Source organism: Dreissena polymorpha, chromosome 6, assembly GCF_020536995.1.
Source record: "Dreissena polymorpha isolate Duluth1 chromosome 6, UMN_Dpol_1.0, whole genome shotgun sequence".
In the NCBI taxonomy this organism is placed as follows: Eukaryota; Metazoa; Mollusca; class Bivalvia; order Myida; family Dreissenidae; genus Dreissena; species Dreissena polymorpha.
The window spans coordinates 16,310,227-16,382,315 of record NC_068360.1 but is presented as its reverse complement, the minus strand read 5'-3'; positions in this window follow the sequence as shown (position 1 = coordinate 16,382,315).

Here is a 72,089-nt window from a genome sequence, read left to right as displayed (position 1 = left end):
TCAACCAAATTGTATACTTGCAATCTTTATTTGTTGTACTTCAGCCCAAGCATGAGGCCCATTGCGTCCAGGTGAAGGTGCCTGTTTAAACAAATAATTGCGCTCAATAACGTCAAATATGATTGAGACATTTTTCTAAAAATGGGTGTGTCGGTAGGTAACGATACCTTATAACATAGGGTTAGACTTCTTGATTCAAATGTGCATTCTAACAAAATCGAATGCAATTTAGAACAATCGTCTTATTTCAGCATATAATGCAGTAAAATAAGACACAAAGCGTTTGAAGAAGAAATCCAAAACAATTATAGAGTTCTGCTTAAAACGTCCGAATTTACCAAGAGACGAGATGTATTCGAAGGATTTAAATATGCTTTCTAAGAAACCCCTATCTGTGATATTTTATCTTGAATTAAGATTAAATGTAGCGGAATGCTAAATACTGACTTACTGTAGTAATTTGAAACGTTTGACATTTAACGGCTGTGTGCGTTTAAGAAAAACAAGCGTTCATTATTAAAGGCGACAGTATCAATTTTTCATGGTATTTTGTTTCTATAAGATTAACTGTTATAACATGTGCATAAACAGGTGTATTTTACTTCCAAAACAAAAAGGATATCTCTCGTTACCATGGGGCAAAATGAAACAATTATAGTAGTATCAGCATATATAAAGTGTAAAACAATGCTATAGAACGTTTGAAAATAACGTTTACAAGTCTTATTATAATACTAGGCAGCTGATGACCTCACTGCAAGAGTGAGTAGACCGTTCTGGGGCTACACTAGTCGCAGAGCGCATAAGGCAAATTCGTGCATGACGCAAATTCAATTTGTAAAATGCCATCCACTACTTTGTTTTCCAATCTAAACATCGCTATAACACGTCAACACGTTTTACTTCATTTTAAATAAATCAAAACCGATAAAAGATTGATAAATAACACAAAGGAATACAAGTTGAAGCGAGAAAAGTTATACGAATATCAACAAAATTATATATTTTCTATAATATAATATAAGTATTGAGCGAACACGCTTAAAAAGAACAACATGTACACATTTGTGAACGACCAACTTTTGTTGGCGATATTGTTTTGTCAACAATGAAATTCCATTTTTTCGCTACATCAGTAATTACGCGAAAACATCTTTGTATCGGCGTAGTGGTTAAACTAACTTTGTCGTTATGTATTTCTCTCAAGTTAACACTTTAAGATGCATGGTATCATTCAGATTTTTTTTTAAATATTTCATTTAAATTATCATTCGTTTTCGTGTTTTGTTCTGTTTTAGATAATGGAATGTTAACATAAAACTCTTATATACGCACTTAAAACGTGTAAGCTTACATAGAAAATTATATGTAATGCGCCAATCGCCTCCTGGGGGCATTTTATATCGGTGATATTTATTTATCAAAATAAAAAATGGAAAATGAAACGTATATTAAGTTTTAATAATGTATAGAACATGCAACATTCTCATTCATATGTGGATCTGCTTCAATTTCCGTTTTGAAAAACGAACCGTGTATATAAATACAACTTGCGCAACAAGGACTCTTCGAAAAAAACAACAACAACATGTATAAAATAAACAACACTTTCGTCCAATTACTAAAATGCGCATTGTGTTATTCAGCCTGGACATAAAATCCCCGATCATTCATTATCATGAAAGAAAAATGGAACTCCAGATATACCCTCTGGGAGGGAAATTATTTTATGATAATTCTCCTTTCAACACACATAAGTCGTATAGCGAATTAAATTGATATTGTAAAACATTATGAAAAATGTTACTGTGGTGATATAATATAATAACTTTCGAATGGTCAAAACTGCACAAATGGATTAAACCCGAATTGTTATACTGCTGTTGTTTTTAATCTATATGCGAAAGTATGTTTAGCAAATCATTACCAAACCATTGTTCAGAAAACGATATAATTCTGCAAAAGAGATTCACAATCATTTTAAAATGTATTTAAGGGTTTTGGAGTGTTTTGCTTTCGGTTAAACGCTCAAAGGCCTTATGTCATGGTTATTATTCGATTCAAGGACGTATATCCTAGTTTTCGACGTACTGATTCCTACTGATATCAAATTGAGTTTAACATTGTTTACATATACATCTATTTTCCATCAAAACATCCTCCAATGATAAAGGGCGACATAGGTTCCTATGTGTCTCAGTTATTTGGTGGTTTTTCGTTTTGGGTTTAACCCATTTATGCCTAACGTCTAGAAAAAAGGCCTTGGAAAACAGCGTATACCCAGATGAGACGCCGCATGAAGCGGCGTCTCATCAGAGTCTCCGCTGTTTGCTTAAAGGAATTTATAAATAAATATAGAAATAATAAATATAGAGATTAATATAGTAGACATCCCTAATTTTGGAAATAAATTTATCCAATTTAGAAGGGTTGGAGAGTCCACTAGGAATAAATGGGTTAAACACACGACGAGCAACAGATTGGTTAAGGCAAATGATATGATTATAGAAATCGAATCTTGTCCCAAACAAATAAATATTTAACTTAACGATTGTCACGCACAAAAGAACTCGTAAAACTCGGACAAATACATACGGAATATTACGCTAGTCAATTGTTCAATGTGTTTGTATCAGTCGAGTGGTTTGTGTGATGACGTATCTCACGAGAAGCGGAGCCTCGAGTGTGCTACGAAATAGCGCCAACCACGAGACTCATAGAAACACTTTTAACAATTGACATGCGTAATATTATTTTTGTTATATACAACTTTCAATCATTTAAAGTAAAAAAACGAGGTTTAGCGTTCAAAATTGGCCACGGATGCTCTTATAATTGTCTGCATTCAAAATGACGTCATTGAAAGTAGTCCGGCTAGTATGGTAATACGGAATTGGAAAACTAGCGAGTAGCATAATACGGGAATTAAATCTGTGCAGTTGTGTTTTACCGATTGATACAATTTGTATTTTTGGGAGGGAACATAATGCAGGTATTTAATAAAGAAACCTAACCAATGTCATGGAAGTGTAATTAATTTACTATTGATAAAGGTAGCTGTATTCATTTAATTAGCATACTTTATAATATATATTCTTCGAATAATCACTGATTAACTCACCGAGACAAGGTTAAGTTATTTAGCAGGAAAAACCCCCAAATGATTGTGTACACTGCTATTAATAATCTAATATTGTACGTTGAATGTCACATAGAGGGCAAGCGCTTTTGGTGCATATATAGTTTGCATTGAATAGGCGTTCCATCATTTATAATATTTAAGGCGAATTCCACTAAGCAAGCCTTACACTATTAATGCCATCTGAGACAAAACATTCCGGATTAAATTATACGGCCCTTATTATAAAATGCAAGTTAGCTTGTAATCAATGTAGCAGTTATACTGGTTCATTGAATATTTTAAATATATGAAGTTCTCTGGGATGTGTACATACAGTTGTACAAAAAAATGAGAAGAAAATGGGCCATGAATAATATTTAAAAAAAATTATTTGCCTACATACCTAGCCTAAGTTTTTAGGCCATGTCAGTGGAAACAAACAGTATTATTTTTTAGGCCTTACCTCCCTTTGTCTATCTTGTGCGATTCCCCTAGGATAGATTAGGAATAAATGAATTTAATGTACTGATTTAGTGTTTGTTTATTTTGTTTTGATTGTAAAATAATGTCAACAGAAATAAAAAATGAAAAATGTGTGTTCGAAAATAACTGGCATGTTCATGACATGCGTAACCTTATAAGTTCTCATTCACATATTCCACAGGTATAATGCTCTCATGACGTTATTTTCATTTTTGAAAATTTGCATTTTTATACAGTTTTGTTTTGCGTGGATTAAAACATTGCCAGGTAAAGATCATTGTTTAACCAGCAATTCGTCGGGATATTACCCAATCTTATAAGTTCATTTATAACTGGTCGCATGGAGATGAATAATTAACCAAAATTCTGCCAAAATTCGTGATTTTTGCTATGACATATTTTGAATAATTTCGTAATTTTCTCTCACAAATAGGGACAGCAAATAAGTGGAATCTACTGTAACTATATATCAATCAATTGTTTTAGTTAGTCGAAAGACACAGTTTTTAGTCGACCACTTTAAAATCCCAAGTGTCTTTCTCATTATTGTATTGTTCTTATGAAATTTTGAGATTTATCTGAAATTGAATTTCACTGGTCGGATATTAAAGTCATTTGTATTCACCTCGTCGTTACTGTGGTGTTGTTAAATATATCAACGCCAGGAAATGACATGGGCTCAAAATAATGTGTTCAATATGTTACATAAATTCTTTTCAGATGGCTTTTATTGAGAAAATCTTTAGAAACATGGCATCTGGGCCATTAGAGAGAGCCGTGAATCTACTGATCGTGGCCAGAAATCAGCCATCTACATATTACACTAGCATTGGTGAAGAAAAAAAAACAGTTTAACTGTGGCTGCAAGTGATGGCGTGCAGGTGATTAAGGTCATCATCTACGACCAATCCAAATTCATGAATTTTCAAACTGGCACCACTCTGTCTGTAAGAAACTGTATTAGAAAGACACAGGATGAGGAACAGACCCTAATAACTACAAAGTCCACTAAGGTGTCCATTACATAGGCCTTGGTAGCGCCTGGGAGACATGTCCAGCAGGGACAAATTCTCATCAATCCGCCTGCAACTTATGTGCTGCCAATTCAGCAGGCGATAAGGTCGCCACTTAAACAGCGAGTGCCTGTTTGCGGACGGATAGTTCAGGTATATCTCGCTTTAACTTTACCATTTTAAATGTCAGGATTGATTGATAAATTCAGAAAATTATAACTTCATTTTGAAAAAAATACTCATGACTAAAAACTGAAATCAAAATATTCTTCGATATATTAAAGAATAAATTATACAGCGATGTTGAAACACGTGTACTATATGTAGAACTTGTCAACATAATTTAAATATCAAAAGGTAAAGAGCAACTTCTATTTCTCGGCATACAGCCCCACTTATGACGACACAATTTTTTAACCAAAACATAATATTTGACTGGTATATAGAGACATATTGTAGTGCCATTAGTGATGCTTAAAATGTACTTCAATATCTTCCATTGGCATCATGCAGTTTTTTATGGATTCAACAAACTGATTAATGTGATTAACTGTTGATGTTAAAATATTCAACTTCATGAAGAAGAATGGTTATAAGGTAAGAAACATTTTGTACATTTAGAAATGCTCTGTATGCTATATGACGACTTTAAGAATGTATTCCCATTAACTCTGACATCAAAAGTAAACAGAATTCTTGAAGATAAAAAAAGTATATAAGAAGAGAGTTTCTAGTTTTCAAACTGTTAAACAATTACTGAGAAAAGACTTTGTGTAAAAAATAAAACTGTTTATTCAATTGTTGAGTCCCTTCACTCAATGCAAAATGCTATTGCAAAAATGTGCCATGTCGAACAAGGAAGGGTCATTTCAAATTTAAGAAACATAAAAAATAATTATCTTAATTGTCCTTAAATATTTTAGTACTGAAATATTGAGATGTTTTATTGAATTGTACCATATGTAAGCACTTGACATTATTGCAGTTTATTTGTTTAATGTAGTATTGACTTATTTTCACTTTTTAAAAGTACATGTTGTGATGTTATGCTTTTCGACAATTACTGGAAAAATGTCATCAGTATGCCAAATTTCAACTTTATACCAAGTATAGAAAACGAACACACAGGAAAAAAGATACCTAAAATTATAGAACGCAGGTCCGAGAATAGACAAAGAACTTAATAGCGTAATTAAAAGAAAACATTCACCAAAATGGCTATTTGTCCGAAGATTCAAATTACCGTAATTTTAAAAGTAGTTGAGATAAATTAATAATTCAAACTGATCTGAGCAGGATTTAATGAGACCTTTAAGATGTTATCAACACATTTAAGATTTTTGTGACTTGAATTTTTTATAGAGGTTGCTACATATAGTGGTCTGTCTTTCCGTCACACTTTGTGTTAGGTTTCGCGTTTAGGTTTCAAGAAATGCTCATGACTTTTATTTCCCTTCACATAGCAACTTGATATTTGGCATGCATGTGTTTCTCATGGAGCTGCACATTTCGAGTGGTGTTACATCAAGGTCAAGGTCATCCTTCAAGATCAAAGGTAAAAAAACATGTATCATTGTGTTTCTGACAAACACATCTCTTGATAGTTCAAGTCTTGTTTCTGCATTCAGTAATGTCCATAGGGCCCATTATCTTATTAAGTATAACCACACAACAGTAATAACTCTGTAAAATCTGTAGACTAAAAGTTTATTTCTCATTTCTGGAAGAAGACACCAAAGCAGTTAAGGTGAAAGGCATAGAAGTTCCCAAGGTGAAAGGCATAGAAGTTCCCATAAGAACTGTAAACCTTGAAGCATTGCAAAAGCAAAAGTCACCTTGTGGCGTGAGGCGGCGATGTCATCAGTCAAAGTGTACCAGTTCATACTAATATGTCCGCAATACCTAGAAGAAAGAATCAAATATATTCCAGAATTCTATAACAAGCGACCTAGTATGTTTAAATTCATTAAACTACTAAATAGTAATAAGAAAACGACACTTAGAAAGTAAGCAATCTATTGTATAACATGTTTCAAAAAAGAGAAAATGATTTTTTATTATCACATGATATGTTAAGAAGTACTATAGCTTATAAAACAATTGAGTATACTATGCTCGTAACATGTTGTTATTTACCATGTATGTAACATGTAACTTTGTTGTTGTTGTTGTTGTATTCCATGTCACATTATAACTTGTAATTAGAGCACTCTCACTCTCCAGTGATAAGTGAATTATTAACTGATGTATGTAATTTGAACATTTTTATTATTTATATCCAGCACGCATGTCTGTAAAATTTTCATGTATTTGTATATGACGATAAGCTTCTTATGCTTAAGTCAAAATAAATATTCTGTTCTGTTCTGTTCTGTCAAAACTGGCGACTATATTGATGTTACAGATGTTGTAGTTAATATGTACAAAAATAAAACGTCCCCTTCCTCTACAGCAAAGACAAGAGTTCAGGTATGTTACTTTTTTACATCTTATTAGTGCGACTCTTCATAAATTTTTTTGTCCTCCACCACTATAGTGGGGGACATATTGTTTTTGCTCTGTCTGTTAGTCTGTTGGTTGGTCTGTTTGCGCCAACTTTAACATTTTGCAATAACTTTTGCTATATTGAAGATAGCAACTTTATATTTGGCATGCATGTGTATCTCATGGGGCTGCACATTTTGAGTGGTAAAAGGTCAAGGTAATCCTTCAGGGTCAAAGGCGAAAAAAACTAAATCAAAGCGGCACTGAAGGGGACATAATGTTTCTTACAAACACACTTTTTGTTTAATATGTAGATTATTCAGCTAAGAAAACCCGAGGTATTGTCATAGCCAGCTCGTCATTGTCGTGTCGTTGTTGTGTCGTGTGGTCCACTGGCGTCGTGCTAAAATCTTGACATTTTTCTCTAAAATCAAAGTGCTTCTACCTACAATGTACAACTTTGAAACTTCATATGTAGATGCACCTTGATGATTTCTGCACGCCACACCAATTTTGGTATCACTAGGTCAAAGGTCACTGTCAACTCTAAAAAAAATAATCTGACAAGCTTTCCTAGCCGAGCGTGCCACCCGTTGTGCGGTGCTCTTGTTTTCCTTCTTTATAAAGTACCAGTAAAGGTACATTCCCAATTGAAGAAAAGGTACAAAATTCTCAATCTGTCTGAATATTTCTCTAAGAGAAGGAAAATTTCGTGCATTGTTTTCCAAAAGTGCAATATCTGCAAGTTAATAAATAAAATGAGCACTGACACTGAACATTTCAAGCCAAAATGAATGGAAAACGATATTTGAATTGATTTGTGCTATTGATACCAAACAATTAAAATAACACGAATTTCCCAATTGGAAGATATTATGACGCGAATTTATTTTCCCAATTTCAGGGTTTTTTTTTACGCTAATTGTACCAATTGGTATGGTACAGGTACTTTTACCAATTGGGAAAGAAAAATCACTGAGATCAGACCTTATGTGAAAAGTCTTGGCTATTCTACTCGCCCTATCATCAGCATTACAATGTATAATGCTCATGTTGCATAATGTCAACGTTTTCTTACCAATTTTGTCATTATGAAAATACTTTGTTCTATTGCATGACTTTTGAACAGGCTTAATAAATTCAAACAAGTAATTACGTTATTAAATAAGCAACTTGTATGGAAACGTGTATAATTGATTAAGCCCCTATTTTCGTATAAATACTAAGTGACATTGTACATCACAAACACAAGTTTAATGTCCCTCAGTCTACTGGGGGACATATTGTTGTTGTCCTGTCTGTTGGTTTGCGTAAAGCTGTAACATTGGCCATAACTTTTGCAATATTGAAAACAACAACTTTATATTTGGCGTCCATGTGTATCTAATTGAGCTGCACATTTTGAGTGGTAAAAGGTCATGGTCATCCTTCAATGTCAATTAATGGGTCAAAATTGCTTATTTAATGTAAACTACATTTTTTTCGCAAGTTGAGGGTTTACAGGATGCGATATTCTGCGTCAAAGAAGCTTAAAATGCCAGTCAGGACCTGTCATATTTGCATATCATGGAACGCACAATGATTTTAACGCAATAGTTCTCTTCATATCGACAAGAAACTTTGAAAGAAAACTGCAATAAATAATTTTCTACAAGGATGTACTAGTTGTCTCGTTTATTGATTTATCGACCGATTGTATTATCTCGCACCTGCTGTTGCTAGGTGCAGAATCCCGAATTGAGATTACATTGCATTAATGTGAGCTATTTATGTCGCTATGAAAGAAAAGCTTCCTGAAGTTACGATAGCTTATTATCTGGCAAGCAAGACTAAAACTATAAATAAATTAATACAATCTTTACTATAAAAAAAATAAATACAATCTTTAATCTATAGGTTTTGCGCTAAATCTCGGCTATTGTTTACGTATATAATCTAATACTCTACTGTTAGCTAATTCACTTTGACACAGCCAGCATATTCAGCATGCATTCACTGCTTGTAACTCAAATGGCGTGCATTTAAATGCCCCCTTTTTCGTCTGCACAAATGTCAAAACAAGGTAACCTACTAGCATTCTTTCAAACAAGTTTACACATTAGTTCTTGTTTGTTTATATATATGTAGTATTCACACATAAAACAGTATCATGTTTCAATTGTAGTATGCTGAAAACAACAAATTCAGTATTCACAGCAAAAACCATCAAACAATACTTGCCATTAATAATATGCCATGCAAGTGTGAATGACGGGAGTGCTATACTACTAATATATCACCAAGTTATAATGGGACACCCATTTTAATTGACAGGACCCCTGAGAATTACTTACTAGAGTCTTAGGAACCTCTAAAATTTGACATGAATGTAAAACCCTGCAAGTTCTTTCAGAAATTTCATATTTGATATGCATATGTATCTCATGCATCTGAATATTTGCAATATTGAATTGGTAAGGTCATGGTCACCCATTAAGGTCTAAGTTCAAGCTCTTCTACAAGCTAAAATACTTCAACATTGACCAAAACTGTTTAACCATTTAAGATAGCAACTGTATATTTGGCATGCATGTGTATCTCATGGAACTGAACATTTTTTATTGGTGGCAGGTTAAGGTCATCCTTCAAGATCAAAGGTTAAATATTTTAGCATAAGCCATAACTTTTGAACTAATGCAAATAGCAACTTGATATTTGGTTTCTATGTGTAACTCGTGGAGCTGCACACCCCTTAAAATGTTAAGGTCAAGGTCATCACAAAAGGTCAAAATAGGTTATTTCAAATGTACCAAAACGTTTGTACCACTTGATACAGGTACTCTTTATTTAAGATGCATTTGAAACTCATACAGCTGAAGAATTTAACTGTGACATTTTTTAACAGGTTGAAATTGTTTTTAGGAAAAAACAAAAACATTGAATAATCAATTAATGGCTAAATAAAAGAGATATTGAAGAAAAATCACAAAATCTGAGTGAACGTGAAGTATAAGTAATATCAAACTATAACTGTTATTATGTCACACCATAAAAACAAGGCGTAACTTAATCAAAAGTAAGACAAGCATTTTCTTTCACATATTTAGGAATCAGACGCTCCCTTACAAGAGTGTCGGATTGTCGTGATAGGGGTCAGTCTGCAAGGCGGAATGGCAGACTTGCTGCTAGATAATGATGTGTAGGTCATGTTCGAACATGGGCCATTTCGGGTAAAAAACTAGGCAACGGGGTCACTTAGTGCATTTTAAAAATTGAGCATGATGTCCGCTGTTTTTGTGAAGACAACATGCAAAATATTCTGTGTCAATGCAGCATGTGGTGGTATTCATCACGTCAAAGCTCTAGTTTATGTAAGGTGAAGCTTTCACAATTAATTTGTTGTTACTTTTGGAAGTAAATGCAAAGTAACTAAAACTCTGTTCACAAAAATAATTCTTTTGTTTTAAGTTTCAAATTATTACTTAAGCATGCAATTTCCAACGTATGCATTCTTTGTGTCTTACTAAGCAAATGCCATTCTCATTACTGTTCTTATGCATTACATGCCTGCCATGTGTTTTCATTTTTAGCTCACCTAAACACTGTGCTCATGGAAAGCTTTTGTGATCTCCTTGTGTCCGTCGTCCATCATTCATAAACATTTGCTTTGTTAGCACTCTATAGAGGCAACTTTTTTTGTTCAATCTTCGTGACATTTGGACAGAAGATTGGTTTCAATGATATCTTGGATGAGTTCGAAAATGGTTATGTTTGCTTGAAAAAAAAATGGCTGCAAAGGGGCGGAAAGGGGCGGGGCATTTTTTCTTATATGGCTGTAGTAAAATCTTGTTAACACTCTAGATGCCACATTTATTGTCCAATCTTCATGAAACTTGGTCAGAAGATTCATCCTTATAATATCTCGGACGAGTTTAAAAATGATGACGCATGGTTGAAAAACATGGCCGCCAGGGGGCGGGGCATTTTTCCTTATATGGCTATAGTTAAACCTTGTTAACACTCTAGAGGCCACATTTATTTTCTGATCTTCATCTCGGATGAGTTCGAAAATGGTTTTGCTTTAAAAACATGGCCACCAGTGGGCAGCGCATTTTTCCTTTTATGGCTTTATGGCTTAAGTAAAACCCTGTTAACACTCTAGAGGCCACATTTATTGTCCGATCTTCATTAAACTTGGTCAGACTATTGTTCCCAATGATATCTTGGATGAGCTCGAAAATGGTTCCGTGTGGAAGAAAAACATGGCCGCCAAGGGGGTGTGACATTTTTCGTTAGATAGCTATTGTTAAACCTTGCTTACACTCTAGAAGCCACATGTATTGTCTGATCAACATGTAACTCGGTCAAAAGATTTGTCCTTATGATATCTTGTACAAGTTCGAAAATGGTTCTAGTTGCTTAAAAAACGTGGCCACCATGGTCAGGGCATTTTTCCCTTTATGGCTTCATTAATATTGATGAAACTATCTTAGAATATTTGTTTGAATGATATGTTGGATATCTTGGAAAAAGGTTCTGGTCTGTTGAAAAACGTGGCTGCCAGGGTGTTCACTTGTCAAGAAAGTTTGTAAAACATTTGTTAATGACATCTTGAGCTGCATAGAACAGGTCAGTTCCTTTAAATCTCAGGTGAGAAACTTAGGGCCCTACAAAAGTATACAGGTTTACATGTTATGGTATGTTTTGTTGCATTGATAATTCATATATATATTATATATATTTACATGTTTCAGTAACCATTTTACATTTGAATATTAATGTAAGTTTAGATTTTACATTTTTAATGCGTGTTCAGAAAGTAAATGCTTAGTTACCAGAACTCTGTTTACAAAAAATATCCCTTGTGTTTATTTTCTTATTGTTTGTATGTTAATTTAATTAACTCATCTAGTTTCATTGCTGATATTCTGAGATAGTAAACTGGAGACCCAAGCAACTTCCTGATGGTAACACCAGTTTCTTTAAAACCTTGCTCAGTGCACTTTTTTTTGCCCTCTTAAAGGTGACCTCAAACGGACTTGTCACTGGAGCATTATATGTTCATCCTTGAATGATGGTCAACACAGTTCTCTGATTCAGCCTAAGAAATGCCTCAGAATTCAATAGCACCGCTGCATTGATATCTATCAATTCCAGGAGTGTTTTCATGCACTGCTTTGCATTCAAAGTAATGACAAGCTCCAGCAGATCATGGCATTGTCAACATCCACGACTGACTTTATGAACTCAGTCATGTGCTGGAAGAGCCGAGAAACTTCGTACTTGTCAGCCAGAATTAGTAATGGATGAAAGTTGAACTGGGTTACTTCAGCGTCATTGAAGTAAAACAACCTGAAATATATGTATATAAATTGATTATTTTTCATGGTGAAAAGGGTCTTTTTTATCCATTCTAGTTTCATTGTTGATAATCTGAGATAGTAAATCGGTGAGCCAAGCACCTTCTCGATGTTAACATCAGTGTCATTTAAACTTTGCTCAGTGCACTTTTTTGGCCCTCTTATTTGTAACCTCAAACGAACTTGTCACTAGAGCATTAAATGTTCATCCTTGAATGATGGTCAACACAGTTCTCTGATTCAGCCTAAGAAATGCATCAGAATTCAATAGCATTCTGCATTGATATCTATCAATTCCAGCAGTGTTTTCATGCACTACTTTGCATTGAAAGTAATGACAAGCTCCAGCAGCTCAGGGCATTGTTAACATCCATGTCACAAAGCCTGACAAAGGTATAAGATGAAGTAGCTTTTCTAGTTTAGCATGGTATTGTACTTAGGGCAAGTTGGGTCAAGGTCGTTATGACTTAAATAGAAAAAACAATAATTCAAAAACTTTTGTTTGGAAAGAGGTTATGTTCCCATTACACAAAATTTATCTTTAAACGCATTGTTTGCTGTTCAGTATAAACAATTCAATATCACATAACCTACGGTAAAATGCATTACCTGCAGTGAAAAATAATTGTTACAACACACGGGGCAAGTCGTTTCATTACCCACTTTTGTACATTTTGAAAATAGATTAAATGTTTCTCTCAAGCTGTTTATTAAGTTATCAACATAGCCTGGAACATACCGTTGCACAACCTTTTACAAGAGCGAATGTTGTTATTTTTATGCCCCGAAGGAGGGCATATAGTGATTGGACCGTCAGTCTGTCTGTCTTTCCGTCACCTTGCAATTAGGTTTCGTATTTACATTTCGAAAATTGCTAATAACTCTATGTCACTGCACATAGGAACTTCACGTTTGGCAGGCCTGTGTTTCTCATGGAGCTGCACATTTTGAGTAATGAAAGGTCAAGGTCAAATATATGGCTTCAAAGAGGCGCAGCAGGGGGCATTGTTTTTCTGACAGACATCTCTTTGTTGAGGTTTTTTCTAAAAGCAAAGTCAACTATTAATTCATGCTTATGCTACATGTATGTGGTTCATGATTGTGATGACAGCAATCTTTTTCTCTTTTAATGTGGAGTTTATCCATAAATCTTCCAGTTGAATTCTATCATTAATCTTGAATAGTCTATTGTTTATGTTAAGCATAACGTTTCTGTGTTTGAAAAAGAAATAGATTTCAGGTGACAAAATAACTTAAAGCTTCTGTAAAATATACCATAAAAGACAAAATTACTTAATTATTCGCTGTTGTGTTTTATTGATAGTTACTATAAAGGCCTCTCCCCAATTTTTCTGATCAAAAGCCTGCATATCTATTACTGTTCCAATTTTGATCTCACATTTTTATACATTCTTTATCCCGTATATGTTGTTTAAATTAGTTGGACATGTTTCTTAAAAATTGTTAGAAATGTTACTCAAATAAAAATTAAGAACTGTTTGTGCATGACTTGTCTTTATTATAACCAATCATTACATCAAAGAATGTCAGAAATTCTTGTATTGAATATCACTTCCTGGCAATTAGTCCCCTACCAGTTTCACCGGAGGGGACTTATGGTTTTCACTTCGTCTGTCAGTCAGTCAGTCTGTCACAATTGTCTTGATCCTGCGATAACTTTTAAAGTTCTTAATATTGTTTCATCAAATTTAAAACATGCATAGATGACAATATGGACATTATGCAAGTCCTTTTATTTCGTTCCTACGTCAATAATTCTGGTTGCAATGAAATCAAATAAACTAGAAATACTGCTGAAAACGGTGGTTTTCTTGATCCTGCGATAACTTTTGAAAGTTCTTATCATTTTTTTATGAAACTTGAAACCTGCATAGATGACAAAATGGACATTATGCATGTAATTTTATTTTGTTCCTACGTCAAAAATTCTGTTTGCTATTGCAACAAATATATTTTTAAAAATTCTAAAAATAGTGGAATTCCTGACAATGGTGGAGCCGGTAGGGGTCTTATATTGCTTGGCTTCGAGAATAATCATGAAAGTATTGCCATACTTAATGAACAAACATGCCTATGTGTATTCAAATTAAATTAACAAACACTATACAACAGGAAAAACGCATGTATCCATGTCCATGGACATGTCAAATCACGTTCGTACATATAACATTTTTAAATTAAGCACGTAATCAACGACATAAAGATAGGGTATAATGTACATGTGTAATAATTTTAATAACCCACAAACATTTTATTATAATAGAAAGTTTTTACGAAAAGTGGTACAGAAAAATACACACATTTTCGTACCCAAAGTTTGTTTCGTACCCAAAATGTTCGTACCCGCATACACAATTGCGGTGATACAGATAAACTTAAGTTCGGTGTTTTATATCCGACCTCTTCAAAAGCATCGTCATACCAGTACTGTCAGTACTTTGATTTAACGGGGTCACAATTTTGTCAGCAAATATGCCGGCTACAAAAAATAGCGTATACGATCATGTAGATAAGTTTGAATTCAGTAAAAGTCAAATGTCATGAGTAACGTCTGTCTTAGCCATTGTAGGCAAGTGGTAATTTACAAGCAATGTTCATAAATGAGTTTTATCTTCAAAAATAATCAATGTTGTTTTAAGTTATATGTTTCATGCATTCGATTTAAGTTCTAGCAAATATAGATAAGCACAATCAACAAAAATTGATAATCAACCAACAAGCTTGGTTAAACAATAAATTCCTGTTGATGTTTTACATCGTACTATTTTAATTAATATAATTTAATGTTCAACCGTTATAACTGTGGAAGTTTAATGTGAATGTTGTTGTTGGGTTATATTCGGAAAACAAATTACGTATATTTTTTGTTAGTCGTGCAATTTTATTAACCATAATTGTCCAATTTAAACATATGTACTTGTTTTATTTTGGTGATGTTTCCTGCTAAAAATCGAATTCATGTATATTTTAACAAACGTTATACGACGAAATATTGACTGCATTAGTGTCTTGAATGAATAAATCTACACTTGTTTTGGAATTCCTTAGATAAACATATGATTGTTCACGTGTTTATGGTAATGCATATTTGAAATTCTAAGAAATTTGATTTTTCTTCTAAACCAAACTGTTTTGCGTGGTTTTTGAATGTATGCAATAGCCAAACTGTTAATCGTGTTAAGTTTATGTCATATCTGTAGTTTCCTTTTTGTTTTCTTTTGTGACTGATTCGAATACGACTATGTTAAATTCATGTCTAGAAAAGAGAAAATTACAAAATGCGTATATTTTCTTGAGAGTTGAAACCCATAATGAATTAAGCGCTTATAAGTAGTATGCTAGTGTGTTCCTTGTGTTACTTTGAAGTAAACTTATTATTCCGAAATAATAGAGAACAATCCTTAATTGATCGCCATCACAAACATACATAATTTAACAAGCATGTGCTAATATTAACAGTTTCAAATATTCCGAAAATACTTCAACGATATACTCCCCGTTTGTTATAAATAAAGTTTAATCCAATATGAATCGTAATTAATCTTACATTCGAACCTAAGGCCAGAACATCACATTGTCAATATAACTTAGTCGACTCCTTAACAACTTGGATTATTGACGTCATCTGTCAACCAAATATCATCAGCACGCGCTGGTTAATGATAAAAATGATTGATCTGAAAAGCTTATTGACATGAGCTGGTTTTCAATCACACTATATTTATACACATTCGAATTATTTAAAGATTTGCAAATATATTTTAACGACTAATTCATATATTTTAGTATTCACTAATTTCAACTGAATTCATGAAATGATAAATCGTCCTTTAACGTGATGAATTGCTATCTGCCTAATAAAATAGGGACACATGATTGACGACAATTGGTATTGACGTCACCACGAAATTAAAGCACTCCCTGAATATTGCTGATTTTTCATTATAAATCAAAAATAGATTATGTGATATAAAGAATGTGAATTATATCCACACAAATAAATGATGATACGCCAAAAATGTTAATACCTTTTCCAAAATGACAGTTGGTGCGTGACATATTAATACACTCAAACTCATAACGAATAATGTAATATCGCCATGACTATATAACTCTTTGCACGCCTGTAAGCTTTGTCTATCTTGGTTTATTCGTCCATTCTGAAGAATAGAATCGATTTGGGCAAAATGATCGAAAACTTAATCTAGAATTTCAATACAAAATGTACAAAAATTTGTTGGTCGTTTTATTCCAAACATGCGTCTTTTCAAGAAGTGTACCGAAATTAAATTGGTAAACCAAAGAGCATTTTCAAAATAAAACAACACAATACAAATAGAGTGCTTTACTCTTAACGTACCACATGTTTAAATATGTTTTAGGTCGCCGTGGTGTTATGGATATGGCGTCCGCCTATCGACCGGGAGATCACGGGTTCGATTCCCACCGTTGGAGCGTTCTTAAGATCTCCCACAAAGACACCAAGTACTGCTTCTAGGTCCAGGAAACGGACTCGAGAGCATTTCAATAAGCCCTAGGCTTTCAATGAAATTGAGTTTAAAAACAAATAGGTTTACAACACTTTTCCTGACAGTATTACATAATAATTGTATATATTTATCCACAATTAACAAATAACATAATTATACTTATACCTATAGAAATCAAAGGATAACCCTCGTTTGTTTCGATATATATTAAAACTCTCAAATAATTTAGCAGAGTGTTTCGATGTTTGCACGATACATGCTGTTTCACAACTTTGGGAAATCAAATGAGCCCGAATGTTGTGTTTATTGAGTTCAATTTACGGTAATTGGGTTACGGTGATTAATAGTAGCGCTAGGGATTAACTATTATTCCAAATAAAAATATATACAGCAACTTGATATATAAATCTTTCAAGTTTGAAGTAAGAAAGGCTTTTTAATGACCTAAGGGACATCTGTGTCAAGACAAATCCGTCCTTCTCTCAAAATCAGATACAATAATCCCAGTGGAAAAACAACTTAGCCGGAAAAATAAGATATTTGCAACAAGTAAGAGCTTTAGTTTCCTGCCGGCAAAATAAATACCGTCGTAATTAAATTCATTTTAAATAACTCAGATTCACGTATTCGACTCTTTGTTATTGGCGAGGTTTTACTAAATAAGTAATGTACTTTTTGAACTTACTTGGCAGTAATGGTTTAATTCAAGTGTCATTGAATTTGTCATTTCTAGAGATATCTATTTATTGACATACTGCACACACATGATCTTGAGAGACGTGTAAGTCACATTCCTCCGTTATGTTATTAACTTGTTTCGGTTTTCCAGAATCGCACATACTACTGATCTCACTAGTGGCATCGCACATAAATTGCGATCTACTAAAAGAAATTGTGATAATAAGGCTCTTAAACTCAAACATACACATCAATTTCTTCCAAACATGAGAAATGCTTAGCAAATTTAATTTGCGTACGCAAACGTCTTGTCATGAAAAATGAAAAATAGCGCATTTGAACAAATATTGAGGATTAAATATTTCCAAAATAAACGTATGTCATTAGTGTGAAGGGTTTCGCTCGCACATATATAATATAACAACTATCTCATGTGTACGTGTTAATGTAACAAGTATATCCTCGTATAAGGTCTCACATTAAAAATTGTGCATGTCCTGTTTTATTAATCATAAGAAGGAGACAATGTATATGTTCATGAGCGCATACGAGCATAAAACTGTGCAAACTCTCTTCATTTACTTTCAACAATTTAATACTTTAAGACATTTTTTTTCTTAATTATCAAAGGGTCATTATTAAGTACTTGTTTAATCAAATGTGGAAGACTTGTCTTAAATGTGTACATATGACATTTAAACATGAAACTGTGGTCAATGACAATCGTATTTTGATGTATAGCGTTAAAAGCGTTATTTGGTTTTAGAGGTGTTTGTAAGGACAGCAACACTAAATTGAGAATGCATTCTATTGCAGCTACCTCTAATTATACACGCCCAGTTGCTAAAAAAGTTAACGGCAAAGTAAGATATATGTCCTTTCATTTAATGAAAATTAATATTATTTTATGTAACTTTAAATCATACTAATTTTATTCTGTAATGTTTCTCATAATGGATATTTATTGTTGCAAGAGATCAAATTTGAAGATGTCACATGCTCAAGGGAATATATAGACGGCTTATATTATAATGAAGTATTTAACATAATCAGTACCGCTTTAAACAAAAAAACAAGCAAAGTTCATAGTGCTTATTTTAATTCGTAATGAATTAAATATACTTTAAGTATCTTTCTATACGCATCCGAATAGTTGATAATGGAACTCCATAGTTGTAAGTTATCATGCACAATTTGTATACTTTAGCTTGAATCCAACAATCATATTAGCTCAATAACTCACCAAGCATGGCCATTCATCGAATAATTTATGCTCTTCTTATCACTTCTCTTTATAAACAATTACTGATTAAAACTGTTACTTTTATTTAAGTACAATATTGGTAAATAATACAGACATGTAATATTAACTTTACACATGTCGTAAGGGATTACCATGCGAGGTCAGTCCTCAGTTGCAACAGAGCAGACTTATGGCCCATATTGTACATTTTACTTAAAATGCATGTATGCCTTTTCATACACAACTTGCAATCTCTTTCTGTACTTCAGCCCAAGCATAAGGCCCTTGGGGCCTTGTGAATGTCCTTGTTTAAATAAATAATTGCACTCAATGACTTCAATAATGATGGAGATATTGTTCTGAAAATGTGTGTGTAGGTAGGTTACGATGCCTTAAAACAAAGGGTTAGAAATCTTGATTCTAATGTGCAGTCCAACAAAATCGTATGCAATTTAGAACAATCGTCTTATTTTAGAATATACTGCAGTAAAATAAGACACAAAGCGTTTGGAGAAGTAATCCAAAACATCAATACAGTTCTGATTTAAACGTCCGAATTTACCAGGAGACGAGGTGTATTTGAAAGATAAAAATAATCTTTCTAAGAAACCACTATGCACGCAAGCATATAGTTTATCCTTCTTACACAAAACAATACGTGAGTGGAATCAACTGCACATAACAATACAAAATTCACCAGATGTACAATCATTAAAAAACGCCCTAAATAAAGCTAAAAAGAAATCCTCTTCTCTTTTTTACTGCGGTTCACGAACTGGACAAATCCTACACACACGTCCTCGACTCGACTGTAGCGGTCTAAACCATGATCTATACAGAAGGTCTCTTGTAAACTCCCACTTATGTTCCTGTGGATCTTCAAAAACAATCGAATACTCTCTCTCTTAAGATGTCCACATTATACATATCTAAGAACCCATTGCTTTGCCGATATATGGTGCCCTATTACTACAAATAATCTCTTAAATGGCTATGATCGTTTCTCTCTTGCAGAAAACGAATTTCTGTTCCGCGCTGTTCAGCGATATATCATAGCAACGAAACGTTTTGCAACATACGTGTAATCGGCACTCTACTGCTCTACAACAGACCGTGTACCAAGCTTACATATTAAATAACGTTTTTTCTTGTTTTTTTGTTTTCCTTTTTGTTTAAATACTTCTCTTAGATATTGTCTTCTCCTACCCTTTTCACATGTAATCTAAACACTTACACTTCGACTTCTGACCACAATGATTACAGTCGCAACTTCACACAAACGGAGATGAATTTATATAGTGTCACATCGACCTTGTTTTGCAATCCAAAGCACAGTTAACTTTTGTATCTGTACATTTCGAATAATGTCTTTATGTGTACATGTTTACATGCAGTATTTGCTTGAAATAAAGTTTAAAATACGAAACCACTATCTGCTAGATATGTGTCTTGTATTAAGATTTACTGTTGCGGAATGCTAAATAATGACTTATTGTAGTAATTCGAAACGTTTGACATTTAACGGTTGTGTGCGTTAAAGAAAAACAAGTGTTCATTATTGAAGGCGACAGTATCAATTTTTCATGGTAATTCTATAATATTTAGTGTTATTACATGTTCATCAACTTGTGTATTTTACTACCAAAACAAAAAGCATATCTCTCGTTACCATGGGGCAAAGTGAAACAATGATAGTAGTATCAGCTTATATACAGTGTACAACATTGCTATAGAACATTTGGAAATAACGTTTACAAGTCTCATTATAATACTAGGCAGCTGATGACATCACTGCAAGAGTGAGAATACCTTCTGGGGCTACACTAGTCGCAGAGCGCATAAGGCAAATTCATGCATGACGCAGTCTATTTGGTATAATTCAATTTGTAAAATGCCATGCACTATCTCGTTTTCCAATCTAAACACCGCTATACCCTGTTAACATGTTTTCCGTCATTTTTAATAAATCAAAACCGAGCAAAGATTGGTATAGAACACACAGGAATACAATGTGAAAAGAGAAAGGTTATACGAATATCAACAAAATGATATATTTTCTATAATATAATTTAAGTGTTGGGCGTATCGCCGAACACGCCTAAAAAGACATGTACATATTTGTGAACGCCCAACTTGTGTTTGAGATAATGTTTAGTCACCTATGAAATACATGTTTCGCTTCTTAAGTTAATACGAGAGAACATCTCTGTATCGGTGTAGTGGTTAAACAAACTGTGTCGTTATGTATTTCTATCAAGTTAACACTTTCGGATGTATGGTATCATTCACTGGTAATAAAAATATTTCATTTAAATTATCATTCGTATTAGTGTTTCGTTCTGTTTTAGAAAATGGAATGTTGACATAAATTTCTTATATACGCACTTAAAACGTGTAAGCTTACATAGAAAAATCAAATGTAATGCGCCACTTGCGTCCGGGGGAGTGGACATGCTATATCGGTGATATTTATTTTTCAAAATTACAAAAGCTAGGAAAATGAAACGTATATTAGAGTTTAATAATGTATAGAACATGCAACTTTATTCTCAATAATATGTAGATATGCTTAAAGAGTTTTGTGAAACGTACCTTGTATATCATTGCAACTTGCACAACAAGGACTCTTCGAAAAAGAACAATTAAATCAACAACACTTTCTTCCAATTACTTAAATGCGTATTGTCTTATTCAGCCTGGACATGAAATCATCAATAATTCATTATCATGAAAGAACAATGTAACTCCAGATATACCCTCTAGGAGGGAAATTATTTTATGATAATTCCCCTTTCAACACACATAAATAGTATAACGAATTAAATTGCAGATATTATGACAAATGTAACTGTGGTAATATTATCGTACAAAAACTGTTACGTGGTCAAAAATGCACAACTTGATTAAACCCGAATTGTTTTACTGCAATTGTTTTTCAAATATATGCGCACGTATGTTAAAAAAATCATTACCACACCATTGTTCAGAAATCGATTAAAACGATAGAATTCTGCAAATTTTAAAGGGATTCACAATCCTTTCAAAATGTATTTAAGGGTTTTGGTGTGTTTTCTTTTGGTTAACCGCTGAAAGGCGATCCTCAAAGATGTATTGCTTCGTATGTGTGTCTGCCATGTCATCATGTTTGGAGCCTTATTTCATGGCAATTAGTCGATTCAATGGCGTACATCCTAGTTTTAGACATTCTGATTCCTGCTGATGTGAAATTGAGTTTAACAGTTTTTGCGTATACACCTATTTTCCGTCTAAACACCATCGAATGATCAAGAACGACATAGGTTCCAATGTGTCTCAATTATTCGCTGGTTTTTCGTTTGAGGGTTTAACCCATATATGTCTAGCGTAGTTGAGACGCCGCATGATGTTTGCTTAAAGGAATTTTTGTAAGAAATATTCTAAATATAGAAATAAATATACTAGACATCTCTGATTTTCGAAATAAATTAATCCAATTGTCAAGGGTGGGAGAGTCCATTAGGAATAAATGGGTTAAACACACGACGAGCAACAAGTGAGTTAAGGCACATAGTATGATGATAGAAATCGAATATTTTCGCATACAAATAAATATTTAACTTTATGACTAATAGTAAATTATTCCATGTATAAGTCGAGTGGCATGTGTGATGACGTATCTCATGAGAAGCGGAGCCTCGAGTGTGATACGAACTAGCGCAAGTCACGAGACTGATACAAACACTTGTGACAATTAACTTGCGTAATATTCATTTTATTATATACAACTTTGAATCATTTTAGTTAAAAAAAGTTTAAGCGTCCATAATTAGCAAAGAATGCTCTTATAATTTTCTGCAATATAAATGACGTCATTAAAAGTAGTCCGGCTAGTATGGTAATAGAAATTACGGAATCGGAAAACTAGCGAGTAGCATAATACGGGACTTATTTCTGTGCAGTTGTATTTTACCGATTGATACAACTTGTATATTTTGGGAACATGAAGCAGGTATATAATTGAGAAACCTATCCAATGTCATGAACGTGTACTTAATTTACCATTGATAACGATAGCTGAATACATTTAATTAGCATACTGTATATAATATATTCTTCGATTTATCACTGATTAACTGTCCGAAACAAGGTTTTTCCGTTATTTAGCAGGAAATACACCCAAATGGTTGTTTACAATGATATGAAAAATACAATATTGCACGTTGATTGTGTCACATAGAGGGCAAGCTCTTTTGGTGCATACATAGTTTGCATTGAATAGGCGTTCCATCATTTATAATATTTTTGGCGAATTCCACTTAGCAAGCCTAACACTACATATGCCATCTGAGACAAAAACATTCAGGGTTAAATCATAGGGCGCTATATTATAAAATGCATGTTAGCTTGTAATCAATGTAGCAGTTATACTGGTTCTTTGACTATATTGAATACAAAGTTCTCCGGAGTGAAAGTCTTATTTATATTCATTTTAACTTTTTATATAGAATTTACAAAGTAAATCCTTATAATATCTAAATAAAATGTATTATTGTATGTACACAAATAGTATGACCCAATAACTTAATATGGTTTAAATAAAAAATAATAACTACATTTCCAATTTTATCCAACAACAATAAACTAAAGTCTTACACTATGACATGTCCTGTTACATAGTGATTTATTATGTATCACTTTGTATCAAAGCAATGTACATGTTCGCAGGTAATGAAATCGGCTTTTACTCTTATTGCATTATTTGCATGTCAAAATGTGCATACATCTGCAACACTGAGCGTATAACCTTTTAACCCGTCGTCGTTTATATGAAATGAACTTTGACATTTAGCCGGCAAGTATATGAAGAAAATAAACACAATGTCGCCAAACAGTCTGATTTAGAATCGCAAAATTCAGTGGGTTGTCTAGCAGGAATATTTCAAGGGCAGTTACGTTATAAATATCTCGAAAAAAGAACAGTAAATAATATTGGATCACAATTGTTAGGATGAATAAACTTCAGAAACATTATAAGTTAGATATGCTTGTTCTTGAATATAACGTATATGTTATTATGTTTATATTTATTTATGATTTATGTTCACAATGCATAAAGTGACCCAAATGGATATTAACACAAATATAATATCACATTCAGGTATTTTGGGTATATATCAGGTATATACGATTTTGTCAAATATTTATGAATTTATATAAAATGTGTAAAAAACATATTATATATATATTTCAATATAAATTAAAATAAAAAAAGAAAAACATGTGTCGAAAAAGGCGAAATAAACCAGATATTTAATTCTGAAATTGAAAACGGCTGTACAGCCGAATTCGCCAGCATGTATACCATACATGTACGATGTGAATCTAAACTTAGTTTAACGGTTTATTTGAATTCCTGCAACGATATCTATTCATACGACACACGAACACTAACTCCGATCCTAATACAAAGACGAATGCTTCGGTTATTGTAGGAAAATATGTACGTCACAATCGGCTCGGGGCGCTAATTTGTCTTTGCTGCATTTTATTAAATTCGGCTTTAATGTATAATTTTTATTGCCTATTTTGTGTTATTGTAACATATTTTATCAATATATTTCAATTAAACACATATAAAAAACCGTATATACCCGCTTCAATACGTATTTAATACACTTCACACAAAGTTTTTCTTAAAGATACAATTACATAGAAAAATGTTTAAGTTACACATCTGAACAAATGAACACAATTTAAGGGATTTTATTTACTATTTTATATTTTTGTATTGCACATTAAGCTAAAATTAACAATATACATTTTATGAATATGTTTACATTCTTAAATTTCTGACACATAATACTGATTTTAAAAATCATCTGAATTACTGCTCAGAAAGTCTTTTTTAGTTCATGGACATTACTTATTGTCGGTACAAAACTAAACAATACATCCCATATAAAGAAGTGAAACTCCAGCTGCCGGAGCATTATTGCATTCTGATTACAAATAATTAGTAGGTCCTTAAGTTACAAATTGCCAAAACAGCACAAAACAGCACAAAATGAAACATTATACACACTTAAAAGAATTAAGCTGCGGTTATCGCCTTGGAACGGTCAATGCAAAGCATTGGGGGTTTAAACCGGTTTTAGAGCGTTCAACCTCACACTTGGCCAAGCAATATTAATGAAACCTATATTTGTAAATAACATTTAACCTCAGAGCATTTTAACTCAAATTAAAATGTAATAAAAGGGAATTAAAACGCATTCAATTTAATAGCCATTTAATTACTCAATGGTAGGAAGTAGACCAGAGCAATAGAGTTACAACTTTTTGAGGAACGATGCAATTAAACTTCGAACAAGTGTCAACTAAAAATTTTAAATAAATATCAAAACTGGGTCAATGCCCTGTACCTGTGCATTAAAACTAATGGGGTCCAAATAACTTGATATGCTTGTCAGGCCTCTTATTATAAAAAAAACAACAAATCGTCTTATCTTTTATTTAAATCTGTATGCTATAACCAACGTATTACTTACAATTAAGTTTGAAATCATAAGCAGGTAACACGCTATAAAGACGAGCCCGCAAGCTAACGTAAAAACAGTTATTAGAGACAACACTGTTGTGAATAAGTTGATATTATAGTACATCTGTTTTCAATAAAGTTTTGATTTTGATTTATATAAAATTACAAAACTCGTGCGAATTGACCTAATACCTGCCGTTATGGGGTTAGGTAGCTAACTTACTTCGAGGCAGCAGCAATCTCCTTTGTCTCCTTAGTGACCGAGTAACTTTCTATATGAGGATATTAATGCGAGAAAATGGTTTCTTAATATACACGGACAAGGATGTCAAGACAGGCTTGGAGAACAAATAATTGAGTTTTATCTTCAACAGGAAAAATGTTGTTGTAAGCTATGGGCTTACATGTATTTGATTTAAATTATAGCAATTTTAAATAAGCACAATCAACCAAAAGTGATAATAAATTAACTAACTTGGATTCTCCGAAAATATTTTATGTTGATGTTGCACATCGTGTAATTTTTATTCATATAATTTAATGCTCACTCATTATTACTGTTGACGTTTTATGCCAAGGTTGTTGTCCGGTTATATTCGGAAAACAAATTCAATATCTTTTATTTGTTAGTTGTGCAATTTAGTGAACCATGTTTTTCCAATTTAACACGTGTGATTGTTTTAATTTGGCAATAATGTACATTTTAGCAAATGTCATACGACGGAATATTGATTGAATAAGTGTATTGAATGACTACGTTTACACTTTTTTCTGGAATTCCTTAAATAAATATATAATTGTACAAGTGAATATGGTAATGCATATTTTGAAATGCTTTAAAATGCTTAGTGTCTTCTAAACCAAATAGTTTTGCTTCACTGTTTTAATGCAATAGCCCAAATGTTAGTAGCGTTAGGTCTGTGTCACGTCTGGAGTTTTCTCTTTTGTTTCTTTTTTAACTAATTTGAATAAGACTTTGTTGATTTAAGTTCGTAAACAAATACACAAAATGCGTACGTTTTCTTGAGAGTTGACAACCATAATGAACTAATTGCTTATAAGTATTATGCTAGTTTGTACCTTCTGTTGGTGCGCTTTCAAATAAACAATATTATTTCGAATAAGAGAACAATCCTAAATTGATGTCCTGTACAAAACAAATATTATTTAAAAAGCATGTGCGAATAGTAAGATTTTCTAATAGATCTATCAGTTAATATTTAGATGTTTGTTATACATTAATTTCAACCCAATATGTGTCGTTATTAATCACACATGTAAGAATAGAACATATCCAGCCCGTTGTCAATGTAATTTAGGCTACGGCTTGACAACGTGGATTATTGACGTCATCTGTCGAGCAAATAACATCCGCACGCGCTGATAAATGATAAAGATGATTGATCTGAAAAGCTTATGGACACATGCTGGTTATAAAATCATACTATATTCATACACATTCACACTATTTAACGATTTGCAAATATATTTTAACGACTAAGAAATCTATTTTAGTATTCAATAATTTCAACTGAATTCATGAAATTATCAATCACCCTTTTACGAGATGAATTGGTATCTGCCTAATAAGATAGGGGCGCATGATTGACAACAATGGGTATTGACGTCACCACGAAATTAAAGCATGACTTGCAATCCCTGAGTAATGCTGATTTATCATTGAAATGAAACATGTTATTGATAACTCGCAAAAGATTTTGTGAAATAAAGATTGTGCATTATATCCACAAACACACGAACGAAGATCATCAAAATATGTTAATTCATGTTCCAAATTGACAGTTGGTGCGTGACTATGATATTTAAAGGCATGCGTACAATATGGAACGTTTTTAACGATATCGTAATTCGACATAATTAACACACACTGCATACTTTATATAATGATAACACGCATAGCGTATTGTGCATGAATCATGGTTAACTAAGGGATCAAAACAGAAAAACGTAAAGATAACAACTACTAGTACAATGTATTTATTCTATGTTTGAAACGTTCTCAGTTAATGACTTTCAACTTTATGCAACGCTATTATTTTACGCTATTATATAATGCTTTGTGTATTGCCTTTAGATCATTATAAGCACATTTCACGTATACCGTTTTTACAATTTTGATACATCGACTATCTCCGGAATCCTCATCAAGATAAGTATTGTGTCTAATAGTCGCCGTCGTGGCTTGTAAATGTACTTGACTCGCCAAAAGTGTATTTTTATACGGTTGTATACAACGCACGTTCAAACAAGCGCCACACGTTTTGCCTACTTTTTTATATAAACAGCATTGTTTACGTTCAATTACTGTGAATATGACCCTTTATCAAATCGTTTTTCGTTTAAACATAATTGTGTCATATAATTGTCAAATTTTGATAACGACTTTGCTGCAAATTAACCAGTTTAGAAAGAAAATAAAACAGAGACGATATACTCTTTATGCAATACAGACTTAACGATTGTAGTACTGGCTACAAAACCTCCAATGAAAGGTAACGTATAAAACTTGCTTTAATCAAATGAATTATTCGGTTTAGTATTGAATATAATATATTTATTTGCTTGTTATAATTTACTTTTATTTACATGTATCTGTAAATGCCATGATGATTGTTGAATTAAAACACAGTTTTTTATATACATGTATAGACATTTTGTATTGTATTGCATTATTAACTTTGAAAGCTAGAATGTATAATACAAATAATTAGTTAGCATCATACTTTTATTATTGTAGTTTTTTAAAACTTGAATTGTAGAAAGTATTCATTTTTTCATGATTAAATATATAATTTATTAATCAGAATGTTAATATTTTAGCATTATATAATATCATGATGCTAAAAAAATGAAGATATGTGAAATTATGTATGTGCAGGAATAAAAAGCTTTCATTGAAATAGATCTATCATTTATATTTAATTATTTATTTATATTTTTGATATGTGTGTCCATCTAACGTGCAGCTATCAAATACGCCAGCACAGCCTTTTGACAATCAACAAATATAGTAATTGGCGATTTTTTCATATTGTCTTAAACGTTTATGAATTATTTGCCACATTAATGTATTGCTACTGTCCAATGCATAAAACAGGGTATACCTGCACGCGAATCCTATAATCTTAATAACTGTCACTTACTTTTACTTAATTAAAGTAAATATGTGGCTCCTTAACTTTTCAAATCTAAACAGTCATAAAAAAAATTAACATTAACTTCAAATTCAAATAGGCTTCAAGGAGGCTATAGGCTTTAAACTGAGATATGACACCACTCATGCATCTGACTATATACTTGTACACTTTTAGGTCACATAATTCATAAGAAGGTCTAAAACATCGCCGTAAAAACTGCATTTTTCAAGGACATATTTTTTCATTTATGTTAGGATGTATTATCGATTTTGAATTCATGAAACATAATTTAAACTTTGGAATAGTTAACAATTATGAAAGATTATAAAACACAAATAGAATTATCAAATCTATGTTTATGTATTATTTAAGATAGGGCTAAATAAGCATCAAAAGTTTCGTGCCTTATGAGCATGGAGCCTAATCGACCAAGGTTTTAGGCCGATCCCGAACAAGCTTGGGTAAAAAGGTGTCTGCTTTACTGAAGATACAAAGTTGTAATTCTACCCAGCAAACATAATGTTTATGTTAGCCTAAGACATTCAGTGCAATCGATAACAAATATTTGTTTTGTTTAATTAAATATAATTGTTTTTGGTATTTTTTAAAATGATAAACATACCATGACAAATAAGAATTCGACACAAATATATGTATTACCGTTATTTAAGTACCATTCTTATCTTGGTGGTCAATAAACTATGCCAAAAGCATCATTACTATGCAACACTAGTACTTCGGATACTGCAATGTTACATAGAAATGCATGACAATAACTTATAAGATAGTTCTATATTCTATTATATACCATTTTCATATTTCAGTCCAATAGCTTCTAACAATTTAAAAAGCAAACACAACCACACGCTCGTCCACTCTAGAACACTACTACATGCCAGTATAATACATTTCTCAACTTTGCGTAATACAAAATTGTGTTTTCCATTTATTGCGAGCTTCATTTTGATTTAGACAATGTTAATGCCATTGCAATGCTTATGATCGTGGTCATGTTTAAAGTAGTTTAAAACGGCGATCATCCTTCCAGAGATCTATTTATGCAATAGATCGTCTGCTGATCAAGTGTCATTGATAAGTATGTTATAACAAAAATATATTCTTGTTTGTGTTTAATAATTGGTCATCTCATGATTACTAACGCCGGCAACTATTATGTTAGATGATTCTGTCAGGAGGAAGGGTAGTAAACGTTTGCATATCCTCAGCAAAAGATAGTCGTTAGACTGTAGCAAATGAATCAATTCGGACAAAACATCGAGTCCTGCGGCTTTAATGTCAGCCCGAAACATCCGCATTCGTCATTTCCTACACTCATGGTGCATAGAGATGTGTAAATTTTCCGTCAATTTGATCAATGGCCAATTTACAAGATTACAGCTCAGCATAAAATATGGAAATGACAAACGTGAACATTAATTTGATTTATGAACTGTCGTTTGATGTTCGTATCACTGGGAGGTCAAACGTTATTGGTGTAAATATTTCGGCAAAAAGTGGACATTCTATATCCGTGCAAAAAGAATGAATAACACATGGACGAACATTTAAATAAACTGAAAATCGGTGACGTGTAATTTGTTAGAAATTTGTCGATTATTAACTTTTTTTGTTTGACACTTTAGAGCACTTACATGTGAAGCCTTCAAAAGGATATGACAAGTATAAGAATTTATCCCATCATCAGACGTGCATTGTCGAAATAAACCACTGTGGAATAAATTTTCCTCTATTTCGGCAGTGCTGAAATATAGCTGTCACGCGCGGCGGAGAATGGGCATATTATTCGGAATCAACTATAAAGTAATCATTTTTAGAAAAATCGAATCAGATTCAACAAAACAAACAATTTGATACCAAGATGTAATATATTTTTAACAAATCATGCAACTCAAAAAGCAAAAAAACAACATTATTTACAAATATTAAGTGTGCGTACTCGTGACGTCATGATTAACGCGTCATACGACACAATGCATGTTCTTTCAAGCTTAAGCTGCAGTGTTTTTTGTCATTATTTCTTAAAAATCGGGGACGTAGAGGTATGATAAACAGAAATACAGGTTAGTTACTGATCTTTTTGTAATGTATTAGGCTCGGCACGATTAAAATTATGAAACAATTTTTGCTTAAAATAACTTTAGGATTTTCCGTGTAGATCTAGTTCGATTTTCCTTTTCTATTTTTAAAGAAATAATTTACGACTAAGAAAATTGATGGGATAAATCGAATACTAGGTCGGTGCCGAATAAAGCAAAGCTTATTTTGCTCGGCACGAAAATCTGAACCACTCGCCAAGGCTCGTGGTTCAAATTTTCTAAGCCTCGCAAAATAAACTTTGCTTTATTCGGCACCAACCTAGTAATCTCCATAATGTAAATGCAGTTTTAATAGAATCTTTACATTATAAAACAAATATTGTGATTGTAAAGGTCGATATGATAACATTTAACCGTATACAGACTTGCATTAATTTCGCGCTAATTTCAAACAATAACCACTACATCAATGAGTGAAGCCCGTTTATATGGAGCACAATCCATCAATATTTAAATATGAGTAAGCTTTGTCCTAAGTTTAAGTTTAAATTTAATCATCAGCCAATAGCTCCATTCACGAACAATCATAACCAAATATGCAGTTATGTTGGCATGGTTGTTGTTTGCTTCAATATTATACAATTTTACAATAATTTACTTATAAATATGGTCATTCGGAATTGTGTAAAAAACGCTGGTCAGATACGAATAATCCAGCGTTGAATTGGTTAACTAATAATCTACTGGAATTGAATAAGTATTTTGTAGAAACAAAGATTTGGATTGCCCTTGACTAAACAAATGTAACGTAGCTATATTTGCTACAATCATTATATTTACAGTCTTACTTATAATAAAGCAGCTTTATATTTTGTTTTGCAAAAGCATGACCCATTGACGTCTTATTTTACTTACAGCAAGTTTGGCTGTATGATTTCTAATGTTAGAATTATTCAAGAGAAATTAAATTTGACATTTATCACAATTTTTTCTAAACAATTTAACACTAAAAGTGGCGCCATTTTATCAACATTTAGCGATCGCATCAACTTAAAGACCTGTCAGATACATATGAATTGCTCAATTCTCCACTATACCCTTACACCGACTGAAAGGTCCAATTAACTTGGTTCATGCCGCTTTCATGCCAACATATATAAATACATACATATATACATTCATACATACATATACTTGTTAAACGTGTTATGCTTAGAAACATGCAACACCCCAATCATATTCTTCTTCTTAAGCACATATTAATGTAATTATCTGTAATCTCGCACATCACATATATTTATTATCTCCCTTATGGGTTACGAAATCATACTGGTTACTAGAGATAGGAATGGTATATATACATATATATATATATGTATATATATATATATATATATATATATATATATATATATATATATATATATATATATGCATGGATGGTCAATACGGATGATACGTTTTTAGTTTTTTGAAGCGTATCCGCCTACTTTTAAACCATAATGAAGGTTAATCAAGGAAATCTTGTATTGTTGGACATAACAAAATTTACATAATTAACCATGTAGCACGTTTGGTGAGAGTGTAAAATGAAACAAGTACCATAAATGATTGGAAACGAAACAAACATGGAATAAATAAGTAATGAATAGTATTTCATTTCACACGAGTATCTCAGTCATGTATATATGCCGACAAATTTGTTAATTATACTTTATGTTTATCCTCGCATTTTAGAAAATTCCGTTATTTTGTATTTAAATTCTACAACCAGACCTTAACCGATTTTCTTCGGAAAATCACTAATTGGTTGCAATATATATATATTGCAAGTGACAGTCCTCGTTTTTCTTTCGTTTTTCTTATATCAAATTGATGAGCAAAGTTAATGAATGATGGATACAATTTGTACTGTTACTGCAAAGTTAAAAAAGATGATGCAACAAATGGAATAAATATTGAAATATAGGCATTCACGAATCGTCTTTTTCCATTCCTGTTGTTCTATGATACGCTTAGGATGCCGTGAATCGATGTGTGCCGTGTGTTAATCTGATTGTGCGGCACAAGGTAGAGCTTCAGAATTGATCGTGCGGCACGGCTGCGAAAAAGAAATATAAAATAAATCCTTTGCTACCGAACGTAACACGTATGAACTTAAATGTGAGCAGTGGAATAGAAACACTAGAAATACTATCTTCAAACTGAACCAATATGGCAAGTATTTTGTAAAGACATGGACACTCGCGTTTTTATTTGTATCCTTTTTTATATGAATGTGTTTGTATGTCATATAATCATCATTATAATGCCTTACATGTATATATAATTTATACATTAGTACATATACTCCGGCACTTAATATCTCAATTTCGCTACCACGTTAGACTTTGTGTTTAAAGATATACTCTGTCACATGGAACAATCTAGAAATTACTATCTACGAGTCCCTTGAACTCGCAGATTTTAGACAAATGAGTCCCATGCCAAAATTAATGAGTCCACCTTGAAAAAGAATGGGTCCCAAATTTTGAAATATACCAAGTAATGAAAAAAACGAGTCTTAATCACACTAGCTCAATAACTATATTTCCATTAAACTTAAAAAAATCTCAAAAACATGTTCAAACCAAAACAACAAATTCAGGTTTATCACTATCTGGTTTGCCTTCACATAGGCTATAACATTATCTGTTTCATAAATGTAACCATTTACAACATTTCAACTTGATTCAAGTCAATTAAAATATTATTGTTACCATCCGAATTGCGAACCTTATAATATTATTGATAATGTCTGAATTGCGAGCCGTTGACTTGTTTGTTTTGGGTTTAGCTTCAACACCTTATTTCTGAGGATTTTTTCTGTATTATTTATGACTTAGTTACAAAAAGTTTAAGCAGGTTTTTATCCGGGGACTCTAGAAAATATCATAACACACTCTATTTAAAAGGTCGATTCTAATTGGTTCGTATTATACAACAGCTGCTCGACTAGAGCCAATCAAAAATCTTGTTACCGTCTTTAAGCCTCATTCGGTTAAACTCAACGTTCATCGCTACACTTTTGACTCATACCCAAGATGGTTCGTACTTATCGTGATTCGCGTATGCGTTAACGGATTTGTTTCAGCAATGCGTCCGAGTGGACGCACATATTTCAATACTATGCGTCTATTTCGATATTTGTGCGTCATAGACGCGGGACGCGCATGTAGATTATTCCCTGCTCTGATGTAAATATATAAATTGAGTATCACCGACGGATGACCTTGCCTAAACAACTGAATGTGTTATGCGTACATACAATTGCATTTTGACGCGTTGATAAGAAAGCATATACGTATAGACCATGCTACTCGACTGCTAATATCCGTTATATTGGTAATCAAATAAGTAAGAGCACAGTATATATAGATATTACCAAAGGAGCACTTCTCGTTGCATATACAGACCTACACTAAACGTCAACTCATCTGTTCAGATTGTGGAATGCAGAAGATTCAGAATCATATTAAGTAGATGGTATTTGAATGAATTAAACAAAAATGAAAGAACTCTACTGTTCCGATTTGAATTTTATGTCACGATCTACGTCGCACTTTTGTTTCTGTTCACGATCATGGTTCAGTTAAATACATTCAAATGTTAAGAAATATATTTCGTCATTTTTTTTAATTTTTACGAACAATAGACATTTGTGTATTATATCAGGCGCTAACTCAATATTTTTTCTGTTTGGGAAATATAAATCTTTGTGCTTAGCCACTTTTCACTTGATTTACTCTCACATATTTCAATGTATTTACTTGCACATAGCTCAGTGTATTTACTTATTCTGTGCTTATAACTACTTGGCATTGATCAGTTAATTGAGCTTAAACCTTTGTTTTAAGCTCGATTGCATCGACGACCAAAGGCTTATTGACACGCTCTCGAATTCGTTATCTGGGTAGATGCAGTTGTTAGTGTATTTATCGAGATTAATAACGCTCCCACAATGAAGATCGAATCCGTGACTACCCGATCGCCAGGCGGTCACCATATTCACTACGATACGGGAACCTTATTTTTAGCGATAAGGTAATTTACACAACTATTGGTTACGTAATTTGCCATTTCTGAGTTTACTTTCTTGCTCAATATATTGATTTAGTAATAGCTTAGACCAAACATTACTAGTAATACTAGTAGTAACATTACTACTCAAAATCAAAGAGAATTTCGAACAATAAATCGTAAAATAAAGCTTAACAATTGAAAATCATTGTTCCTTACGGCAATTGCCGAAATTTCAAAGCCAGATGTGGTCTTGTAAAAGAGATGTTTGTAGAAACAAAATGCTCGTTTTAATTATTGTTTTGTATTGGTACCATTTTCGTGTTCGTGTATCGTATTCGCGGAAAATTAAAATGGAATAAATTGTGTCACCAATAAATAGAAACGAGCATTTTGTATCTACAAAAATCTATGTAATCATACCACATCCAGCGTTGATATTGTGGCTCTAGCAATAAAGAACACTGATAGTTTAGGTGTTAACTTCATTTTATGTAAATTCTTTACGAAATTTTCGTTGATTTTGATCGTTAAAGAGACTTTTAACAAATGTTATTAAGCAGACGTTCGTGTATTTTCTAATGATTTTGTATACAATCGATCTCGCGTGTGATTCTTATGATAACATTGTGCTTATTAAACGTTCCGAAAGCGTATTTTGTAACCTTATGGATTAGTCTGTCTCATGGCATAAAACAACAGATTGATTATCATTCAGTTCAACATAATTATACTTAAATGCGATACTATGAGCAACCATTTTATATCACACAAAACACATTCCCCTACAATAATTGATAGTTAACATATTATTGCACAAGTTAAGATTCTTATGTCCATTTTGTACCGAGATACGTTTAGTTATTGATGAAATGAATCGATCATTATATTGAACAATAGTATGTAAACTTCATAAAACAGCTTACCTTCGATCGAAAAAGCGAAATTAATTCAGTTATAAAAATAAACGAAGTCATTGAATTCATGTATGCATAAAACATTATCTTGAGCCAATGATAAACTAATCAAAACTTCAGTTTAACCAACATGAAAACAAAGAACATGAAAATATGAGGTTGTTTTCATGGCAAGCGGCAGAGCCAAATAGTGTGACATAGCACAAACACACTAGAACATTAACGACACACGTAACACGCACAGGCAAGACAGGAGTAAAAGCAAACGCATTTGATAACTCATGCATATGTTATGTGACGCACTTTTTGAGAATATGTTCTTTCGATGAATAAGGTATTTTATATGCTAGTTAAACTGACATTTATATTTGTTTCCTTTTGAATTAATACAAAAGAAAGAAGAAAAAATATATGTTTTGATAAGTTGCGTGTTTAATGTAAATGCACAGAATAAAGAAATGTGACATGCATGTGGTGGCAAGTGTGGTACTTAGAGATACATGTATATAGTGAAATGTACAGATACATGTATATAGTGAAATGTACACATATTACTGATGCAGAGTGAAAATACACAAACCGTAAACAAATTGATCGACAGAATCAGGGATTTTGTGTTGTGTAAAATAAAGCACACTTTTGAATATGTGTACCTCACAAGCCGAAAGGTATCTCATTTACTGAGAGTACCTGCTTTTAAACGTCGTCGGAACAAATATTTGCCCAAATCCGCTATGCTTCACAAGAAAGTATTGTGCAGCGAAAGCGTTCTTTATGTTCAATTGTTATGGATGTGTTAAAGTTATTAATTCGATTTGACTTTTACACACGAAAACAAACACATTCAACTTTTCAAAACTTGTTTTTTTTTTTTAACCTTCCTGAGCAAGATGTATAGAACATAAGCGCAGGTTTGTTTTTGTCTTTATTCGAAGCGAATCTACAAATTGTCAGTAATGAAATTAGTAAAAATAGCTTATGAAAAGTCAAGCAATTTTATACATGTATATACTGTGTTTGCCATTTGTAAAACTTAGAATATTCTACTTTCGCAAACAATGTTATATATTGGAAATAAACATAATACACAGTTCAGTGGAATCATTAAAGTAATTGATAAATGGAGATGAACATTATGCAATCATACACATTTTGATACGTGCACATTAAATGCCTTCACAGTGATGAAGGGAAAGCTGACAAAGGCATAATGCATATCTTAAAGGTGTTGCTGTTTTATACAAATTCATTACAATGCCACATGTTGTGTTCAAATTATAATTTATTAATACTAACACCATTGAGCAATTTAACTCAGCAATTATATTGGAGATTGACCACACACACTAATTGAAGTGTGTATTCTAATAGCTCAAAGCGCAATTCATGAACCAGTCAACAGATGAACATTGTGCCTATTACTATGGAATATTGACCCACGGTGCTGCTACTGTTTCTAAATAATCGGCCTCTGTGTACTGTTATTCATATAATTTATTATGATGGTATCGTTACCAAACCAAGGGGACGTGTGTATCATCTAAATTATAGAACATAGAACATGACAGTCATACTTTTTGACAGAGATAAGATACTAATTGAAGTTGAATTAAAAACAAACACTTTCTTTATGATTGTAAGTGTTTTCATATGAAAGTTTTTATGATGCATTGAGAATGATCTGTATATGTATCAAGCATAACGAATCTTAAATAAAGATTTATAAATGTTAAAATCTGACTGATTCTCCTAATATCCTTCCACAAAATTGTATATCTATGTATCATTAGGTAAAGTTATTATGTATACATTTATCCACGAAAGACAACAATTATAATCATTAGCTCATGTTCATATTCTGACCAGCGTTTGACACTACGTCGTACACTTCTTGATCTTTTTTTATACAAAGCACAATTGCATATTTTATAACACTGTCACATTGTGATATTATCATTTATAAGTGTTTTGATTCAAGTTTGACACACATTGATTATCAAAATTGATGAAAACTAACGTTTTCATTTCAATTATTCTATAAAAAATGTTTAATGAACACGATCAAAGCTCGCTCGATCTCCGATCATCACTTCGATTTGTTGTCTTAAGAATAGAATAAAGTATTTTCCAATTTACAATGTTCCTATGGTTGTAAATAATCCTTTTACAAGAGGCAGATCGACCGATCATATTCGACTGTGTTGACACGAGATATTTCAATTTGATTCCATAAAATTTATTAACAAATAATTCAACCAAACACGGAGATTGTTAAGACATCTTCTGATGACGCATGCACGTTTCAATAAATGATTCTACACGTACATCAATTAATTTTAATTAAATATAGCACGCGAATTACTAATATTAATGCAATTATGTGTAAAGGAATTTTTCACATTACGTTTTAGGTCTTAAAGGGCCCTTTTATTATTGTTTAATTTGAGTTGAAATGCTATGAGGTTGAATTTTATTTAAACGTAGATGTATCATGAATATTGCTGGGCCAAGTGTGAGGTTGAGCGCTCTATAACCGGTTTAAACCCCCAATGCTTTGCATTGACCGTTCCAAGGCGGTGACTCCACCTTTAATCATTTATGTGTTTTGTATGATGTTTTGTATTGTGCTGTTTTGTGCTGTTTTTTACTGTTTTGGCAATTGGTCACTTGCCTTAAATAAAGGATCAACTAATTGTGTATAATGAGAATTCAATACTGCTCCAGCAGCTGGAGTTTAACTTCTTTATATATTAAAGAGGCCTTTTCACGTTTTGGTGAATCGACACGATTGAAAAAAAATGTTTCAGATTCGCAATGTTTTGGTGTAGGTGTGATATTTGTGAGGAAATAGTAATACTTAACATTTACCATACTCTAAAATATCCATTATGTGCATCTTTTGACTATCTAAAACCCTGAAAAGTATAAAGCGTTCCAACGCGAAACGATTGAATAATTTGGAGAGTTTTGTTGTTGTTATATTTTGTGATACTACGAGGATTGCTTATATAAAGTATGAAATACATCACTCATTGTATAAGCACGGATAGCCGAATGGTTTAGGTGAAAGACCTTTTACTCCAGGGCTCCAGGGGTCATAGTATCGAGCCCCGTTGAGAATAACTTTTTTTCCTTCTTTTATGTTAATATTTTTTTTAAACTGGAGCTTTTTAGACCCATTTTTTTACATTTATCAATTTAAAGCATTTAATGACAAACTTCAATATCTGCCAAAATCTGTGAAAAGACCCATATAATTATTGTTATTAAGAAGTATACGATGGTAAATCGTAGTCTTTTTTTATTGATATTTTTACTTGCCAATACGCGAATAAATATCAGCTGTTATTATCTTACTCGTATTTATTTTGATTGATATTTTTACTTGCCAATACGCGAATAAATATCAGCTGTTATTATCTTACTCGTATTTATTTTGTTAATGTGTACACGCCAAGAAAAGGGAAGATTGTTGTACTAAAGCTGTCTACTTAAGAAGATATATGCATCATTGAAACGTATGTGCATCTGTACAAAATATCGACGACAGAGACATGAATAAATTACTAATGCGCGCATGAGAATACGATCGAAAGTATATTTAATTTAGATGTTATTAGTCTACATTAGCTTCTACTGCGTCAAGGTTTTTTTTAATTGTCATCCAGCTCTTAAAACTTAAAGTGTTCAATTGACAAGTAATGCATTTTTACGCCGCGATGGTCTTGTTCTAAACGCTAAAATAGACATTGAGTAACTCAACTGTCCGTGAACTATTTTTTCTATTAACAATGGTCTCGTGCACATGGCAATTTGCTCAGGTTGTAGTTATTTTAATACGGAATTACCGCTAAATGATCATGTTGTTTTCGTACATTATTAAACTACGGACTGTTAGAAATTCGTTATTATTTGTATGAATGTGATCAGTGTTTTAGAGTAATTTATTGTTCGTTACCAGCCAAATTATTGTATGTGTGCTATATTTTTCGTAATGAGAAACACTAATTGAGTGTTAACCTTTTATCTTAAATGCGATTAGCCAAGTAGTTTGGGGTTGAACAGTCCTTTGTTGATATTGTTTTTTTTTCACTTTCCCGCGTCCTACAAATATTTATCACAATGCCTATTACAACAAACATTGCTTAACCAATGACATACTTCAATATTATTCTTGCCTCGCAGCACAATGCCTTCATGCATAACAAATGTATATGATGGACGACGAAACAAATTGATGACAAAAAATATGCGGGCATAACATAGCCGGCAGTAAAAACGTTGATTACTGTGTGTAATACAGAGTGAAGCAAATGTTTGTTCTTGGGTAAATTAGCAGGTATGAACGTTACATAACACCGCTTGTTTAGGTATGGTGGTACTTACATTATACACTATGTAGGTGGGGAAACTGTAAACGGTAGTCATTTCGAAATAAACCTATCATGTTTTTTTTCCATAAAGTAACATGTCTGACACATTATCAGCATGTTTATAATTTATTTGTAGATCTAGTGAAGTCCAGATGTTCCGCATATACACAGCAAATTATATTTACACAAGCACAATGTGCCGTACGAACATTCTACGTGGAATTTGTGCTGACTCAGCTGGAAAGAAATCGCACTAGAACAACTCAATTATTAATGTAAATTAATCTCGATGGATTTAGAGTTTTCCGGATGTCGTACTCTAGACAATTATTTTATGCAAGCATATAGACTAAGTCTTGTTGAAAATAATTGAGGTAAAAGGCTACCAAACCCGAAATACACGTCAGTTGTGATCACATATAATAGAGAAACGAATATTGCAAATATAATGTTTGTTCATACAGTCTACAGCTTTAATAAATATGAAACATCAAACATTGTTAAATTGATGAAACGTTATATAGGGAACATAAATATGTAAGTCTTGGAAGAACATTTTCCCTACATATTTGTTTTACTTTTTCTTTATTGATATAAACACATCATTAAAACATCTTTTGTTGGATCAAAGTGGTGCAATAAGCTTGAGCTTTATGAAATGTGTTTTTATTGCGGATATTTTTGTTTTGTTTTTTATTTTGGTAGTAATGTGTTGAACAGAGTACATTTTAAATGTGGTCGTGATCAAGTTCGTCAAATCATATTTGTATGCAGTAGTTAAGCTTTTTTTCATCAATATAAATTATAAGAGTTATAAGACTACTGTATGACGCAGTCATCGGGATCGAAACCGGGACCCCTAGAAGTATAACTTTCTTTCTACACACAGGAATTTCCCGATTTCGGTTGACATACACTTTTAAGAACGTATTAGTTTAAATTTTTACTTTGCTTGTTCGAATATATATTCAAATGCACGTTTTTGATTTGTAAATTATCACATTTTCGATTCGCTAAACTGTAAATTATTCCCTTAACTAGAAACAATCATATCATATAAATATGTCAGATTGTTAATAGCTACCTGTACCATGCAGCGATAATAATCGACACATACTTTCGAAAACCGTATATGTTAATTTATTGTTGGTTTCTTTGCTTACTGAAAACACATTCATAATAGACATCTAGTTTTGTTTGTATTTCCTACTTATGTCGGAAGATTTGAACATCTAAAACAGGTTCTTGATCTTTAAATTTTGATATGAAGACACATTGCATATATTTTACATAACCAATATTGGCTATATACACATGTACGTGTTTGTATTTCAACAAATTACTATATGAAGTGTGAATCTACGTCCAGAAAAAAATGTTTCAATTTGTATATATGTTAACTATGTACAGCATTCCTTTTTGGATGTGTGTAACAAGATCTATTTACAAGTTAAGTTATGCTGCATTAAAGCGAGAGCATAACTAGGATTCCCGGAAATATTTAACATGATGAAACCTGTTGTATGGCTTCTGATAATGGATCTTACATATGTTTTGATTCCTATACATCAGTTCAGATGTTATGTGTATAGTTGATGTTCTATTATAAACGCATATAAGAAAACTGATTTCTCTCTGTATAGAGTTGCTGGAGTAACAACGTTTGCTTTATTATATCAATTAAATCAGACACCAGGAGATAAATGTCGTATCTTCATGTCGATATTGGTATTGACACTTCTGTGAGCAGTGCCTATCTTGGTTCAGTCACAAGTTCAAAGACATTAAGAGTCAACGAAGCGTAACAACGTTATATACTTCAACACTTGCAGTTACATCGTCATTATTGTGTTAACATTTCCTCGGTTGATATATTATCCGCGCTCTGAGAACACTGGGCTTCATTCATGTGTATTAAGGATTGCACCGAGTTAGCATGTTAAGTCCGCAAACAATCATGGATGACGCTTTTTGCTTTGTGTTTAGTTTTTTTATGATACGCTGAATTCGTATCATATAACTTATTAATTCTAAGAACAAATGTTAGACCCGGGCTACGACAAAGTCCTAAATCAAATGGGAGCAATGTCTGCTTAAGGATACCATTGTGCAAAGTACAAATTTCAAAACCAGATTCATAAAACAGCTAATTATAAGAGACAATTGGCAATGGAGTAGCTTGTAGAAAAACACTCAACATTATCAGAATCCAACAATCCCACAATTTCTCTAGCCCGTAGAGAAATAATCATGCGATAGACAAACCCAGAATAATACTCCGAAGTATTGAAGAAATATACGATTCGGTAGCCAAATTCAGAATCCTACAACCAAAGAGAGAAACGGCCATTGGGAAGTCGTCGAGAAACACGCACAATCTTTACACAATGTGACTAAATGAAATTACTTTAAGAAAGAGCCGGATTCTCAAAAACGGTAACCTAAATAACAGCATTAAAAACAGGTTGGAAACCATAAGATACCTGTAATATGCTGATGTATTTATATTGAGTCGAGAAATAGTGTATACATCAAGCATTTTAATGTGTATTATTTACATATAGGTCTATGTAATGATGATGAGCAAATAAAAAAATAAGTCACAAAATGCCAAACAACTGTTCAAAATATTTATTTTATTCACAAAAAGAAAAAAAAATGAGCATATCTTCCGTTATTCCTATTTAATAAAAGCTATAACCATGTTGAGGCTGAATCTGCATGCCTGCATACATCTGTTATTTCCCGTTACCTTGCCATCCCATTGATGCCAAGTACTCCGGAAGCCTTCCAGAGTGACTGCTCGGCAAATCCCCGACTGCCAACCTCGACAGGTCGTCCTTTTTTGTCGTCGGCACTCATCAAGTAGCGGCTGATATTTGGCCTTCTTTTTCTCGTGTGCTTCCTCCATTCGCTCTTCCAATTGCACTGTCAGTTCCAGTAGCACTAGCTTCTTCGTTGTTTTAGACAACACAAGCACGTCAGGACGTAGAGTGGTTGTGGCGACGTCTGGTGGAAATTTCAGCTGCTTCTTCAGGTCTACCCTAAGTTCCAAGTCGCTTGCTGGAGCTAGGATGCCTGAATTTGTAGACATGTTGTTGCTTGGTGCTGATCCTCCATCTTTAACGAAATTGATGAAGGTTTACTTTGCCTGCATTGATGGCTTCTTCGTTCGTGCCACATCAAGGCTTGCTGCAATCTCACTGTTGATCTTGTCGTGCCGCCATCGGTATCTCCCGCTCGTAAGTGCTGTTCTGCAAGAAGATAGAATGCCACATAACTTGCAGGTAAGGTAATCAGTGAGTTTCCGGGTCCGAAGTAGGTTGGTGTAGGCAATACGTCATAAACAGAACGTAGAAGAAATCCAATTCTATGGTGGTCCATTATTCAGATGGCACTCCAAGACACACTTCTTGGTTGGACCCCTTCCAATTTTAAACCAACTACCCAACCAACTGTTTCTTTTTCATTCCAACGGCTGCCGCTTGTCTCCTCATCTGTCGACCAAACTTCACCCTTGACACCCCTCTTCTTCTCTGTTGTTGATGCAGCATTTCAAATTGCTCAATTGACACATCTTAATCCAAAGCGACCAGATGAAGTTGTTCCCACGATGTCGCTGTGTCTGAGCCAAGATTCTGCGTCGTTGACTGCCTTCTCTGCGCTCCACTTCTGATCTGTGTTGACTTCCACCCTTTCTCCTCTGAATTTTTCGTATGCACTGTCTCGCAGCATCATGCCTTGCCTGACTTTGGTGACCTCTGTGAGAGAGAAAAGTGGAAGCTGAAGCTTGCTGTCAGAGCTGTGCAGGCCGATACTTGAGAAGCATCTTCGAACTCTGGACCATATTCTCATGTAGCAGCTTACTTTCTTCTCCCTTTCTTCGATAGTCGATGTTGGGACGTCATACACCAAAAGAGGTAACGATAATGCTGGTAGTACTCCATGTTAGTAGATCCAATATACAGAAGTGAAACTCCAGCTGCTGGAGCAGTATTGAATAATCATTATAAACAACTAGTTGGTTCTTTATTTAAGGCAAGTGACCAATTGCCAAAACAGTACAAAACAGCACAAAACAGCACAATACTAAACAACATACGTAACACATACGAACAACATAAAAGAATAAAGCTGGGGTCACCGCCTTGGAACGGTCAATACAAAGCATTGGGGGTTTAAAACGGTTTTAGAGCGCTCAACCTCACACTTGGCCCAGCAACATTTAAGTGTAAATAAAATTTAACCTCATAGCATTGCAACTCAAATAAACAATAAAAAAGGGGAATTAAACGCATTCAAATCAAGCCTTGTCCTTCCCAGGTAGACCGCTCTTGTCCATTGCTTGCATCCAGTCGTCTAACTGCTGCCGCATCTCTATAACACTTTACTTTACGTTGGGAGAGTTTCTGAACCACTTTCCAAGGATCTTTACTGATTGCTGAGTCACTATCGGCATGAGTTCTCCATTTATTCTGAAGCAAAATTGGTCCTGTACCTTTCCCTTTCTTTAGAAATAAGCTACTGGACTTGATTGGTTTAAACTTCATCCTTGACCATAAGATCAGTCGCCTTAAGTCTTCCAACTCCCATCTTCCTTCTGGCACCGACTTAGATTTTTTGTCATTTCATCCATGAAGGCTGTTGTTGGTTGCTGACGTTTACCTGAGATGGTTATTGGACCTCGGCTCATCTTCTCTGCTGTTTTTATCATAAGGTCCATTGCTGCAGAGAAGAAAATGACAGCGATAGTACAGCCAGTAACTATCTCAACCTCGAGAAGTTGCCATGACGTTGTATAGTCAGATACTGTGAAGCGCATTTTGAAGTTGTCAAAATATTGTTTCAGCTTGTATTGAACCTTCTCAGGTTCAAACTACTTCTTCAGTGTAAGGTCTACAATCTTGTGGAGGACTGTTCCATATGAATTCACAAGACCATCTTCTTCGGTTTCCGTGGCCTCCTTTATGAAATATGTGAGCACGCTGTTTAAGACATCCTGAATCCCTTGGAACTCCTCCCTTCTGCACTGAAGTGTCCATAAACGTGTTTGCCAACTTTTAATTTATAAGTCGCATTGCTGCGACGGACAAGAACACCTTTCCCTCAACATCAAGAAGGGAAATAGTCCGGATCGGTTTCAAAGTCTATGAGTCTTCCTCTTTTGGTATGAAGCAGCCCTCTGAAAGAAACCAGCAGTCTGTTAACAATCCCTTCCTCCACACCACTCTGATAAGTTTCCAAAGTCTCTCCGACAGTCTCGGGCAGTTTATATACACTTTGTACGGGATTCCGTTTGGCCATGGCGCTGATCACGTTCTCGCCTTTGATGACGTCTCTGACTATCTTCAGCTTTTGCTCGACATTGTCGTAGACATATGTTGGTGGTTCCGGAGACATTAGCGTTTTGGGGTCGTCCAGGTCATATTCTCTGTTCTCGTCATAGTGTTCATTTCGTAGGTTGTCTTCTTATTCATGTTTAGGACAATCGAGCCTCTTTGATCTCTTGTCTACAAGGAGCTTCTTTTTGGACAAGAAGGGGTAAGCTGTGAAGTTGGGCTGCTTCATTGACCTCTCCTTTCGATTTTTCATGTTGTTCTCTGCTCTTCTAAGAGAAGCAGATTCTTTCTCAACTCGGCCAATGCCGGTCTCTCTATCTATAAACTTAGTAAGATGATGTGTACCTATTCACGAGGACCACTGTCAAAACAACTAGATATTGACATGAAACATTCCGACCACAGCCCTTATGACCTTTTTCGGCTTGTATATCTCGAGCATACATGTCACTAATTTTACATAATATTCCACCTTTAAACCATTCGCTAGTGTAAAAGTAACGTTCGTTTATATATTGTAATAAGAAATGTTCCCGAAGTGTTGCAATTATGTTGCAATATTATCCTTAAGGGTAGACAACATTTTTATCTACAAAATGCATTACTCCCGTTTAATGCCTTTTATCTAGAAAAGTTCTCATCGATCAACGCATATTAAAACCACGCAAACAAAGCGCTACTCTATCTGTCAGTTCCACCATAAATGAGATTGTGTATATGTAAATTAAACACAAAATTAATTTCCGGAATATTCGGAGTTTGACGCATTACGTTAAAAGCGAAATTGGGTTCGCGGCTCGTTGTTACAGGAAGCCACGATGATGCCTGACGAAAGATAAAATATACGTGCAGTATATTTGATTTAATTACAAGATACTTATTAAATTATTACGATTCAACAGCACATAACAATGTAATATTTAGGCACGATAAAAAAAAGTACTAGAATCATTTAAATATGTTTTGTTGATAAAATTTCAGATTATAGCACATTTTTTACAGCTTAAAATGCTTGGTCCTTCATGCCATGAAGTAAAACTAAAGCGTGAACTATGTCCCTTTTTTATACACAAACATAAATATTGTCTTTGTTATGTTACCTTTAGTCCGAGTTATTAACACATAATATTGAAATTTAGGAATATTGAAATAGCGTTCGTATTCACGATTTTGTAGAGCCGCCTAATTCTCTAGAGCATATAAACCTGGCGATGCCTTTATATATACCATATTTGGGAAGAGGACATGATTGACGTAAACAGCGGTAAACAAAGATATTGGTTACAACGTTTTGTTAGTGAAATTAAATTGGCAAAGACAAGGGTGTTTTCAACAAAGGAAAAAACTAATACAACATTTATGATTCATTGCAAACACACATTGTGTTTTAAATATGTTTAGCCCAGTGTTTATTATCTTTATACATGCATATGTTTTGCCAGCATTCAGATTGAAATAATGGATACTACTTAGAGAACTCAAAAGTTCACCTTATTTTTGTTTAATAAAACACTCAATGATAGCTTTATGTTGCATTGTCTCTAAAAAAATTTCTGATAGCTATTTGTTAAACACAAATGGGCATCTAATGCAGCCCAAAGGATGTTTTTACGGAGTGCAATATACGTTAATCGGGTTACGGAACTTGCTAGTAATGCTTGGGGTAAGAATAAAAGAAAAGGATTAATTTCGAATAACCAGTATTTAAACACAAAGACTATACCAAACATTGATATCTTAAACTTTTATGCATTGAGGACGAAAGATTCATGAAGTACCCAGAGGGCATCTTTGCACAGCGAAATCCTTTCAAGAATCCTCTTAATTTCATATGCATTAACCCCAGGCGATTTTTCTTAGCCTTCGAAACAAGATACATTGTGTATTTGCAGCAAAACCGAGTTTAAGTCTCAAGCTGCAAAATATGAATCCCGTCTAATTGTATTTTAATTCGGAGTGCATGCACTTTACATAAACGTATTGTATAGTGGTAATGTTTAAGTAAACATGCAATGTACTTATTGTATTCATTTAACAGTAATGGTTGAGTTTTTGTTAATTGTATATGTCATTTTGTTATATATCAATTTGTGAAGTATCTTCCCGCACAAACGTGATCGAAAAACACTTTTAATAAAGTAACATTTCTCTGTTACAACTTGCTTTGTGCATTTAGAAATGCACACTAACAAACTAACTAGTAACAATGCAAATGAACAGCTTGATTTCAAGGCTCTCAAACTCTCAACTCTTCACATGTGAGTTCGTCCAAAAACTGAGCAATCTAAAGCAGTAATTTGCAAAGTGGCACGTAGTGGTCATGGGAAATACATATAATGTGCGATTAATGTAAATAAATTGTACAGCGTGTGCGATTTGTAAGTATACATGTATTGTCAACTGTTTGAAAGTGTTTGTGCGCTCAACTATTATAGGATAGTTAAATCTGTATTATTTTGTATCATAATCAGGCATGATTGTTTACCTCATGTATCTAGTGGAAAACTATTTTATGGAATATGATCATTAAAATCTAACCAAATAATTTATAAAAGTATGCTTTAACATCCTTCGATAGTTTGCTTTCGGGGTAATGCCGAGAAAAGTATTTCCTCAGTAAAGGGATACGATATATACTTTTATGAGCGCATGCGCGAGTATACGTATGCATATTGTCAGCATTTACTTCCAATGTTTTTATTCTTTACATTAAATAAAACCATCTTTATGTATCAAAAGGTCATAATAAGTAATCAAGAACCTTCAATCACTTGGGGATTCTATTGTTTGTAAACATAGACAATCATTTTTTTTCCGAATCCGGTTTTAGCGTAGTCATATTTAAGGTCAAAACACTTATTTCAGTATAAGCCGAATTCCGCATTTAACTTTACCGATGTGTAAGGTGTACATAATATTTATCTTAATGGTGAATGACCAATGAATGCATTTGCGGAGATATGCGCCATACCAGACTGCTAATAATATCGTTAGGCATCATGCCATCATGGCGTCCTACTGTACATGCTAGGAAATTTTGACAATGAGAGATATCCTATTTTGACACTGCCAGATTTGGTCATTGTTGTCATAATCCATGTGTTTCTGTGTTTGTTGTCACTGTCAATAACACCTTGGACACATTTCTCCCACGGACGTACATAATCAGGCCTACCCAAAACAGTTGATGTAAAAGTAATTGGCATTTTTAATTAAATAATTTATATTTTATTTAAACACTTACCCATTATTGGAATGAAAATAGTGCATAATAATAACATTTTCTTGTTAGTCAAGAAAACACTCGCAGTGGTGAAGGCGAATCTGCAATCGTTTGTTCTTAAAATGTAATTATTCTTAGATCTATGAAAGTAATGGATGAATCAATGGATATTAAACTATGGATAACATAGCTGGATTCTAACTGTCACGTACGTCTTTATAAGATGTGTGGATATGGATATTGGATATCAAATTGGTTTCGAGGGAAAACGTACATTGATGTATGGTGTTGATGGCGCTATTTGGGTTTTGAGTTGTTGGAACTGGAAGCAACAGAATATTGGGAATGTAATTGCGTTATATCGCGCAGTCGTCTTTGTTTCCACAGCTAGTTCTTAATTTTTGCAAACTTTAACAGCCAATGATGATATATATTCGTGAATTTTATTAAATACCTTATTATATAACTTAAATGTGTATTAAAGTGTATGCTCAATTTATTATTTCATATTTCCAAGACGCATGGCTAATATGTTTTTTTTTATTATTTTGTTTCGTAGATCAGCTTTGAAGACGTCACACACGTATGCCTTAATTTCGTATCAAAATATTGTCAAACAATAGTATCATATGTAACAGCTTACAAACTTAATGTAACGTTGTTATATACATCCAAACCAGTATAAATATAGTTCATATGAGAATGAACATATGCAGGCATGTTTTACATCTACGCAATGGCTGCTATTGCAACCAATATATTTTAGACAGACTGGTAACGAAATCATATATAAGCAGTTAAAAGAAATGATCACTCATGTGTTTCAAATAAATGCAAATAACGTAGCAATACATGTGTGCTCGTAATAGTTGCATATAAATGTTTATCCTGCATCTGTTGCAAACATTGACCTAATAAACCATGGTCGAATTTATAAGTTCATCTTCGGCATGACCGCGATCTACCGTAAGTACGTATTCCTACGCGCCGATTAACATGTGACATTTTTTTTTTTAAACGCATCGTGAATTGTATCGTTATATTATACATCATCATATTGTATTTCTACTTTAAAATATATTACCGAACCAGCTTTCCGTATTTTTCTTTTTCTTGATTACGCAATTTATGACGCGTCTAGTGTGGCGTCATATTTCTGACGATACATACTTGTTTAAGCAGGTCTCTCTGGATTGTTGGGAAAACAGTTTGGACGTGGTGGTTTTTAACATTTTTTTAAATACATATTTGTAAACAATCAAACGAATACAAAACTTATTCCAGATTGTGCACTAGTACTGCATTATAATTAACTTCAATAGGAATAAAAATAACTCGCTCCGACAATATTACGATTTCGTTAATCGTATTTTGGGTGTTAAGTATTCGATATTAACGCTATTAAAAATATTTTGGTTAAAAATACTCGCTAAAACTCGCCATATTTTCTTTTTATACGCTTCACCGCTGAACTTTCTCCATCTCGGCACCAACCATGTATTCTATATGTCCTTGATCAAATGTATCAACGGCATAAGCTATCTTGAAGCTATCTTGAAGCAGGATAAATCGAATATATGGTTGGTGCCCAGATGGAGAAAGTTTATCCGGTTCGGTCCGAAAAAGTAAAATAGGGCTCGCTTCATTTTCTTTTTTCTAAGCCTCACCGGATAAACTTTCTCCCTCTCGGCACCAACCATATATTCTCTATATACCATGTCAATGAGTAAAGAAATGTTTGCAGCATAATTTTTCAATTGTTTGACATAGCGAAGGAAAACAGTATTCAACAATTCTTCGATACCACACATGTGTATATTTACGTTTTTTTCAAACATCCTGATAAATGACCAATGCATTCTCGCGCAATGTGAAGGCACGAAAGTTAACTGTTTCCCACTAGCAATTGTTTCTGAGGCATGTTATTTTGTTTGTCTGTCTATACATACGAAAGTTCGTAAACAGAAACACAAAACGACAATCAACTGAATAAATTCCGTATTAAAATTAAATTTTCATTTCTTTTCGAGGTATTATCAACACTTCAATAGGTGTCATCTACTGCCCAAGGCCAATGCACATGTGAAGTATCAAGCAAATCAGTGAATTATTTGACGAGTTATTAATGGGAAACGATTTCACATTAAGTGTGTCATATTGACCTTGACCTTCGACCTACTGACCCCAATTTAATTGGGGGTAATTCACTGTCCAAGGCCAATGCACATGGGAAATATCAAGCCGATCGGTGAATCAGTTTACGAGTTATTGATCAGAAACGATTGTACTCTTAATGTGTATCTGTGACCTTTAACCTAGTGATACCCAATTTCAATAGAGGTAATCTACTGTCAATACACATGTGACATCGTGCAATTGGTTGATAAGTTATTGATCGGAAACGATTAAACGATTTTGACCTTTGACCTAGCGACCCCAATTTCAATAAAGGTCATCTACTGTCCAAGACCATTGCACATGTGAAGTGCCAAGCCAATTGGTTAATTCATTGATGCATTATTGATCGATTCTTACCTTTGCCCTTGACCTAGTGATCCCAATTCAAATAGGGGCCATCTTCTGTCTAAGGCCATGGTATATGTGAAAAATCAAGCCAATCGGTTATTGATCGGAAACGATTTTTCACACTTAGTGTAATAGTGGACTTGATCATTGACATAGTGACCCCAATTTCAATAGGGATCATCTACTCCCAAAGGCCAAAATACATGTGAAGTATCAAAGCAATCGGTCAATTCGTTGACAAGTAATTAATCGGAAACAAACTGGTCTACCGACATTCAGACTGGTCTACGGACAGACAGCCAGCGAAACAATATACCGCTTCTTCTTCAAAAAGCGGCATAAAAACTGAGCAGCGTCTTGCAAAAATGTGGATGATGCCGCATGCGGCCAGCTGAGCTCCGGACCAGCCTGATCATCAGAACTTTACGATTTGTGTAGGATATAATACAAGTTGTGGTCTTTAAATAGAAACGTATTAAAAAATGCACCCTTTGGAACTCCCAACCTGTCTGTGCGACTGTTGTCATCTACCAATAAAACGCTATCCTTGGAATTGAAGCAATTTCTCCCATCCTTCTAAATTTGACCAATTTATTTCCAAAATAAGGGATGTGTATATTTTTCTATATTTAGAATATTTCTTACAGAAATTCCTTTAAGCAAACAGCGAAGACCCTGATGCATCATGCGGCGTCTCATCTGGGTCTACGCTGTTTGCCAATGCCTTTTTTCTAGACGATAGGCTTAAATTAGTTAAATAACTTTGTCGAGAGGATTTTCTATTAAATCACTTCTGACTTATGGTACCATTTACAGTTAATTAAAGCATGACTTTTAACTGTTGTTCGTGCTAATGTAGAACATATGACATGATTTTGTAATTGAGATAAAATAATTTTTACATTACAATGGTGAACACAAAACTAAAAATAATGTTCATTAATGAATTGTTTCATTTTTAGGAACGCCTCTTTGAGTTTCTTTCTACGATGTAATATATTTTTTGCAAGTCTTGATAAATGCGGAAGCAATTATTACTTTTTTATTGATTCAATCTTTAGTTTGCCGAACTAAATATGCTTATTCATGTTAATGCTTATCTATCGTCTTAAGTATTGGCTAGCATCTGTATTAAATAATTATTTCACAAATAACATATCGATGACATGTTCTGTTAATGCTATTTACAAAAGTAAAATATCTAGGAATATGCTACATATATAACCTCCAAGAGGTATTTTTATGCTGAATAAATTACAACACATTTTTATCTCAGCACAATCTGTCTGTCTAATAATATTTTCGTTTTTGAGACACTTACGTGCTAATACATTTACATTTCGCAACATGGAATATCCCAAGTGTATTATACGACAAACATGGGAACGCACAATTTGCTTCAAATGACTTTAAAGTGTAGTTCATTATTAAATCAGAAAATACATATAATGATTATTTAGAACATATTATATTATACGGACTCTTATGAAATATAATTATAAGGAATACAATTATATTAGTTATGTCTTCAATTTGGGCTGAGTGGAAATTGACATAACAATTCAGTACAAAACAGAACGCACATCACCGAAGATAAAATAATTAAACATGGGTTGAAACGCTTTCTGAACCTTTCACTTGATAATCTTTCACACCAAACAAGTGTTAACCCTAGTATAACGCATTTGTTAAGCAAAACAGTAGAAACCTATTTAATTGTGTAACAATCTTATTAGCAGCTTAAACTGTGATTTTACTTTTTCCATATTACAATTTTGCATACATCTGTAATACTAAGCTATTTAAATGTCGTCATTATGTGCAATAAACTTTGATATTTTGTAAGATAACAATATATAAGTCGTTCAAAATGTCGCCATTCAAACTGATCACAGGTCGCAAAGGTCAATGACCTTTCTATCAGCAATAGAACGGAGGAAATAAGAAAACGTCTTGCCAAAAATCACAGAAAAGAATATTCGGTCAACATTTAGATTATAAACCAATATAATGTATATGAATAATACATCTCCAAGATCATTATTAGCGTGTTTGTTATCTAAAAAGTATTTTATTTTGTTTCAATTGAACCAGAGTCATATTTACATTGAATATGGTGACTGCATATCATTAATAGGATGAACTGAAGATTAGAAAACATCACGTATGTGGAGTTATAGTATCAAATATATTCATCTCGTAATATTATACTGGTAATAACAACAATAGCAGTACCACTAGGTAATTAACAAAGACACAAGCAAGATATTAAACAATGTGCAAATTAATCAACTGTGTCTTAGGTGACTTAAGATGTTAAATTAAATTTACCGTTTTATAGAATGTGTAACAATATGTTAACCAGATAAAAAAATTCTAGATATTAAACTGTATTGTTGTTTATGTTTTTTAATTTTATAAAAAAAAATTTAATCAGTAAAATATAGATATAACGTATCACATCAAATTTAGTATCATAATGGTGTAATATGTATCAATTAAGTGAAATAAAGTTTAAAAAAAATAATATAAGGAATTCCTTAATTATATATCACAATTGTACATGTTTGAGTTATACATCTGAAAATATGACAATGTATGGGATAATAATTTAAAATGCTTTTATGGTAGATGCAATATAAACTTGAATACATACATTTGCTGTTTATGTTGATGATTTTACGTTTCTGCTTTACATTTCTGCATTATTATTTTGATGTGGAAAAGTATATTCATTTCTGTTAAGTTATTGCTTTTTATAAAAGACTAAATGCTTTGGATATTTACTTTGAAAACATTGTCGGTTTAAACCAGTCGATAGGCATTCCCAACCTTTAATGATAAAATATGAAAGTTTTGCTATGTTTGAAAGATATCTATCAGCTATAACCAAGTCGTTAAATGCAATTTACTTTGACTTCATAAGCAGCCCAGCCACTAAAAATAGGTGTCCACCCACCAGCAATAACATTTTAAGAGACAGAATAACTATTAATACTCAGCACTTGAAAACACTCAAGTGCTGAATTTGCAACACATGTTCAAGAAGGTATTTTAAATGAGAAAAATATTAAGTTCTTATGCTGGGTGGTGAAACGTGTGCAGCCAGACCTGACTTGAGCAAGGGACACTTTGCTATGAACGCGATTTCTCAAACGAGTTAACCGGACAGCATATACAGCTAATCCCATATTCCAAATTGGAATTTGCGAGCGAATATGAATAACATAGAACAGGAAAAAACTGATCCTGACGAACCGTCGGAAGATTCTTTGAAGACGTGTCATGGTCCCACGTTGAACGCCATTGTTGTCGGGTGGTTAATAGGGTACAACCAGTCCGGAAAAATAGCCCGGGATATCACGTTATAAATGCAAATGCGCCCGACTTTGTCATTTAAACAGCATATAGCCTACCCTCTTCTCTTAAATTCGGTACTCTGACATGTTAGTGGTATGTAGTATAAATTATGGTTCATCCACAATGAATATAATAAAAACAATGCTCAATGACATGTTTCCTCACATAAGCAGCACAGAAAAAACAAGCACGTTAAAATTATCACGCACGGTTAGTTTTATTTTAAATCCAATATGATGCACTCTCGTTTTAACCGAAATAGTTTTAAGTATTTCCGGAAAAGAATCCCATTAGTGTTGATCGCTCAATTGATCACAATGAGTCCACCAGAGTTATAATGGGAAAAAACTGGAAAGATCTGGAAATTCACAGAAAGAAACTGTTGCATGAGCATAGTGACATTTTCCAACTTTCGAAATTACAGTCAAATTTGGAGGCGCGAAGTCTTAATTTAGGTTCCGTTTATCATAATGATGTTGCAAATATTCATCAATCGGAAAAGGGTAATTGAAGAATACTTGCAACAATAACAAAAAATGTTACAGATAGTGGAGTTTTAACTTTGTATAAAACACTTAACCTGTCACAAGGATTTAAATCTTATCTAGATCTTATAGTGTCGAGCGATCTCAGAGTTGTACTTACGAAAGAACGTATATGTTCCCATAACTTGAGAACACACTCTGGTAGATACGAACAATATTGATTACCATTCTCGGGATTTTATAAGCCATCTGGTGAATAAAAAGATAACAAATTAAGTGTACTTTTTCAAATTTAATAACAAACACACAATACGATCATCCCGCTTGGATGTTTGAAAGGAATGGTAATATATTCATGCTTTTAAGACTGAAAACGTTATGTATTTGTATGCATGCCAAAGGCCCAACATGTTATAATTATCACGTTAAAGCCTAGTAAATAAAAATAAATATACGAAAACGGTCTCAAGATTACGCAAACCTTAATGTGCAGGCATATACAAAATTGTATACAATATGCAGTACAAAATACTATTCTGGAAATTACCGCAATGTGTTCTTCTTAAAATGCAAAACTGGTTTAAGTTGCACACATGTAGATTATGCATGATATTGTTTTTATGAAACGTCATATATGACACCTTCATAATTAAACGGGGTGTCAAATGCCATGCGAAGGAAATATAATTGTCTTCAGTTGGAAGTAGCTCTTGTGTTTTTCTACGAACTATATAAATGATGCAACTCAAAAACATTATCATCGGAGATATACTTTAAAGGGAGGAAAATGAACAAATTCCTACAACATAATAATACTCACATCCCAATAGTATGTACCTCAATGACTAAAGCGTCTTGAATCGGTCAATGAAAACATTGAGGTTAGAAGGAATGTTGATAAAGAAACACATGTTTATACAGACAAAATCACTATGCACTAAAACTGTGAATACATATTATGATTTACGAGAATATAAATCGATATTTATTGGAATATAATTAAAAAGCTCTTCAAAGTAAACCATAGAAACAAAATACCACATTAAAAATCACTTTTAAATAACATAACTGCATGTGATGGCTGAATCCTATCATATTGTCAACATTTCTGAACTTATTTAGTACATATAACAGATGATCTGTGTGAATCTCAGAGAAAAGCCGTACTGAAAGATCTTAAATGTAGCGTGTGCACTTGTTTAAAAGCTGTCGATACTTCCTCCAAAACATTGAATAATTCCCTAGAGCTTCAATAGATGAATCAAATATGACTCAAACCGTCCTTGACAAAATAATGTTTACGTTCTTGCGAAATTCTAACGCCTGTCTGGATTATATCTGAACAAGCATGGCCTAAAAAGGCGCCGCCTTTTACATGTTATCATTCTCACAGCAAATGCGGCTTTATGTCTTTCAAGATTAAAACGAGTCAAGAAAAATCAATTACGTTTCAGTTGTTCGTTCGAGATGCTGTTAGCACAACACGTGGTCTACATAGGCATCGCCTTTGACATCTTACTTGGATCACAGCAATTTCGGCTACTTGTCGCTCCAGAGCAGAATAAGTATAAGTGAAACTGCCCTTAAAACCTTCCATTCCAATTAGGAAACTTCCGACAAATGCAAGCATTCGCTGAACATTTTACAATTCTGTATAATGCTAACAATTAACACCTTGTTAAAATGACGCCCTTGAAGGGTTAATACTTTTTTCAATCCCTCATAAACGGGGAACAACACGTAACGTAAACATCGAAATGACGTTCCATTAAAGACAATCATTTGTGAAAATGTAATCTTATATATATTGATTTGGGATTAAATTAGGTAGACAATTAATAATCCATAACAATCTTACAATGTTCGAACATCCCTGATTGAAGACACAAAAACTATAATATAAGACAGGTACCTTGTATTTTTCAAAACTAGAAAATATTCCATTTAACGCAATCATATGTGTAAGATTAATAGCATGAGTAAATCGATTTACCATTTGTTTTACCGTTGAACAATTTCAATGAATTTATTGATAATAGTGGGTTGTCTATGTTAATTACCTGTGTTTATTATATCATAATGAAACGATATAGTGAAGTGTTCTATAAATGTATGCCTCTTATGTATTATTGTATTCGCTTTTATATTAAATATTTTAATACACGTTTTTTTTATAACTATTTACTACATTTAGTGCGTGTTTGTTTTGTGACAGGTTGTATTATGACCCGGATACTTTTCTTAACAATAAACGCAAAAGACATTTTAATCATATTTGGTAATCAAATAAGTATTTGAGATTGGAATGAAAGCCCAAACAATTAGATCCAATACATTCAAATGGTTATATTTACACAATGGCTTTTCTATGAATCCAAAATTAAAAGGGGGTATTTTAAAGTGTGTTTTTTGTATATTTTAAAGTAACTATTTATTTGTAACTTCTAAAAGCATCACAAACTCGACATGTCATTTTTTGAAGATTAACAATTTTTTTTATTTACAGCCCCAAACTAAATATGTTTCCAGCATAACAAAATGCCAAACATTTTAAGTCAAAGGTGAATAGCTTGCATTTTAAATCAAAATTTCACGCAGGCATAGCACAATCATAACCCTTATAAAAGAATGACATATTAATTCATTTCATTTATAATGTACAAAGACAAACTCAGAATGTTGTGTCCGCAACAAACTTCTAAACATTTTGACGTACAAAAATCTTTCATTTCCTATGATTTCTTATATACAACTCCACACTCATTATTTAACGCCAGCAATACAAAATTTATACCATTAATACAGAAAATTAATGGCTCACGCATGTCCTATCGTTTCTTATTTACAGCAGCCGGTCTTTCAAAACTTTTCCACTTAAAGTTAATCACTCGCATATAAAATTTCCACTCCTTCCTAATAGACCCAAAATAAAAAATGGCCAGCGTAATAAACCTGAAAATTTCCATTAATTTTTAATTTACACACCCAAACACAAAATGTTATGCCAGCGTAACAAAACAGAAAACATTTTATCTAAAGGCGAATCACTCGCATTCCCATTTATTTCGTGTGAACAGACCAAAACTTAAAATGTTTTGTCAGCCAAACACAATTAAAACAGTTGAACAGAAAAAATGATTCAAGCACCTTACATCACTGAAAGTGAATTACTCGCATACAATCTTTTCTTTTCATATCTAAGTCAGAGACTGAAAATGTTACCCTGGCATAACACAAGTTATATTCAAACAGATAGTGAGCCGCACACATATATCGTATAATTGCTGTTTACAGCAGCAAAACTCAAAATGTAATGTCGTCTTAACGAAATGCATCGGTTACGCTGTCCATTTTAACTGAAAGTGAATCAACTGTGAATCACCTATCATTTCTAATTAACAAACCCAAATGTGTAACAATTCATATAATCAAGAAATACAGCCTTCAATTCAAATTGTAAAAACAATTATGTAAGTATTACAGCGTGTGTATCTTCAAATATCTTAGTTGATTTCAGTGTTCAAACTTTTTCTTTTCAACATTTAATTAGCAGTTGATAAAGTGTATTGACTAGCAACGTCTGTTGTGTATAGCAACTGTCGGACACATAACGAACTCAAAAAGCACAACAACAAATAAACGCTCAAAAACACAAGTACAATGAATACATTAAAATCACATCATGTGATTTATAATCGTTAAATGATATCAGGTTAGAAACATCAAATAACAAAAGAAAATATTAGAAGAAATACATTTTGTCACAATACTATGTTTTTAAAGGGACTGTCAACCGCGATGTTACGAAAAAAAGAAAATCTCTAAATTACCGTATTTTTTACAATTATTAGTTTATATTGATTAAAATATCACGACTGGTATATTACATTACTTGAAAAAAGTTGTTACGTTTTCATAATTTCAGTATATTCGGTAATACACATTACTGGGTATGTCTACCAGGTAACTACAAGTTAACGCAAGTAGATTGATCATCATCGTCACGTGTTAAACCCAGGAATGCAAATTGTGCATGCGTAGTGAATTGTATATATCTTATATATAAAATGATCAATCTACTTGCGTTATTTATAGTGTGTATATCGTTATATCACCTATTTTCGCGATGTACTTTCGATTTCACATCGCGACATTTTATTACCGAATATACCGAACATATTAACTTTTTTCAATTAATGTAATATACCAGTAGTGATATTTTAATAAAAATAAACTAATAATTGTAAAAAAATACGGTATTTTAAAACTTTTCTTTTTTCATCAATCGCGGTTGGCAGTCCTTTAAGGTAACGTATCTGATTTCCTGTTCAAAACAGGTAAAAATAAACAATACACTTAAATTCAAAATATGTAATTTAAATTATGGAAAATAAATTGTTATCAAGCAGTAAGTAAATCGGAATCATCTCTAATTAAAACCTTGACATGAACCAGACAATTGTGGCTGTCTTTCAAACAACAATGGCAATTCCATGTTCACTCGGGACACACAGAACAACCATAAAAAGTGTAGTTTAAATACAGTTATTATATTATTTAATATGTATACAGTAAATAAATGTATTAACACACTTAGAAATAATAAACAACAAGAGCCGTGTCAATGCACAACGATTCAATTGGAAACAAGACATCATGCAATTAGAGGTACGTAAAGAGTGCATTCTGCTAGTCTGTTACAGAATAACATCCCGCACACCACACATATCTATCTACGTGTCAAGTCCAAGGAAGCCACTTTTTGCCATTTTGTGTTTATCGCAGATAAAGCGCCAATATGTTCCATCAAGATTGGAATTAATCAAGAGCCGCCAATGTCTGTTGTTTTCATGGCTTTGGATAAACAACAACATAATAGAACGGATCCGAGAACACACTGAGGCAGTGAAAAACTGTAATGAAACAAGTTACCCGCGACATAAATCAACTTGTAACGAAACAACAATATAATACATGGAACACCTCACACGATATTTGAAGTCATTTTGTGTGCGCAGATTGTTTAGTATATTATAAAATAATATATCAAAAGTTAAATTTATAAAGGTTCCGTTATAATCAATAGTCTATTATAAATTAAGATAATGGAAAATTAAGATGTTAATGTTCTAACATTATTGACATCGATATTTGAAGACGAATTTAGATATACACATAGAGATTGCAATTCGTCCTTCGCATATAGACCAATGTTATATTCGCAAAGCCTCTTACAAGTTGTTGTTTTGTGTTGTTTTTCGTGTAGTTTGATACGCGAATTCGGCTTTCTAAATGTTTGTTCTTTATAAACTTACTTGTATAAAAAGCGTTTGTTATGTGTGTGCATTTTTTTTAATAATCCGCATTCACAACTTTGCGGCATAAAGTTACCCGTGTGTTTATCGATGCTACTTATTATTGTGTGACTTCGACTGCTATAATATACGATAAATGAAAAATACAATAGCCCTATGAATGTTAGGTGATTGAGAAATAAACGTAATTCACATTATTGATTAAGCATTTAAATTGAAACTGTTAACGATGTGATCTTCACTGTAAACAAACCCCAAAAGCCGTACCAGTTATGTCGCTCTCAATAAACACTACCCGTGCCGGAAGCATTTTTTTAATTATCGTTTGTCTGCGTTGTCCTTACGGCAAATGTCGAATGATGAGCGAAAATAAATGAGGACCAGGTAAAAGCAATTATCCATAATATACTTGTATATATATATATATATATATATATATATATATATATATATATATATATATATATATTTATTTAAACTTGGTTAAATTGTCTGTTAATTTCTACGGACGCTCCACCTTTTCTAATGTTGTGTCTTTCTGCCGAACGCAGTACATGGTAGTGTGTGTGTGTGTGTGTGTGTGTGTGTGTGTGTGTGTGTGTGTGTGTGTGTGTGTGTGTGTGTGTGTGTGTGTGTGTGTGTGTGTGTGTGTGTGTGTGTGTGTGTGTGTGTGTGTGTGTGTGTGTGTGTGTGTGTGTGTGTGTGTGTGTGTGTGTGTGTGTGTGTGCGTGCGTGCGCGTGCGTGCGTGCGTGTGTGTGTGTGTGTGTGTGTGTGTGTGTGTGTGTGTGTGTGTGTGTGTGTGTGTGTGTGTGTGTGTGTGTGACACTTCGAAAAGATAGAGAAATGATCGAACATGAAATAGAAAGGCATTTTGCGACTGATACAAACAATATTTATAAATGAGATATGTCTCCAATCTGTGTGCTTTACTAATACAAAGGCGCAGTGTACATATATGCAAATGATAAACATGTGAAAAGTAACTATCCCTGAGTGATAATCTCGTCTCGCAAACTGAATTAGTTGTGATTGTATAAAAAAAAGATTACCGGTGGTACAAAAAACATGCAACAAATGTCATTATAATCGGCAGATGCATTTTGATACTTCGCAGCATGTATGCATTTTTAAGAAACATGTATGTTGTGTGTAATAATACTAATTACATAAGAGAGTTAATGCGATACTGTAGAAAGCATTCAATTAAATTTAAGACATCGGTCAGGATGAGCAATATAACAATTTAAAAAAGGGATTTTCGACAGATGTTTTCCCCATTATCCATACATACACAATGGTGACTTTACATTAAACTAGTCGGTAATCCAATATGTTAACAGAAAATAGTTGTTTTCTCTCATTTTCGCACGTTCCCAGAACATGTCAAGATTTCAAAAATGTCTCGAGTGTGAATGTTTTTTCCAAATATACCTAAGAATTCACCAGGACACGACATAAAAACAACTCCTTGAAAGAAATATCTTATGCCACAGGTTATATGTATCAACGACAGTCAACTGAAGCAATTGCGCATGCGTTAAAAAGTACAGTGCGAAAATTATATAATGTACAATTTTGCTACTTAAAGTGTTTGCTCTCATAATATGTTTTAGTCTAAATCTGCTTATATTGCATCACGGTTTTGAACAAACATCCCGCTCAAAATATATTTACGTGATCAGTCGTCAAGTAAACTGTACGCGAAGATAATATTTTTCATAACTTTAAAGAAGACATTTAGTAAGTTTCACTGCCGTGCACACATGCGTTTCCATTCACAATGGTCTCGTGTTGTGTGTCATTTTGTATACACCGTTTTCTCAAGAAGTATAATAAGAACAATTCGCATTACCAATGCCATGCGTCAACATTATGTGTGGTTCACAGAAGATCGCGTTCGATCATAAGTAGTCCCTATGATTTAAGACAAAACAAAAAGCAATAAGACTGCTGAGGATGAGTAGACAAATCGTGAAAAGAAAAAATGGTAGATTGCTTTGTATTAGGCAGTGTAAAGCATTTGTGTTTTCGTCGGAGTGATAACTAATTACAGCGCTTGTTAAGGTAAATGATTACTTACATTGCGTATAGGGAAACCATTAATAATTGTTATTTAGATATTGGACACTCATTGTTTTCCATGTTTGAACATGCGTGACCGTGTATACGCTAATAAATGATATATGTGAACTTATACTTGTAAAGACAAGCTGTTCCGCATACATATATCAAAAATATATTTACACACAAAAAGTATGAAAGATAACTTTTCAACTAGTATACTGTTGCATTGTCAGCAGGAGATATATTGCATTAATAGCACTCCTTTATTAATGTCACGTGACCTATTTCCAGACATATATATTTGCCCAGACGTATATATTTCCAATACAAAACAAACCCACATATTTGTATTGCCAAGAAGGCGACATGGCTATATCTCATGTTTGCCCACACAATACATAAAAACTCGTGCTAAGCTCTTACAATTGATTGATAAACCCATTTTTCGGGAGAAACATTATTTCATCCATCTTACTCGGTTAAAACCCGAACATTATCAAACGCATAATGAAACCAGATGATGATTAAGTAAAGCGTCGAAGTAAAGAAATAACGCAGTGACGCCAACGTCTGTTTAACGAGTAACTCCTATACTTATTTACTCACCTTTCCTGCGAATGTGATCGCCGGGAGAAAATATAACGTAGTGGTTTTGGTCTTCTGGAATAAATCTTCGCTTTCCCTGGTATCCAGATACGCGTGAATAGCTATAACTGCTTTGAGCTTGCCCGAAAGAAGGATTAGCGCCTACAGGATGTCGAACTACTTGCTTACACGGTCTTGTGACCTTAAGGGGACCCGTCGCAATAACATACATATTGACGTTGTCGATGTTCGCTTAAGTATAATAAAACATACATTAACCAAACCAAAAAAGTTGCAAATAGTCAACAGCAGTTCCAACCTAGCTTTATCAAGAAATAAATAATAACTCAATTGTAGAGACATTTAATTATTTAAATGAAGTAATTATCGATTTCATTTTATTGAAATATTTCATAACATTGAATAACTAAACAATATGTATTCATTAATTTACATACTTATAATACCATGGTTATTAAAAAAGAAATTTAAAAAGTTTGCCTGTCCTGACAATTGAATCAAAAATCTTTAGAAGCAAACGCTTTCGTTCTACCACCACATTGCGCATGCGTTCAAATGCCAATGCTGTGCGTAATGATATTCAGGTCATACACGTGTTTGCTACTTCATCGAAATGCGCCTTTAACGCTTGATATTTCTTTCCGATTTCGACTGATTATTATCAATAAACGAACAAATAAATAATTCAGGAGTGTTAATTTTCTTGTTTTAATTTAAAAAAAAAACTGTGAAAACGTCGCTTTAAAAGAACGATATCTTGTAATAAGAGCGATGTTATATCTAATTTAACACAAAATCTTAGCAACAATTATTTTACAAAACTGTAAACTTACATTTATCACGTTTTCTTTACGTTGCGTTTATGTGCTGTGTTAGTTCGAACGAACGATTTAAAACGTGCTGTGTTTGTATTTACTATTAAGGTGGTTATGTTTTACATTTTTACATTGTAAACAGATCCTTTTCTCTTCCGGTTTAACATGACGAAATATACATATTCTCAGAAGAGTGTGGCCATGTTGATATATATATTGGAACAAAAATACATGTTATAAGTTGGCATCATTTTCAATAGGCCGCTCTTAATAAGAATAAGCTCGTTGTATAAGTTTGAATATCTCGATACTTTGAGGATGAACTTGTTTGGAAGTACTTTGTGTTCGCTTCGCTCTTTACCTTTAATGCCATATATTTGTATTTTTTTGTATTTGTAAAGATTTAAGCATTCGATGACTAACAGCATCAGCTAATTTATTTAATATTTTGTTTATTACACAATTTAAGGTGCTGATTAGAAATTGTATAATAAAACATAACAAGAAATGGTCAAACATTTAAAACAAATCAAACTGCACAAATGATATACATGTTAATACACATATTTTTACATTCGTGGCGACACGGTGGGAGGAAATATCTGTATTATATATCCTGCTACATTTTCTAGGTTTGCATACGAGCAAGATCACATTGGCAATTACAATAATAAGAGTCCATTCGTCGCACTAACGACAACATGATTATATGGGTTCTTGAAACGTTGGTTGACACAGCGAGGTCGTGTTAATAATGAGGAATCGGAAGCAAACGTTTATTACCGAAACCACAAAGTGCTTTGTTTAATCGAAAAGAAAAACACGTTATCTCAGATTTCCCTTTTTACAAATAATGCTACGCAGGCATTTTATTCAGAAAAGTATTTTTACTATATACAGTTGTGCATTAACGAGTTCCAAAATTTTAAACCATGACATATCGCTACGGTCAAATCTATTGCATACACTACCATGTAAAACATAGAAAATCTATGCCTTACAAACATAGGCGAATATTTTCTAAGATACCTGTTTTTCTAGCAGAGAGGTTAAGTTTTGAAAGCACTTCTTCAAAAGCAAACCGAATTTGGCAAATATAAATGTCTATTGACAAATAGTTTACACTGTATTTGTGTAGATTGAAATTGGGCATAAAACTCTGTTGACGGGGAAAGTTTTTATAATCTGCATCTGTGATCGTCTTTGATGATACCATTAGGCAGTTTTCCGTGAGGCGACTAATTGTACATGATGGAAACTTTGTTCTTACTGCGTGTTTTTGTTTCTTTATTGACCAATATCGGATCTGGTAATTGTTTACTGTTGCCAGAAAAAGCACACTAATCGTTGTTATTCGTCCGTATGTATTTGACGCTGTTCATCAGATATACCGAAATAGATTAAACCTATTTATTTTAGCTCGATTGCACAGAAAGCCTAAGGCTTAATCGAAACGCTCTCTAGTCAGTGTCCTGGGTCTAGAACCAGTACTTGGTGTCTTGGGGGGGGGGGGAGTTAACGAAAGCCCCCATCATGGGGATCGAACCAGTAGCCTCCAGGTATAAGAATAAGTTATATACTACGATTATTTAATAGTGCATGCATATTAACGATTAAGCACTGTCATATCAAATAAAGATTTAAAAATAATCAAATAGAAATTTACAGAAAAAATAACAAACATTACTTATATAATTTTGTTATCGGTTTTTATATCTAGAACAATTATGTTACCAGTATTATATATGGTCTCTTTTTAATCATTGCGAAGTGTTATTTTAATTCAGATTTTTGAATATCTTTATAAAAAGTGCCTTTATTGAGTTAGAAACATTTGTGCCGCAACACCACTTATCTTTTTGTTTCTGATACTTTGAAAATTTCGCGTGTTTGAATACGTTTTAAAACCACGAATAAAAAAACTGTTAGCCTCGCTTTTCATTAGACGTGTGTATAAGGACAATAAACATAGAATTGGTTTAGGAATTTGCATAGTTTTACGTACAACGTTGAAAGCGACATTGCGTTTTTCTTGGTACAAGAAGCAACAGTGGAGCAAGATATTGGATGAAGAATGTATTAGATAGAATTATTCCACACACAGGTCATTCCAAAGGAAACACAGTTAAAATTATTTATGTTTAAGATGAATAGATTGCTTTTCGTTAGATTGTGGCAATTTGTTAGACATGTAGAAGCTGTATAGGTTATTATATATTTTTAAACGGATATACTATGTGCAATATACATAAACAATGAAACTCACGACAGGTCAGCTTGATATACATTCGTGTTCGCTTGTCGGTAATGTAAGATAAATGGCAAATTAGCTATACGATCCAAGAAAAACATTTAATAAGATATTGAAAATAAAACAATGAATCAAGCTGTAGTCACCGTCTTTCGAATGATTTGGGTTTTAAATGCGTCAATGCAATGACAGCCCAACTTCACACGTGACCCAGAGTAAAACACAATAAAACACAAGTTTAAATGAACATTAACACCGACTCAGCGTCATTGAAATGAAAACAGCAACAAAAGAGACCAATATATGACATCATTCCATTTCAGTTTCTCAATGACAATGATACAACATAGCATTTAAAGTTCAATATTAAAAGCATATTGAAATGAAATAAGTACACTGCTAAATACTTTTATATTTACAAGATATCGCATCACAATGATACGTAACATCATTGTGTACACGTTCGAATATTTCACGAAGTAAAGAAGTATTGTAAAGAGACTATTAAATGTTTCATAAAGCAGCTTTTTTGTTTATACGTCATACGTCAGCATGTTATACATGCTCATATTAAAACTATTGAGACTTAAAGTTGATTTAATCAATAATTTGAATAGATTATTCTTTTACATACAAACAGGTATTTAAAAACGCAAACACATGTTTAAACCATATCTTACATTTAAAACCGATTCCCCCCCCCCCAAAAAAAAAAAATCTGGTTTTTTTACACAAGGAACATTAAGTATTAACAACCATTAAGTTGTAAATGTAAGATAGCAGTATCGGTTCTTTGTTATTCCACTATAGTACATCAAAAATTTACATCTAAATAAACAAAACAATGTTCTCAAAACACGATACGATCTTACATAAGTTTCGGCTATGGTTAATTAAAGATGTTCGCTTATACAGTCCGAAACGCATGTCAGCGAAGAACATTACATTAATTTAATTCTCTTTTCCCCTGAACTAAACCCATAACTGATATTGATCTGGACATAAGATTTGCCGAAGAGAAGAGCCAAATCTGAATAATTCAGAACAATTGACCTGCATACATGTTGAATATATGCCGATACATAAATTGTGCATATGCACTTAAATGCATTTTACAATACTTGCGTTATATTTTCAAATTTAAAAAATATACGTGAAATATTCAGTAGATAAAGCAAGGGCGTCAGAAAACATTACGCGTATGTTTAAAAGGTGTAAAATAATTGGTAATATCTCATTTGTTCGTGTTAGTGTAAACAAGTTTACATTATTTAAACATAGAATAACATACAACAATACTCATACTTTCATGTTCAAAAAGGATTAGAACGAAAGACACAGTCTTATATGGTTCTTCTCCTTTGCCATATGAAAAGTTACATGTTTGCGGACATAATTGGCTATGTAAGGCAAAGTGAACAATATTTTTATACAAAAAACTCCACTTTTAGAATTATATTTGCTTAATAAAATTAATATATTGACATGTTTGAAAATGTAAGAAATAAAGAGAGAGGTAAGGAAACAAAAGAAAGACGATGTTTATGAAGACTAGTTGAGTTCGAGCGAAAAAGAAAGAGAAGTATGTGATTCGTTCTGTAGCATAGTTACGTATCAAATCGCTTACTATTTATAAACAATTTGTGAACTGCATCTGCTTTTTTAGTATTGGTTAAGTAGTCACGTGATATGTCTCCATATAGAATAGTTTCGATACATGGGACAGAATAAATTACTATTGTGTTTATGAGTTCACCACGAATGTGTATATACACATTGCATTCAAGGAAGTAGTGTGACGTGGTTTCAAGAAGTCCACAGTGACATAGAGGCGATTTAACTATGTTGCGTCTGAAAAGATGATCATTTAGAGCGCTACACTCTGTTCTTAAGGCTTATAACATTTGGGAGCGTCTTTCGCCATAGGAAAATAAAGGATTTGAGATCGCACGATCACTGTTAATTAATCTTTTGAAGGAATGGAGCGTTTCAGCATTTTTGATGTCATCGGGTAGACGATTCCATTCGGATACATTATATGGTAAGAAAGACCTTGAATATAATGATGTTCGAGCTTGAATTGTTTGTAAATGTGATGAATTTCTTAGAGAGTAATTTTTACGTGTTTCATTGTTGGAGGCAAGAGAGATTGCATATAGTTTGGGACATTGGGTGAATTCATTTTATACATTAATATTCATTTGTGTTTGCATCTGCGTTGGCTGATGGTGTCCCACCCTAGCTCATTTAATTTTCAATTGAAACTAAACGTGTGCATCCAGGTGTTATGCGCGCGGCTTCAGTATGGATTTTTTCAAGTTCATCTTTTACATATTGTGTACAATTATCCAAAACAGTGTAAGAATATTCAAGAATTGGTCGTATAAAAGAAAAGTATATTTTCTCAAGAGTTTTTCTATCGAGAATTGTTTTTAAACGACGCAGTATATGGACTGGTTTCCATACTTTTTCTTTTACATACGATATATGTGCATGCCAAGTACAATCATTTGAAATAAATACACCTAAATGCTTATGGACGTCAACGATCGGTATCTTAATAGTATGCATTGTTAATGGCTGATGAGATGGTTTGTTTATTTTTCTAGATATAACATTCGGATTTAGAGGGGTCGAAGCTTACTAACCATGTATCTGCTCACATAGAGATTTTATCAATAACGGATTGTAAAACGGATGCGGTTTCGTTTGGTGAAAAGACTGGTATCAACCGCGAACAAGTGGATTTGTGCTTGTATATCAGTTTTAATATCATTTATATACACTAGAAACATGAGAGGGTCCAGAATAGAACCTTGAGGGACGCCGGCACTAATATCAGTAAGATTGGAGTGCGCTCCTGGTAGAATTACATTTTGTTTTCGATCAGAAAGATAGTTTGACAAAAAGATAATAAGTTTCCTCGGATGCCTGCTTGTTGAAGTTTGAATAATACACCCTTGTGCCAGACTCTGTTGAAAGCTTTACTTATGTCAAAAAATACAACTCTGACCTCAAGGCCATTGTCTAGCGCTCTGCAAAAAGTATTAAAGATATATGTTAGTTGGTTAACAGTCGAATCCCCAGGCAGGACACCAGATTGAGTTGGTGCACAAAATGAATTAGCATTTAAGAAATTAAAAATGTGTTTGTGTATTATTCTCTCAAAGACCTTTTAAGTATTATTAAGGAGTGAAATAGGTCGATAATTTGACGATAAGGCTTGATCACCCTTTTTGATAACCGGACACACATTTGCAATTTTCCAACAAGCATGCATTTTGCAGGAATGTTAACAAGAATTAAACAAATCACACTATGGTTGACTTAATTGATGCATTGCCTCTTTGAAAATTCGATTATCTATTCCATCAGGACCGGCCGATTTGTCAATCTTTAGGCATTTTATTGATTCAATGACTTCCTCCTGTGTGATGAATAGAATGAAGAATATTATCTTGTACATTGTGTGTAGATGGGAGAGTGTGATTTCGTTCATCAATGAAGCACTGGTTTGCAAAATACTTGTTTTACATATCAGCTTTAGATGTGTCACCCGCTACAAAGGTACTTGTTTGAGAGGAGAAATTGAATTGTTTGTGCTAGATGGGATTAATGTTCGGAGCGTGTTAGTGTTACTTTAAACGTGTAATGTAGCCAAATGATAGCATGTACAATTGTGAATAATAATCTTAACTCATAAATCACATAAAACAGTTTGTTTTAAAAGTGAAGCGTTAGGAAAGTATTCAAGTGTAGATGCTTCTTCGCAAACTCACTCAATGTTACACAATGTTAATGTTAACATTTACAAGTTAATTATGTCACTTTAGCCAACATTCATAAACACGTATACGTTGTACCTTAAAAAATCAAAGGCATACCTCGAAGGCTTTGTTTTTAATTAAAACACTTAATTACAGACAAATGTAAGCTTCTTTCTAAATTTCTGCCTGATACATATTGTTTTACGACTTCGGAAAATCCAATGCCGCCACGATATATGCGTTTATTGAGAGTTAAATACGGCAATCGGTTTACGGTGATTGATAGTGGTACAAGGCATAAGAAGATTGAAAATGGACCGATTCCGATTAGCTAGTAATCACACTCAAATACAACTACTAAGCCTTGATATATTAAGCGGTTCAGTCTTCAGAAAGAAATACTTTGGAATTATACCAAGGAACATCTTGTTAAGTAAAATCATTTCTAAAATATTAAGTTGCTTAAGATACAAGGGCCCAGGGGAATAAGTAAGCCTGAGAATTTAGCCAGATGCAACAGATTAAACAGTGAGTCATCATCTTGTAAAATTCGTATCGAATCGATTTCGAATTCTACGGACTCCAGATAGTGCCATCTAGAATCTCGCCCTTCTTTTATAGCGTGTCGCTTCGTGTATCGCGCAAAATATCGTGCGTGGCTCCGTGTTTCGCGCAAAATATCGTGTTTCAATTTGAGTATTGCGCAAAATATCGTGTCTCGCGTTCAAAATGCGACCCACGAAACACATAGCGACACACAATATTTTGTGCGACACACGATATTTTAGTATTCAAATATCGCCCATATTATTCGAATCTCGTGTATCGTGGTCTAATTTCAGACCGCGACACACGACACACGAAGCGATACTCGATATTTTGCACGATACACGAAGCGACACGCGATATTTGTACTGTTCAAATATCGCTGTAATAATATTGCCTGTCGACTCTCGCGTTTTTTTTAACGGTGTTACAGTAATTACAACCATTTAATATCAATATGGTTGATACACATACTTGATGGCGTAAAAAAAATCTAAAGATTTGCTCTCGAAACTTCCGAAAATACCAAAAGTCAGACTGTATTTTAAGGATTTAAATATGAGTGATAAGAAATATTTCTGTATTTGATATACATCTGGAATTTAGATTAACTCTAAAGACAAAATTAAATTTATGCTTCAAGGGAATTATTCGAAATATTTAACATTTATGAGTTGTGTACACATTTAAAAATTAAGAATCCCTGCTGATTAAAAAATGATAGAAGCGATACTTATGGTTGGTTGCTTATAAATAATAAGGTTGGTTAAAATGCTGATTGAACCTCTCACTTGAAATTGATCAATACCATTTACATTCAGTTCTATGTGTATTTACTATTGTATACGATATACACATCCGCCAAACAATTGTACAAAATTACATTCGTATAAAACATGTGTAATAGTGTCCTTACACACAATGCAGACACCTGAAGATATTAAATTGCAGGTATTCAGATCTGTACTGTACATAAAATATTGTATTGAAAATTGCGTACAATAATATCTGTGGTGGCTTTAAATGGTGTAAAATAAGCATGTTTCCAGTCAAAACTGTGTTCATAGGAGGACATTATTTCTTTCCATTTCATTTCTTTCCATGTCATTTACTGTTTGGTTTTATTTTCTTCTAAGGTTTGATGTGGATTATTTAAATATTAACACACTGTTTTTGTTGTTTGTAAATTTTTAAGTAATATGTTAAAATCCTGATGGATTTTAGTGTATTTATTTTAACTGAAGTTTTGCAGGGTATTTCAAAGGTATCAAACACATATTGATAATTGGCAAAGAAAAGTAGTAATGGCTTGTTAGTGTTATTCAGATAATGTATTGTTTCACAAACTGTGCGTACGTTTTCGCCAATGAATCTACCTTTTATGAACCATGTTTTTCTTTATTCATCAACAGAGGAAATAACTTGTTTCATTCTGTTTGCGATTGTTTATGTTGCTATTTTATAGTAAACAATTAATAAACTTGAAGGTCTCCAATTATCAAATGTATCAAGAATTTTTCCTGGTTAAGGAATAAGTGTGAAAAAACTTTGTTTTTTATAGTTGAGCTAAATGGACATTAACAAATGCATGGTTAATTGAATTAATATAATGTGTTTTGATATCCTCCCAAAATACTTTGTAAAATTCTGATAAACCGTCTGAACCAGGACTTTAATTGCTATCCATCTCTTTTAATGCGTTAAATCATCAATATTATGTGAGCAAGCCTTCGCACGATTGTTTCTCATATTGCTAAAAGTATTTTTATAAATAATGTTACCGATATGTGAATACGTAAGAGTATTCGTATTCATTTAATGTTCTATTGTTCTAAAGA